Source organism: Cyprinodon tularosa, unplaced genomic scaffold (genome assembly GCF_016077235.1).
Source record: "Cyprinodon tularosa strain WSP-4 unplaced genomic scaffold, ASM1607723v1 ctg1112, whole genome shotgun sequence".
Taxonomy (NCBI): domain Eukaryota; kingdom Metazoa; phylum Chordata; class Actinopteri; order Cyprinodontiformes; family Cyprinodontidae; genus Cyprinodon; species Cyprinodon tularosa.
In genome coordinates, this window is record NW_024037908.1 from 72,090 (window position 1) to 136,615 (window position 64,526).

General features: G+C 43.8%; 1 protein-coding gene and 1 long non-coding RNA gene across 2 annotated transcripts; both read right to left on the reverse strand.

The window, feature by feature from the left end:
- Positions 1-5,903: 5,903 nt before the first annotated feature.
- On the reverse strand, positions 5,904-9,156 carry LOC119792244. The gene is made up of 2 exons (XR_005281965.1): positions 7,484-9,156; positions 5,904-7,443 (listed from the first exon to the last, which is right to left on the reverse strand). It is a non-coding gene; the product is annotated as an uncharacterized LOC119792244 (long non-coding RNA).
- A 101-nt stretch (positions 9,157-9,257) lies between these two features.
- On the reverse strand, positions 9,258-50,215 carry LOC119792249 (involucrin-like). Its single transcript, XM_038298819.1, has 7 exons — positions 50,029-50,215; positions 24,729-25,757; positions 18,717-18,931; positions 17,857-18,066; positions 17,228-17,784; positions 17,046-17,137; positions 9,258-11,504 (listed from the first exon to the last, which is right to left on the reverse strand). The coding sequence occupies exons 1-7, from the start codon at positions 50,161-50,163 to the stop codon at positions 11,412-11,414; spliced, it is 2,331 nt and encodes a 776-aa protein (XP_038154747.1). The 5' UTR covers positions 50,164-50,215; the 3' UTR covers positions 9,258-11,411.
- Positions 50,216-64,526: the final 14,311 nt, after the last annotated feature.

Genomic DNA, 64,526 nt, shown 5'->3' on the forward strand with positions numbered 1-64,526 from the left:
GACGACCATCAAAAGTGCTTCTTTAAGAGGGAGACAGTTCGTTGTACCCCAGGGTGGCAGATAAACTTGGAGGAGTGGACCCATTGCAAAACCTCAGACCGAACCCTTTCGGGGACAAACAGTCGGTCAGTAGGACAGTCGCTAGGAGTGGGCTGTTCTTGTTGGGCCTGCCTCACTAAGTGTTTGATCTCCCAGGAGAGGTTAGCCACCACAATAGAGGTTGGCAGAATTGTCTCTGTTGGGAGCTGGAGAAGTTCCACCTTTCTCCAGCAGAGTCCGCCGTGGATCCTTCTGAGTGAGCCTCCTGCACAGCTGCAGCTCATCAAGATCATCAGAGGATCCACCATATAAGCTGTCTTCAGACCTTGCCTCAACGCCGCAGTGTTGATCTAGTTGGTCAGCGCCTAAGCCTAGACTCTCAGTGTAACTTTGTGACTTTGAATCCAGCCTGGATTCTAACCGTAGTCTCTGTCTTCCAGGAAACCAGTGTCTCCTCTGTGAAGCTCTGGAAGAGCTAACCTGCCGAGCCGACCCTCAGAGCCAAACCCGAAGAACCTTAGAGAACTTCATGCAGCTCAGGACAAAGAGCTGGAAAACCCTAAGCCAAGGTCTGTTCTTTATTAGACGTGAGACGCTGAAGCAGCAAGCGGACTCTGCTGATCAACTCCTCTCCAGATCCAACAGTGACTCTCCCAAAGCTAACCTCAAGAACCCTCAAGGTACAATCACTTATCTTCAAGAAATCAAGTTCCAACTTGCAACGCTAACTGAACTGTCTCCCACGCAGACTACGGTGAACCAGTGTCCAGGCCCGAGCCAGAACCAGAACATTCTGTGTGCTTGTAGCAAAATAAACTTGTTGAACTTTTATTCCTGTGTCCGTCAGTGGTGTTCTGCATACTTGGGTCGCTCTTTGAGAACCCATCATGACAGTCTCAGGTTCCTCTTTGGGTGAATTGGGGTTGAACTGACTGTGCGTCAAGTTTGGCGTTATTAGAGCCTGGTCTGAAGTTTAGAATAAAGTTGAACTGGGAGAAAAACAAGGACCAACAGGCATGACAGGGTGTTAACCTTTTAGCGGTCTGTATATAAAACTGATTCTTGTGGTCTGTCCAGACTAAAAATGGTTCAGAGGAACCCTCCAGCCAATGGCACCGTTCCTCCAGGGCCAGTTTAACAGCTAACAGCTCACGGCGTCCCACACTGTAATTTCGTTCGGCCTCTGTTCACTGCTTTGAAAAGAAGGCACAGGGCAACAACTGTTGTGCAGGATTGCCACACTGGGACAGAACCAATCGTACCCAGTTTCTGAGGAATCCACCTCAACTACAAACTGTTTACAAGGATCTAGCTGGATAAGGACTGGTGTGGAGGTGAACAACTGTTTTAATGCCTTGAAAGCTGCAGCTGCCTCAGGTGACCACACAAATGGTTGATTGACGGATGTGAGTTTGTTCAGTGGTTGGGTCTCGAGACTGTAGTCCTTGATAAACTTGCGGTAAAAATTGGCAAAATGCTGGAGATGTTTACGGGTTTTGGGTTCTGGCTACTCAACCACTGCTTTGGTCTTGGCTGGGTCTGATCTAATTTGTCCTTCTCCAATAATAAAACCCAGGAAATGCACAGTTGAACAATGAAAGTCGCATTTTTCTGCCTTGACATATAGTTTGTTCAGTCATTGGAGGACTTACCTAACGTGACTAACATGCTCTTCCTTGGTCTTGGAAAAGATTAATATGTCGTCTATGTAGACAAACACAAAATGGTTCAGGAAGTCCCTTAGCACGTCATTCACTAGAGCCTGGTAGACAGCTTGGGCATTTGTTAGACCAAATGGCATCACCAAATACTCAAAATGGCCTACAGGAGTCTTAAAGGCAGTCTTCCATTCATCCCCATCATGGATGCAAACCAAATAATATGCATTACGCAAATCTAGTTTTGAAAATATAGTTGCACCGTGAAGCAGTTCAAAAGCTGAAGACATGAGGGCTAATAGATACTTATTCTTAATAGTAATGTCATTTAGGGCTCTATAATCAATACAGGGACGTAAGGTGCCATCCTTCTAGCCAACAAAGAAGAACCCTGCCCCTAAGGGGGATGAAGAGCGGCGAATAAGACCAGCCACCAGGGATTAATTTATGTAATTCTCCAGAGCCTCTAGTTCCAGTTTAGAGAGATGGTACAGGCGACTGGAGGGGAGCGGAGCATCTGGGAGGAGGTCAATGGAGCAATCATATGGTCTATGTGGGGGCAGTGTCCGGGCTTGGGTCTTGCTAAAGACATCTGCAAGATTGTGATATTCAGAAGAAACCTGTGACAAATCTGGGGATTCTACAATCTTGTCTTTGGTGTCTAATTTGGGCAGGGCAGAGCGAAGGCAATTGTTTGAACAAAACAACCTCCAACTAATTATCCTCCCCATAGACCAATCAATATGAGGGTTATGGAGGGCCTGCAAGGGGTGTCCCAGCACGATACAAAAACTGGAGTTGGGAATAATCTTAAATTGGATTAACTCCCTGTGATTACCTGAGGTGACTGTCAAAACTGGGACTGTTTGGTGGGAAACACAAAACAATTGTTTGCCATTTAAACCATTAGCAGACAATGGGGGGCTGAGAGGTTCAATGGAAATATTCAGCTGCTTTGCCAATTCAGCATCAATAAAACTGTCTTCTGCCCAAGAGTCATTTTGTTATCCAATGAGCAGACGTTGGAGAACAGAATTGATGGTAGTGGAGGTCTGTGGGGATTCCTCCCTAGCTTCCCCATTAGCCCCCCTCTGCAGCCTCACTTCCTCTATCTAGTACATCTCTTCCTCAGGGCTGGCCTGGTCAGTGATTGCGCTGTTGCTTTGTTTACATCTGTCTGTAGCACTCCGCAGCTTCTCCTCCAGCAGTCTAAAACTATAGCAGCAGAACTATAGAGATAGCTCAGGATAACCTGAGCCACTCTAACTATAAGCTTTATCAAAAATGAAAGTTTTAAGCCTAGCCTTAAAAGTAGACAGGGTGTCTGCCTCACGGACTAAAACTGGTAGTTGGTTCCACAGGAGAGGAGCCTGATAACTAAAAGATCTGCCTCCCATTCTACTTTTAGAAATTCTAGGAACCACTAGTAAACCTGCAGATTGAGAGCAAAGTGCTCTGTTAGGAACATAAGGAACAATCAGATCTCTGATATCAGATGGAGCTTGGCCATTTAAGGCTTTATATGTGAGAAGGAGGATTTTAAATTCTATTCTGGATTTAACAGGAAGCCAATGAAGAGAAGCCAGGATAGGAGAGATATGATCTCTCTTTTTCATTTTCATCAGAATCTGGCTGCAGCATTTTGGATCAGCTGAAGGCTTTTAACTACAGTTTCTTGTTAGGATTCCAGTTTGTGTGGGTTGTTTTTGTATTTTTCTTCTCTCCACCACCAGATTGTGCCCTGTTCTCGTTGGGCCTCCTTGCACACCTGCGGCTCGTTGGGTCTTTACCAGAGGAGTATTTGAGCAGCAGGCTGTCACTACCTCGAGGCCAGAGTGTTTGCCAGTATTGGGCAGTTTAATCCCATCCAAATTTAGAGACTGACTAATCAGCTTATTTTTCAAAGACTCTGGTCCAAAGACTATAACTTCTGTTTTTTTCTGCATTGGAGCAGAAAGTTAGGAGTCATCCAGGTTTTTATGTCTTCAGACATGCCTGTAATCTATGTAATGGGTTAGCTTCATCTGGATTATAGACAGATATAGCTGGGTATCATCAGCATAACAGTGGAAATTAATCCCATGCTGTCTAATAACTCTACTGATTGGGAGCATGTATAAAGTAAAGAGAATTGGTCCTAGCACTGATCCCTGTGGTACTCCACAGCTAACCTTTGAGCATGAGGAAGATCTGTCTTTAACGTGAACAAACTGAATTCGATCAGATAGATCAGATTTAAACCAGTCTAGAGCTGTTCCTTTAATTCCAACAAAATATTCAAGTCTTTCTAAAAGAATATTATGATCAACTGGATCAAATGCAGCACTGAGATCCAACAGGACGAGCACATATACAAGTCCATTATCTGAGGCCATGAGAATATCATTAGTGACTTTCACGAGAGCTGTTTCAGTGCTATGATGAGCTCTAAAGCCAGACTGAAACTCTTCAAAAAGTTCATTATGGTGGAAGTGATCGCAAACTTGTTTGGCAACTACTTTCTCGGGAATTTTAGATCAGAAAGGCAGATTGGATATAGGTCTATAATTGATCAAGTCATCTGGGTCAAGAGACGGTTTCTTAAGCAAAGGTTTAATTACAGCAACCTTAAAAGCTTTAGGTACATATCCCTCTAACAGAGATAGATTAATCACATCTAAAATGGAGGAGGAGATCAAAGGGAATACCTCCTTAAATAACCTGGTTGGAACTGGATCTAACATCCAAGGTGAAGGCTTAGATGAAGACAATAATTTTGCTAACTGTGAAAGTTCAACTGGATCAAAGCAGTCTAAACCCGGTTCAGATTCCATGACTACCTCAGATGCTGCCCCCCCACCAGAGACAAACCAATAGCGGATAGAGGAGTACTAATGATCTTATTTTTAATAAGATCAGTCTTATTTATAAAGAATCCCATAAAATCATTGCTGCTAAGAGCAGGTGGAATGGACGGTTCAACAGAGCTATGGCTCTGGGTGAGTTTGGTAACTGGATTAAAAAGAAATCTAGGATTATTCTTATTTTCTCCTCTATTAATTAGGAGGAATATGCTGCCCTTGCTTTACAAAGGGTCCTCTAATACAGCTGGACAGTATTTTTCCAGACTAGGTAGGATTCCCGCAGGCCTGTGGAGAGATATTTTCTCTCCAGTTTCCTAGCATTTTGGAAAACATCAGTCCTGACACGAAACAGGCAGCTAATACTAAGGTGTAATAAACTCACACATCTTCAATGATAATTGTCCTAACACCGTCCTCTCCTGTTAACAACTGGACCCCATTCATCTAAATCCATTTCCGATTTTACCATCCTTCTGCTAAAATCTGCGTTCTACTCCAGTCACACATCAGTTTCTGCGCCAAGAAAACGGTTTGCATGTTCTGTTTTTACTTATACTGTATTTCAGTACAAGTTTGTAATTTCTGAAACACCAGCATGATCCTGCTTGACGGTCCTTCCAGACAAAGCGAGATCTTTCCACCAGCCACTGACATAACTTGAATCCAGGCACAGTAGTAAAACATTGGCTCCTTTTAATCAGCAACACTTGAACAGATTGACCTGAAATAACCCCACTCCCCTTCCCACATGATCAGTTCACAAAAGGAAATACACAAACTATTAATGACTCCTACAACATGATGAAAGGCCTTGATTGATATCAGTTTGTGGAAAGGGAATTAAAAAGATAAACGACAACATTAGATATGGAGTTCCACAAGGCGTCATTTATTGGAAGACGGTATTAGACACAGCTTTTATTTCTAGAATATGATCAACTACCTTTAAATGTTCTGCACTAAAAATAGGTTTGAACTGAAACTTATGTTATTTGATTAAAATCTTTCTGATTCTTTGTTTTTGATGGAGAAATCAAAAGAAATTTTAATTTCAGACAAGACTGAATCAGATTCCCATAGCTTGCATAGGACCTTTTTATTTGGGATTATTTTGGCATATCAATCAATATGCATCAATGAACTGTGGTGAATTGAACCTCATATCTTTTCTTCCTGACTTTAAATTTCCTTCATTAACTTACCTGCAGACTATTTTATGAATCGCTCAGGTCAGCCTGCCATGAAAAATATGGTTAAAGTTCAACTTTGGATCCTTAAATTCTGTCCTTTGAATCAGAGGCGAACAATCAATGAACCACTCAGCATCTTTTCTAGCAGGAATACAGACGGACGCAGCTTGTAGGTTTCACACATTTTATTGGACATGTTCTCAGATATCAGTCATTTGGCAACAATAACGAACTGAAACTCAAAGCATTCATACCACCAAGAAAATAACATTAGTAAGAAGAAGACTGTTGGGTCCATGTTGGCTTTTTATAATCAGTCAAATGTGTTTCGGTTTCCTCACCACTAATCAACACAATCTAATATAAGAACATCCTAAATAAACTGAGACAGAAAAGGTATTTTGGTTTAAACTAAACTAGCAAACTAGTCTCTGGGCTGTGAGCAAATATAGAACATTTCAGGGTAGAGCTGCTGCAGCGTCATTGGTAAAGCGCATTACTCACTGTCTGTGTGGATCGAAATGGAAAATAACTATCAGGCTCATTGCTTTGAGTTGCATTGAGACCATTTATAAAAAAAAAAAAAAAAACATGGCCGATGGAGGAGCATTTGTTTCCTGGAAGTTTACGAGAAAAAAAAGAAAAGTGCGGCATGCTTCTGCAGGGATCCATGATTCGGTTACAACAAGGAAACTCAAGTTCTCAGAATATCACAGTAAAGCAACAGTAATCCGGACCAAAGGGGGAAGACTTTATCTAAACGCTTAATGAGGTGAAGTTCTGATGCAAACAAATCCTCTCTGATAGCAATAATCAGTTCTTTCTAAATAAATAAACAAATGACATCATATAAATAATGTCTGTCATACATCTTTTATCATCTCACACATTTTAATATGTTTTACTGGGATTTTATTTGATGGACAGAAATAAAGGCAATACTTGCAAAAAGGAAAACAAGTTTTCATTTTTAAAATTAATAACGATGTAAATTTAATATGTGGTGCTTTTCAGGCTACAGTTCGCTGGTTCTATTTCCTGCTTCAAGGATTAAAAGCATATATTTTTTACTAACTGAAAAGGATGCATTATCCCATCTATATTTTATATATGAATACAGTTTTAACTGAAGGCCTTCCTGTTAGCTCTGACTTTATGTGTAGGAATGAAGGTTGATCATTTCATATCTATGCCTGGATAGGAGTCCAGCTCTGCGCAGTCATGGCTGCAGCAGGAGCCGCAGGAGATGTTTAAAAAGCCAATAAACTTTTAGAAGTAGAATCATACGTAGCTTTGACCGATTGTTACGGCCCCTGGCCTTTTGTTACGGCCCCTGACCGATTGTTACGGCCCCTGGCCTTTTGTTACGGCCCCTGGCCTTTTGTTACGGCTGCTGGCCTTTTGTTACGGCCCCTGACTGATTGTTACGGCCCCTGGCCTTTTGTTACGGCTGCTGGCCTTTTGTTACGGCCCCTGACCGATTGTTACGGCCCCTGGCCTTTTGTTACGGCTGCTGGCCTTTTGTTACGGCCCCTGGCCTTTTGTTACGGCCCCTGACCGATTGTTACGGCCCCTGGCCTTTTGTTACGGCTGCTGGCCTTTTGTTACGGCCCCTGACCGATTGTTACGGCCCCTGGCCTTTTGTTACGGCTGCTGGCCTTTTGTTACGGCCCCTGGCCTTTTGTTACGGCCCCTGACCGATTGTTACGGCCCCTGGCCTTTTGTTACGGCTGCTGGCCTTTTGTTACGGCACCTGACCGATTGTTACGGCCCCTGGCCTTTTGTTACGGCTGCTGGCCTTTTGTTACGGCACCTGACCGATTGTTACGGCCCCTGGCCTTTTGTTACGGCTGCTGGCCTTTTGTTACGGCCCCTGACTGATTGTTACGGCCCCTGGCCTTTTGTTACGGCTCCTGGACTTTTGTTACGGCCCCTGACCGATTGTTACGGCCCCTGGACTTTTGTTACGGCCCCTGACCGAGTGTTACGGCCCCTGACCGAGTGTTAAGGCCCCTGACGAGTGTTACGGCCCCTGGCCTTTTCAGACTGTGCAGGCTTGTTTCCTGATGCAGGTTCAGCCCTGGCAGATCCTTCTTGCCCTGATTGGACCAGCAGAGCCAATCAGGATGTTTGGCTCACCTACACCTTATCAAAGGATCCTGGAAAGCTGTTAGTTTGGGGACAGTAAGAAGGTTTTGTTAAGCTGTTCCCCCACCCTTGGTTTCAAACTGTTTTAAGCAGGTAGAACTGTTTGACCTAGCTTGGATATTATTCTGAATCAACTTTAGGTGGAGTTGTTCAAGCTAGAAGTTTGTGTTTGGGAGGTTTGGGAGGTTTGAGGCTCCCTTAGTCTTTTCTTTTGGGTTGTTTTGAGTTAATCTGAGACTGACTGGTTTTGGACAGTTTGTAATTTAATTTGCACTGAACCATTCTTGAATTTGTTTGCCCTTTTCTTTTGTTTTAATTGGGTTAAGCTGTATTATGTTTTGGGTCTGTTTAACCGTCTTTTGTTATAAATGATTTTTACATTCCACCTATTTACCTCCCCAGAACCCCCTAAACCTTTGGGACGCAACACTGATTATTTGGATTAAATATAATCAAAAATATTAATGACAGGAAATGTAATTTTAGAAAAAACTTGAGGGAAAAATATTGGCTATTCCAAGCATTTAAAATACTAAAACAATTCAGATTTAGTTTAGAAAATGTACATAATAAATGGATTATAACACAAATATTAGATCATTTAATAATGAATATTATGAAGGGCCAGTCTGAGTCTAGATTTCTAATATTTCATCATTGAATAAGCCACTAGTGTTTCTGTCTTACCTGTTGCCTACTAAGCAAATATGAATCTACAGCCGGCTTCGCTCTGGGAGCTGCAGCAAGGCAGAGACCGGACCACAGTGAGCCGTAAAAGCATATGGATTATTTATGTTTTAAATATCAAGCAGACCAGCATCCCAGCCTTTGGTCCCCCCCCCCCCCCCGCTAGAACTGATTGGAACGAACCACCAACATCAGGAAAGACCTGGCTGCTGATGGTGTCAAACCCGCTGCTGATGGTTATTAATCTGTAGTTCAGACCAGAGAACAGCAAAGTTTAAAAGAATAAGCAGAAGTAGACTTAAAGAGATGTTTCTATGCATGAAAACATTTTTCTAGGTTTTGCATTGAGGCCTAATTAATAAAAATAAAAAAGAAATTACTGTCCTACAGTTATTTATCTGACAAAAGCCGTTCCCCATTATAGGTTTTGTGAACCCAAATATATAAAATTGGTGCCTTGGTGGACTGGACGGGGGGGATGTTCTATCCAGTAGCATCTATTACAGCATGATGCTGCCAACACTTCATTTCTGGATGAGGATGTTGGATCCAGGCTGGATCCTGCTATCAGTTTGAATCTAATCTGACCGATCATGTCATCTCAAGGAACTTTCCAGTTCACCAGATCATCCAGTCAGATTGATTCAAAGTTTTCTATCAAAGGAAAACCAGCTGATTGCATCGACTCATTGACTCTTCAGCAATCCCTCACACTAAGCATGCTTGTAGCGACAGTGGAGAGGAAAAACTCCCTTTGAACAGGAAGAAACCTCCAGCAGAACCAATCCCTCACACTAAGCATGCTACTGAATCCTATTAAGAAAGATACATTTTGTTCCTGTAGCTTTTGTATCTCTACGCATTAAACATTTTAATCTGTTTGCCTTTGATTACCTGCAGGATTAGACCGGGGTAGCTTAACCCGAGGATCATATCTTTACTCTGAAAACATCAGACAGCAGACGGCAGTCACCATGAGGTTAAATAAAGTAGCTTTGGTTTTGGACCGTATCAGGCATCGAAACTGAGTCAGAGCATGCATGCTAAGCTAACTAGCTGCTTTGAACCTTCTCTCTCCACGCCTCAGCAGATGAGCTTATGTTTCACCACAGAACTTATTGCACCTTTAATCTCCAGACAATCTGGAGGTCGTTGCAGAAAGTAGTAAGCTTGTCTTGCAGGTTCAGTGCAGACACCATACTAAAGGAAGCAGATGAACACATGCACACACCACACATTAAGGTCTCCTTAAAACCTACCAGACCTGCTTGTTGGGTTATAATCAGTCTTTGAACTCTGTAAAGCACAGGTGCCAAACTGGTTCCAGAAAGTTCTGTGTGGCTGCAGGTTTTCTTTCCAACCAAACAATAACTCACCAGACTCCATTCATATCATGTCATGTTCAGATTGGACTCCCTTGGTGAGATGACTGGAGTCTGGTGTGCTTGGTTGGAAGGAAAACCTGCAGCTACAGCCCTCTCTGGAACCAGTTTAACACCCCCGCTGTAAAGGATTTCTAAGCATTGTTCAGTTAATAAATATATATGCATCAAAAATACATAGAATCTCTATTATAGGAACACAACAAAAGATAGAAATCTGTACATATCATCAGTAGAATTTCTTCTTCTAGAACGTCCTTTCTTCAAAGCCACAGATGGACCGAGTTTGGACTGTCTGCAGCTCAACAGCAGCTTCTCATCATCAGGTCCAAATGTTTTCCTTTATGGTCGTCCTGCTTCCACGTGTCTCTGTGGGGCGCTAACCCACTGAGAGCGTCCACCATTAAGGCGGACGCTCTGTTAGGTCCTGACCTGAACACCTGAGCAGTTCTTAAACACTGAGCTCTGAAAAGAACCTGGAATCTGAACGTCTTTGTTTCAGAACCAAGTGAAGAGGCTCCAGGTCATATTCCAGTTTTTAAAAATGAGCAAACATTTTATGCTAGTCTGTTTCTGCAAACTGAACCATTGCATAGCCACGGTTCTGTTAGGTGGGAAATGACCTTAAAATGTAACCACTAAGCTAACATTCAAAATAGCTGCATTACGTTTTAACTAGATTCATGTTCAATACACTGAATTAAATATTAGGTGTGCATGGTTTATACTCTTAAACACAGGATAATAAAAGTAGAAGGAAAACATAATTTTTCAGAAGTAGTAGATCTAGAATATAAGTTTATAGTGAAACAGAGCCGGCCCAAGGCACACACACATTTAGCAGCTGCTATGCACCACCCAGAGGAATTTTACTATGAACTGTTGCTCACAGGTGACCAGGAGCAAATATCACGGAGTCTGAATTAAATACCGGAACGTTTTTTTTTCTCTCTCTCTGACCTGATTTAGTTAAAAACTAGTTTTGGTTTTCTAAATAAACTAAACCACGTTTTAGTTCATGTTTTCTATTCATAAATAAATAATATTCATGAGCATAAGTGATGTTAACCTGCAACACAATTTATTTTAAAGAAGTGAACTATTTTGTGGTATCGAGCAAAGAATGGAACCTGGAAATGTTTTCTATTGCTCCTTTCATGTTCTAAAGGACATTTAGCTGCTTGAGTCTTCATGTAACCCTGGGCTGGCTCTGCTGGGGGTCAGTTCAGGACAGATCAGATGAAATCAGAGAATAAAGTCGCAGTTGGACACATCAGCTTTTAACAAAGGGTGAGCAACACTTCCTGGAAAACAGACATAATGGAAAACAGGGGAAATGCTGCATCTTCTGGATCTGCCCAGCATCCGCTTGGATGATGACAACCTTTGCTCCTGAAGGACTCTGGGGCACCGCGACCACAGAACAGCACGGGGTTCCATCTTGGTTTAAAAATCTCCTCTGACTCACTCCTTCTTCTGATTGGCTAAGAGCGAGGCTTCCCAGCGCTGGGCCATGGCGTTCTGACGACGCGGCACTGAAGAAAGGGAGAGGGGGAACTGGAGGGAGGGGGAAATTCAGCTAAACCACTGGAGAAGGAGCAAAGGAGGATGGATGGATGGATGGATGGATGGATGGATGGATGGATGGATGGATGGATGGATGGATGGATGGATGGATGGATGGATGGATGATGGATGGATGGATGGATGGATGGATGATGGATGGATGGATGGATGGATGGATGGATGGATGGATGGATGGATGGATGGATGGATGGATGGATGGATGGATGGATGGATGGATGATGGATGATGGATGGATGATGGATGATGGATGGATGGATGGATGGATGGACGGATGGTTGGATGATGAAAAATGAGCAGAATGGTGATTAACTTGTGAACTAATAATTAATCCAACTGATTAACAAAGCAGAAACTTCACCACATGTTGATGAAGGATATGGAAAAAAAAAACAATCTGTTACTTAAGAGAAAAAAATCCAAAAACAAGTTTGTAAAAAAGATCAAATGTTATCATTTGAGGTTTATTGATGTTTCTTTCTACCTGCTGCTCTCAAAGCCTCTTTCTCACTGAAAATAGCAGCTTAACGCGTTTTCCAAACATGTGTCACAGTCAGCATAAGCCTCCTTTCCCATTGGCTAAAAAGGCTGGTTTAACCCCTTGCTGGCTGCTGCAGGTCCTGCCTCAGTCCCTCTGGCAGAGTCCCGCCAGGTCAGGTACCCGGCAGGACTCTGCCAGAGATGGACAGTCTGGCTTGGCTCAGCAGGATTCTCCCCCATCCTACCAAGCCTGTCCCTTTAATGGACAAGGTCTCAGCCGGTGTTCCTCCCCCCCGCCGTACAGGGCACAGGTTCAGCTTGAAACGTTGATCCCTCTCCTCCCTGGAAAATCGGTGCGTCCCAGATGTATTGGTTCAGGACCGGAAGTTTGAGGCGAACCAGATGTTGCCACGGTAACGGAAGGAGGAGCAGATTTCAGTTGTTATCCCAGTCAGTACTGCGTCCTGTGAGCAAAGTTTTTCTGCTCTAAAACTGATCAAAAACCACCTTAGAACAACTATGGCTGCTGACAGGTTAAGTCAGTGGTTCCCAAAGATTTTCTTCTGGGCCCCCCTTTGGATTACAATAAAATTTCCACGCCCCCACCCCACCCCCCACCCCAAAAAAACAAAAAAAAAATCAACTGGGCACACACATCGTTCAACCAGATATAATAAATCTATACACATATTTTGTTTTCAAACTCCACTGAAGTTTATTTCACACTTCAGGTTGCAACAAAACAAACTACACCATCTTTACAGTGGAACACTTTTGCATAACTGTATTTTAATAGTTCTATACTGTAGATTAGAAGAGGATTCTTTGTTGTCTGTGTTATTTTAAACATATTTCTTTTTTTTATTTGTAACAATATTTAACTTTGCTATAATCTATACATTGAAAAAGCCTCTGTGCAAAATGGAGTGAAAACATTTAACAGCTCCCTGAGAGTTTTTTTTTTGTACTTTAATCCTCCCATCTTTTCAGTGGTTGTAGTGAGCCTGCTTTTTGCTGTAGATCTTCTCAAATCTGGGTTGCAGTGTCACAACTGTCCATTATGCTCAGTCAAGCAAGCGCTGTTTTTTTTTGTTTTTTTTTTTCTTCATTAATCCATACCGCTTCCCGTGCCCCCCCTGCAATGGCATTGCGCCCTCCTTAGGGGGCGCGCCCCACACTTTGGGAACCACTGGGTTAAGTCATCTTGGCACTCTCAGTGTTGAGTCAAGGAGGGCACATGCCCTCAACATGGATGACTTTGTAAAAGATTTTGCTTCTTCCCACCAAAATCGGAGAATTCTGCTCTGTTGAGTGTATCCTGGCTTTGAGTTTGCAGTATGTTGTTCCCATTAAAAGCTTATTTGACCATAGCAGGGTTTCTCAAACCTTTTTAAATACCACCAGGGTAATACTGGTCAGCTCTGGTGGTATTGTCTTGCACTTTACTATTTGGAGGCAGTTTTATTTATTTATTTTTGAGAATTTGTTTTTGGTAAAATTCTGGGCTCTGAGTTTACATTTACATGTTTACTGTTCCATAGTGCCGTTTAACGTCTTGTCTGGTCATGGCAAATCTTTGTTAAATAAACCATTTTAATTTGAGTGTGTGAGAAAATATTTGTTCCCTTTTGTTCATCATTTGTATATGGACCCCTCTGATAAAGCCTTGCTCACCCTTTGGCCAGCCCTTGAAGAAAAGTTTAGCTCCGCCACTGGTCACAGAGGACGATCACGAGCATGTGAGTCACTAACCTGGTTTTATTTTTCAGGCTGTGCCTAGAAGAAGGAGTGGAATCCAGCCTGATGACTTCAAACAGCATGTGGCAAACGCCACCCAGAGACTTCCAGAAGCAGAAGAAAAGAAGGCTTCTGAACTGGCTGACGAGCAGAAGCAAGCAGACAAAGGAAAGCAGGAGTTTCCAGAAGGCGAAGCCAAAGACTGTGCTGACGAGGTAAACAGAAGTCCAGGCCAGAAGATAAGAGATCTGAATAGGTACCGAAGGGAAATCCAAGCCGTAAAAGGGCAGAGTGCCTTCTCCAGGTTGGGGAGGATTTACTGCCCCTAGTGGATCAGTTTAAGTATCTTGGGGTCTTGGTCACGAATGAGGGGAAGATGGAGCGGGAGGTCGATAGGCGGATTGGTGCGGCGTCTGCTGTGAAGCGTGCGCTGTACCAGTCTGTTGTGGTGAAGAGAGAGCTGAGCCATAAACCAAAGCTCTCGATTTACTGGTCGATCTACGTTCCTACCCTCATCTATGGTCAGGAGCTTTGGGTCATGACCGAAAGAATGAGACCCCGGATACAAGTGGCTGAAATGAGTTTTCTCCGTAGTGTGTCTGGGCTCTCCCTTAGAGATAGGGGGAGGAGCTCAGTCATCCCGGAAGGACTCGGAGTAGAGCCGCTGCACCTCCACATGGAGAGGAGCCAGTTGAGGTGGCTCGGGCATCTGGTTAGGATGCCTCCTGGACGTCTCCCTGGTTAGGTGTTCCAGGCACGTCCCACCAGGGAGGAGGCCCAGGGGGAGACCCAGGACACGCTGGAGAGACTATGTTTCTCTGCTGGCCTGGGAGCGCCTTGGGATTCCCCCTGAGGAGTTGGCCCAAGTGGCTGGGGAGAGGGACATCTGGGCCTCCCTAATGAAGCTGCTATCCCCGCGACCCGACCCCGGATAAGAGGAAGAAGATGACATCAAAGATGCTCTCCAAAACTGTGGATATCCAAACTGGGCTTTTATCAAATCAGCAAGTAAACCCAAAAGACACGCAACAGAAGACAGCGATGGGAAAATTTAATACAAAAACATCACAATCCTGTATGTTGCTGCAGTGTCTGAAAAGCTCAAGAGGATTTTCTCCAAACCAAAGATCCCAGAACATTTCAAACCAAACCCTTAAACAGAGGCTAGTGCATCCTAAAGATAAAACCCCCAGACCGAATATGAGCGGAGTGGTATATGCTGTTCAGTGCAGCGAGGAATGCTCTGATCTTTATATTGGCGAAACAAAACAACCTCTCCACAGACGCATGGCCCAACACAGAAGAGCGGCCGCCTCTGGACAAGACTCTGCAGTACATCTACACCTTATGGACAAAGGACATTCTTTTGAGGACCAGAATGTTCACATTCTGGATAAAGAAAATAGGTGGTTTGAGAGGAAGGAAGCCTTCTATGTAGAGACAGAAAAACCAACTTTAAACAGAGGTGGGGGGGGACTCAGATTCCAGCTTCTAAAAACATACAATTCAATCATAGACAGGTTTCAGGTATTACAGGAGATAATCCCCCCCTTTAACGACCGACCCTCGGAATTTACATGTTTCCAAGCGATACAAGGCTTTGTCTATATAAGACTCAAACTCAGTGCGGATCCAGACATTTGAATCGAGAAAGCTTCCTGGAGAGAAAGCGAAACATCTTCAAATCTTGGAAACCAAGTCCAGTCTGCTGTCATGATTCATGCAGCTATTGTTTCATCCAAATGAAAAATGGAGAACAGATAAGCAGATCATGGCTTGTCTACAGTGAAAAGAAGGACTGGGTTATTTACTTTGGCCTTTTTGGAAACACAGGAAGGAGCAATCAGCTAAGTGAGCTTAGTGCTTGGAAAAAAATCTTTCATTCCTTTAGAGACAGCATGAAAAGTCAGCTGAGTACAAAACATAGAGAGGAAAACAAGAAGAAAAGGGACAAGAAGAGAGGGACACAACCTAGAACAGATAATGGATGTCTATTCTATTAACATTTCTCTATCTAGAGAATGGGGCTGTTTGATGTGTTATCTTCTCCATACAAAGGGGCCCCTAAATCTGCCCCTGCTGGGAGCAAGCAGCTTAGATAGAGACAGGAGCAGGTAGATGAGATGAACAGTAATGAGAAACTGGTTAGAGCTTGGCAGGTGAATGAAATGAACCATTAAACCAGTCATCAGTACCAAGAGCATGATAGTTCTCCTAATTAGGCATCAAAGTGGGGTACATTTCTCCCATTTAACCATTACATTGAGGACCAGTTGTTGCAAAGTGAGGATATTTTTCTAGTTCTCAGATCTTCTATCTTACTAATGCTTAGGTTAAGGGCTGAGCTGTCACTTGCTTTAGGGTTAGAGATAGGATAGGTGTTATTTTTAGGGGTGGGGCATAGAAAGGGTTGAAGATGACTGAAAATCAAGGGGAGTCATTGATACCCTTTTCCCACTGACACGTGTCTACCGGGTCAAACGACTCTGACAGCGGGTCGCGTTAAAATCACCTCAGCTCTGATCGGCATGCTGTGGGAACACCAGAGTGTGGTCGACCTGCTAAATTACATGGTAGCATTGAACGCATCGTACGGACGTCAACAAACTGCGACAGTCACTTCTTATCTGACAAGCAGAATCAACTCTGTTTCCATTGGATAAACATGGAGCAGCTCTAGTGAGAAGGATTCAGAGAGATAACAGAGAGAAACAATAAAGCACACTGACTACACCCTGGCTTCTTTCCATGTTGCTCTCCATTGTTTACTTTCCTGACGTATGTCGCACTGTTGACATCATCAACACTAACCGAGTGGAATGATGTCACCATAGATGCAGCAGTGGGGAGGGTAGAGTCGATGCAGCTGCCAGTGAGGAGTTTAACCAGCTTTTTAGGCCAATGGGAAGGGAGCTAAATACTCTACTTTATTGTTAGCGGGTTGAAATATATTTGAAAAACAGGCATTAAGCCTCTATTTTCAGCAGGAAAGAGGCTTTAGAGTCAACACAAGGTCCTCAGTACATATAGAAAGACAAGAGTGTGTGTGTGTGTGTGGCGATGTTTTTGTTACCTTGTGGGGACATTTTCTCAGGAACATCCTACACTTTGGGGACTTATAGGTACTTGTGGGGACCGACGACTGGCCCCGATGAGGAAATGTTCTCTACTTGGGGCGAGGTTAGGGTTAGGACTAAGGTATGAATTGAGTTTAGGTTTAGGGTAAGAATCTGGGTAGCCAATGGAAAGTCCCCACAAGGATAGAGTGACACTACATGTGTGAGTATATCTGCCTACCTTGTGGTCGCAGGACAAACTGGAGCGTTCCATTTTACGTGGTCTGGAGGGTGACGACGGGGAGGAGACAGATCTGTCTGGAAACGCTGGTACTGGAATCAGGACACAGCAGGAATCAGGAAAAAGAAGAACAGCAATGGATTTGAGCCAGAGATGTGAAAATATATCCGCCATCAACGTACCGCTGAAAGTGACGGTTTCATTGAGGTTTGGTGACACCAGCACCGTGTCATACCTCTCTCTCCCTCTCCTCCACTCCTCCTCCCTTTGTTTCCTCCCCATCTCCTCCCTCTGTCTCCTCCACTCCTCCTCTCTCTGCTTCACCATCTTGATCTCTTGCTCCACCAGAGACTGGCTGCTGATGGAGCGCAGCTTGAAGAAGGGATTAGAGGAGAAAGTGCTTTCCTGAGTATCCATGGGTGGCGGCCCAGAGCTCAGGCAGAACTCAGAGGCGCTGCGAATGATCAGATTGGAGGTTTCAACCACTATAACACTGGCAGAGGACGCCACATCCAGGCTGGCCGACCAATCAGAGAGGCCCCCCATGGCAGAGGACAGCAGGCGGCTCCTGGAGCTGGAGCCAGAGGAGTCAGGTTCCAGAATAATGACGTTGTTGGCTGTCATTTCATGATATAGGGGGAGAGATGAGGAGCAGGAAGGGGATGGCGAGATGGAGAGAGTAGGAGTGCGGCAGACTGTAGGTTTGGGCACAGACCGTCCTTTCCCAGGGGTGGGTAGTCTGATCGCAAAAGGAGAAATAAGTCAGCTGGTTCTGAAAGCATGCGGGAACGTCAGGGTCCATTTATCATACCTGGGTACCGCCAGACCCTGCACAATCATCCCCCTCTCCCGACGGTGCTGCTCCTCTCGCTCCAGCGTCAGCCGGATCTCCCTCTCCACAGCACTTTCCTGCTCCTCCACGTGGCTGCGAAACGAAGAGTCATCCAAGCCTGAGTCCTCAGAACCAGGGGACAGGGTGGAGGACAGAGGAGGTTCTTTGGGCATGGGGAGGTGGAGTTCCCTTGTGGAGGACAGGAGGAAACCCCACTCAGGTTAGGAGGAGGTTATACTGGGAATGGGGGCATCTGTCAAAATCTGGAAAAAAGATCTGATCCATAACTGGTTTAATGGAGGCGGAGCTTAAGCTCTGGAGAAGCCATCCTCCATCTTTATCAGTGACGGCGGCATCCAACCATGTCTCCATGATTTGCTTTCTTTGACGTTTCTCATAGTTCTGCTTTACTATGAAACTCACTCTTTTCCTTACAGCTCATTAAATGATCACCAACAGAAAATATTAAGCCTTAAAACAAATTAAATTCAGGTACATTTATTTCAATGATCTTTGATATGTATCAAAACATCTGATCAAAAGAATAAATTATATTTAGGTAGTTCAAACTTTAGAAAAAACTTGCCCACAACTTTGTCAGTTCAAAAAGTACAACAGTTCATGAAGATTTCTGCAAACCTCAATCTGCAATAAGAAATAAAAGGCTGGATTTGGGGGAACAGCGCCACCAGGTGATCATGGAGCATGAATGCAAGGCGTTCAGGTCTGATGCTTCACAGCGAGCACAGCTCTCTGAAAGTTAACATTGGTTTTGATGTGCACCAACAACCAGACATTCATCTGCAGTTCAATGGAATACAGAATGAATGTAAACCTACCTGTGTCTGAGGCGAGGGCTGCGAGTCGGAGGATACAGTGAAGAGTGGGTACCCTGGAAACTCCCCTTAGCTCCCAGGCCTGGTTTAGGAATGGGCAAGCCTTTCACCTCCTCCTCCATCTTCTTCCACTGCTGGCGAGCAACCAAAAAGTCCAGATGCTCTGTGGAGACGTTCTCACTGAGGTTCTCCTGTTGCACACAGAAATCTAAAGGAAGCTGATAAAAAGAAGAGAAAAAAAATCATCTATCCATTTTCTCCTGCTTATCCTGTCAGGGTCTCAGTGGGGCCGGCGCCTGGCAGTCCAGGGGCAAGAGGCGGGACCGCACTCAACAGGTCTCCAGTCCATCGCAGGGCAGCACCGAGACACACTGAGACAAACAGCCACTCACTAAGGAGAATCTAGAGAAGCCAATGAACCTAACGGTCATGTTTTTGGACTGCCGGAGGAAGCCGGAGTACCCAGAGAGAACCCACGCATGCTCAGGGAGAACATGCATGCAAAAAGATCGGGCTGGGAATTGAACCCGAAACCGTGCTGCTGCAAGGCAATAGCGCCCCAAACTGTGTCACCATGTGGTTAAAAACACATCATTAAAATGAAGGTTGTAGTTCTTTTCCTTGGTGAGGAGTTCAACTAAACACCGAGTGAAGGGTTTAGAAAAGCAATAAATGAGAATTTTTTTCTCAATATTAATACTTCCTCATATAGTTAAATAGATCTAAGAAAATAGAACATGCTGAACACAAACAAAGCATATTTTACAAACCTCTCCTTGTGTTCAAAGTGATGATCCCCTGCATACATAACATCTTTCTACCTCAGTGACAGCAGTGGGCGCCATTTAGACAACATTGAGATTGCCATAAAAGACCTGGCATGACCTCTGAAACACTGAGACACGTGCTTAAAGTGAAATGTTGACTAATTTGAACATTTGGAATAACTTCTGTGTAAGCGGGTTGATTAGATTTTCTGTTTAAATATTAAAATTACATTTTAAAAACATGGCTGAGTTAAATCTGTAAATGTTGTACTGGAGTTTGATGTACAGATATAGTTTTTATATTTTGGAATATTTGGAGTATGGAATAATAAAAAAAATGTTTATAAAGTAGATGTTCTTGTAGAAATCGTCTCTAGTCTCGTCTGTTGTCTGTATCTATATTTCTCCACTTTGTTGATGGTCATTAGTTCAGTTTCTCCTTAAATCTCAAGTATTCTCCCTCGTTTTAATGTTATTCAGAATCAATGATGATTGAGCCTGAAAAGTTCAGTTTAGACTACTGGACGTACAGTTTTCTAGAAAGACCTCTAGAAAAACCATGACCTGGAGGACTGAGAATCTCCACAGATGGGATCATAAATGGTAGGAAGTGGTTCACCAGCTCTCTGCACTCTGCTTCATGTCCCAATGTCTGCCAAGTTGTCTGAGCATTTCTCCGCAGGAGGGTTAGGGTAAGTCTGATCTTCATCCCTGACCACACGTCATCATTCTGCTGGAACTTGTTCTCCAGCTTCTTCTTTATGCCTTTTTGCTTTCTTTTATATTAACTTTATGTTGGTTAGGATTGTCCCTCAAAAATGTCTTGACTTCTTTTCTGAAGGCTCTTTTTTATTTTTTTGCAGTTCCTTCAGATCACTGCTGATCCAGGGTTTGTTACTGGAAGAGCATTGAACTAGTGGTGAACAGAGCAGCACACCCAGGCATTAATGTTGTCTCCATATAACTTACATCTAAACAACCTTCTGAAGCTTCCATCTTTTTGCAATTCTCTTCATTGCAGGTTGCATTTGATAAAGAGGATTATATTCTAAGAAGAAAACTAGGTTTGTGATCTGATCTGCCAAGAGTGTCTCACTTCCATAATACAATTGAAAACCATTGCTGTCTCCAGTTAAAGTAGTGAGTAGCTGTGGTGTCGGAAGTTAAGCAGTGATTGTGACTGAAATCATCACTTATTGCCACTAACATATTGGGGTGTTCTCCCTGTAGTTTAGCAACGATTACACTGATGACATCACAGGTAATGTTAGCAACAGTAAAAAAACAATAAAATGAGAATGGGGAACTCTCTGGGTAAATAATAGGCTGCAGAAACTAAACCTCCCAATAATATTTCCTGGATTACAGAATCAGTTCTGCTAATCCACCTCCTGAGCTTCTGCCAACCTTCCCTTAATGTCTGTCTGCTACCATCTAAAAGCTGAGGACATGATCCTGCAGCAACATTTCAGTCAGAAACATAATACTGCATTCCCAATCTTCCACTTGTTAATCCAACTAGTTTGCTTAAGATATCATATTGCCCATAAATGATGAAAGAGAAATCTTGGTTTTCTTATTTTTCTACCTTCTCTTTGCTCTTGCTTATATCCTAGTTTCCTCCCATCCACTTATCTTGGACTCTGGAATATAGTTGAAGTATTTCCCTCTGATTAAGTATTAGTTTCTTTGTGTTTGTTTACTTTCCCATTTGCTCCCTTCTAGTTGCTTCCATCCACACCTGCCCCCAATTAGCTAATTAGTCCAGTCTTTGTTCTGTCTCCTATATTACTCTCCCTGTGCAGTTCCTCAGTGCTGGTTCCTCGTCTTTTCCTGGATTTCTCCTAGATTCTGTTTTATTTTTTATTTTTTTTTTCTGTATTTGTTATTTTGTTTTTTTGCCTCTGTTGCCTGTGAGTTCTTCATTAAATCAGCAAAACTCGTCTCATTGTTTGGGTCCTCAAAACCTCCACTGAACCTGACACTTCGGCTTTGTTCGAAAACCTAGGACGCATCCTTAGAAGACCGGATTCAAAGGTCGATTACGTCATAGTGCGGCGCCGAGGTCTGGTCGGATTCCAAGAGTCCTCGATATGCGGCCTTAAAATGCGTCCTTCTTTTTGCCCAATTTGAAGGACGGGTCTGATGTATCCTCGGTATTCTTGGATATCCCAGGATTCATTGCGAGACCAAGCAAGCTGTGATCAGAGGAAAGGTTACTTGGCGCCGAACAGTGGTGAAAATTGGAAGTTAAGTTTAATATAATACAAGTCATTTAATAGTTCCGTCTGAGATTAATGAAAAATAGTTGTTTTAATGGTTATTGAGTGAGATATGTAGCGGTAATGTTTGGTTTATCTAAAGGTTTTAATCTGTTACTGTGTAAATGGGTTTGGCTGGAATTTAAGGACAGATTCTAAAAGATCTGCAGGGGGGGGGGGACTATAAACCTGATAGGATTTTTATCTTTTTATTGCTGTTTTGCACAATATGCTTAACTAAGTATTTTTTGTTGTTGGATATTAGAGATTTTGCAGATATATTTTTTATAAATACATTGTTTAGATTTACTTATATCTTTCTACCCCTTTTATAGAATAGAATAGAAAATCCCTTTATTGTCCCACGATGGGGAAATTTACAGCAGCAGAAAGATTATTGAAAATGGTCACACAAATGTGGACCTTAGAAAAATGTATAAGAATAACATAATAGGGAAGAGTTAAAATATAAACAATAAAATCCTGTAAAGTGTTTTAACAATATAAAACTGGAGAATAAATAACCAATATGCAGCTATGGACATTTTTACAGTGATGGATATTTGAAAATAGCAGCAACATCAGAGATGAGCAGAATGACAGCAGCAGGTTATTTAACTGACTAAGGTTTCTATCATTACATTTGATTTGATTTGTTCCTGCTCCCGCTGGTTGGAACATTTATTCCATTCTGGATTCTTGTGAGTGTAGTCTTTGTTCGCTTCACAATAAAAAAGAAATAAATAAACAGTTTTGAAAACTTCTGTATTCACTCTTTTCCTGCTTTGTGTGTCAACGTTTACGGTTGCTAAGCAACAGAGCATACGGCGGTAAAACCCGCCGAAGGGTAGACCTGGTCGAATTCACAGCCTAAACTCTTCCGGTCTCCTTATTTTCAAGGACTTCGAAGGATCCAGTCTAGGTAGACCGCGTCCTTGGAGGACCCGTCCTAGGTTTTCGAACAGAGCCTTCCAGTGGTAGAATGGATTTAGCCTGAATGGCTGAAACGGCGAATTCACAAAGATTCAAAGGGCCTGATCCCAGTTTATAGCTCAATTGGAAACAATTTTAACTGGTTAAGAGGTGATGTATGTAGTTTATAATAATAAATTGAAGGAGACAAAATAAAATGTACATTAATTTTATCCTTTCTAGAAAACGGTTGAGAGATTTTGTTTAATTTTGAATATTCCTGAAATTATTTCAAAAGTTAAGAAGAAATAACCTTTTTTTTTCTTGTACATAAAGTACATTTTTTTTGTACAGATATACAAGAATAGATGAGGACTAAATCGGTAAATAATTACACCTTCTGGAAGAAAAGGGATTTTCTGTTTTGAAAGTGAGGAAATGGGCCTAAAGTCTGAACTATGACAACTAATGGAAACACGAGAGCATCGATGACTCAAGTGGTTTTTAAAAATCTTAAAACAAGAGAGTGTCTATAAGGAACCTTTCTATGTATTGTTCTGCTATTAATGGAAAAACCAGCCCTCCTATTGGCCAATCAGATTCAGTTTATCCTCTTTCATTTGTCTGGACAGCGCCCCCTGCTGTCACTCAGGTGGAATGACGGAGATCCTTCAATAAGAAACTTGGAATTAATTGTTTTGTGAGAAAGAAAAGGCTGTTTTATATGAGAAGATGGTTAATTCTACACTCAGAGTTAAATATGCTACATTTATAGAAGCTCATGTGGCTTAAGTTCTAGGCGTTCTGGATCTATTTCCACAGTTATTCTAATAGTCACATCTGTAATTATCACAATAACTATGAAATACCAGTCAGAGAAACTGTTTAGACAATATAGTGCATCAAATAGTTTCAGGTGCTGGGGGGGGGGGGTAGTAGAAAGTAAAATATTATATTATGCACTTTATAAAATATTTGGCAAAGTGAGAAACAAAACATTATGTAGGAACAATAAGGTGAAATATCAGGGATCCAGGAAGTTACTGCTTATTTACAACCAGAAAAAGGCTTAAAATGACTGTTACCAGAGATGGCAAAAGTACTCACTTTCTGTACTTGAGTAAAAGTACAGATACTTGTGTTAAAAAATACTCTGGTAAAAGTGGAAGTACTGATTAAACTTCTTTACTCAAGTAAAAGTAACAAAGTAAATTTACTTAAAGTATAAAAGTAAAAGTAGAAACCACTTTTTTCATGCCGTTGCCTACATTTTAAATGGATGTCTGCCAATAGGACTAGATCTCCGTTGTGTTCATTTTCAATCATCTCGTCGTCCATGCTACTATGCTAACGCCACCGCCACCAAGCTGCAATGATTTGCCGCCAATGAATACCGCCAAATCTGTCGATTCATCTTGTAGTGGTGCGTCAAATGCAACGTAGATTCCCATCCAATTAGATTGAATTTGGTATTGATGACGTGAAAAATAATAACGGTAACTCCATTGAAATGATTCAAAACTAAAGTAACGAGACAATTTTTTAAAATGTAAGGAGTAGAAAGTACAGATATTTGTGTAAAAATGTGAGGAGTAGAAGTAAAAAGTCGCCATAAAAATAAGTAGTAAAGTAAAGTAAAAATATCAGAAAAATCTACTTGAGTACAGTAACGAAGTATTTGTACTTCGTTACTTCCCATCTCTGACTGTTACTGGCTGAAGGGCAACGGGTCCGTGTCGTGGCAGGAAAAGGTGTTGGACGCTAACAGTTTACACATCAGTATTAAACACAGCATGTTTTTAAAATAAACCCGTTTGGAAAGATGCTGCTGATGTGATATTATCACCAGGGTTGGGAACAATCTAACTGATCCATGTATAGAAATAAAACAAATAAGGTCAGAAATAAGCTGTGGCGATTAATGTGAAATAAGACATTAATGCGTTTAGGCCTAATTCTGCCACAATAAATAATAAAATGTGAATAAAAAGAAAAACTTAAGTTCCAAACATTTAAATCTGCTAAACGTTGATGATGTTGGCAGGTAGAGAACAGAGGAAGGAAGTGAAATGTACCCTCCTGTCAGGCTCGGCTGACGTACAGGACTCCATCTGTTCTTCTCCGCCCTCCATGACTCCATCCTTTAGCTCATCTATCTCCTCTTCCTCCAGCGCCTGTCCCTCCTCCTCCCCATCCTCCAGCGCCTGTCCCTCCTCATCCTCCAGCGCCTGTCCCCCCTCCTCCTCATCCTCCAGCGCCTGTCCCTCCTCCTCCTCATCCTCCAGCGCCTGTCCCTCCTCCTCATCCTCCTCCTTGGGGCCTTCAGCTGCGTTTCCCTCTGAATGCTCGGCCCTGCTGCAGGACGCTGAGGCTGGCGGGTCTTCGTCCTCCTCGCTGTCTGAGGACACCATGGCCGGTTCTGCCTGGAGGCTGAGATCCTCCTGGCTCCAGGCCTCCTGCAGTGTGGATGCTGGTGGATCTGCAGCGAGGACTGGGGGCTCAGAGGGTGGATCATCATGGATGATAATCTGATCTTGCTTCATTTCTCCCAGAATTCCTGTTAACCACATATCAACCTCATTCACACCTTCTCCGCTTTCAGCCTCTCCTTCTATTTGTCTCTTTCCCAGATCTTCAGGTTCTGATTCGCCCTTTTCATCACCTTCTCTCCCTCTTTCTTCCAGTCCTCCCTCTCCTCCTTGCTGAACACCTTCTACTTCTCTCCCATCTTCTTCTCCTTCCACCTCCCCTCTTCTGTCATCTTCTCCCTCAATCTCTCCTCTCCCACCAACCTCTTCCTCGCTGTCCTTCTCTGCTTCAGTTTCAAAAACAAGGTATTCACATTCCTTTGGTTCCTGGTTCTCAGTAGCTCCTCCCTCTCCTGGAAGCTCTGGGACTTCCTGCGTCTCCTGGCTGTCACAGCTAAACAGGTTCTCTTCCTCCAGGTGTGTTTCTGTGTGTGAGGGACCAATCTCCATGGCAACTGGATTCTGTGGGTGTTGAGGAGGAGGAGAGTCACTGAGACTGTTGACACCAGAGGGACGGTTGTCGTGGTTTCCGTCTGTAAGTTCAGGTATCGTCCTCCGAAACCCAGCTGTAGCTCTCTGCAGAAACAAAAGCGTTTAAATGAAAAGCAGAAAATGGGAGAAAGTAAACAGTAGGTGGTTGATGATCATATGCAGGCAGCTTTGAATGAACAAATTTACTTTAAGGCATGGTGGTGGAGGGGTGATAATTTGTTTCAATCCTTTTTAAACAGCAAACATGTGATCTGTCATTACTTTCCAGTTGATTGCATCCAGATTCTCTTCTCCCCTTTCTATCCCCATGCTAACATTAGCCCACCTTTCTATCCCCATGCTAACATTAGCCCACCTTTCTATCCCCATGCTAACATTAGCCCACCTTTCTATCCCCATACTAACATTAGCCCACCTTTCTATCCCCATGCTAACATTAGCCCACCTTTCTATCCCCATGCTAACATTATCCCACCTTTCTATCACCTTCTTAACATTAGCCCAACTTTCTATCCCCATGCTAACATTAGCCCACCTTTCTATCCCCATGCTAACATTAGCCCACCTTTCTATCCCCATGCTAACATTATCCCACCTTTCTATCACCTTCTTAACATTAGCCCACCTTTCTATCCCCATGCTAACATTAGCTCACCTTTCTATCACCTTCTTAATATTAGCCCACCTTTCTATCCCCATGCTAACATTAGCCCACCTTTCTATCCCCATGCTACCATTAGCCCACCTTTCTCTCCCGTGCTAACATCAGCCCACCTTTCTATCCCCATGCTAACATTAGCCCACCTTTCTATCCCCGTCTTAACATTAGCCCACCTTTCTATCCCCATGCTAACATTAGCCCACCTTTCTATCCCGTGCTAACATTAGCCCACCTTTCTATCCCCATGCTAACATTAGCTCACCTTTCTATCCCCGTCTTAACATTAGCCCACCTTTCTATCCCCATGCTAACATTAGCCCACTTTTCTATCCCCATGCTAACATTAGCCCACCTTTCTATTCCCATGCTAACATTAGCCCACCTTTCTATCACCGTCTTAACATTAACCCACCTTTCTATCCCCATGCTAACATTAGTGCACCTTTCTATCCCCATGCTAACATTAGCCCACCTTTCTATCCCCATGCTAACATTAGCCCACTTGTCTATCCCCATTCTAACATTAGCCCACCTTTCTATCCCCATGCTAACATTAGCCCACCTTTCTATCACCGTCTTAACATTAACCCACCTTTCTATCCCCATGCTAACATTAGCCCATCTTTCTATCCCCATGCTAACATTAGCCCACCTTTCTATCACCATCTTAACATTAGCCCACCTTTCTATCCCCATGGTAACATTAGCCCACCTTTCTATCCCCATGCTAACATTAGCCCACCTTTCTATCACCATCTTAACATTAGCCCACCTTTCTATCCCCATGCTAACATTAGCCCACCTTTCTATCACCATCTTAACATTAACCCACCTTTCTATCCCCATGCTAACATTAGCCCACCTTTCTATCACCATCTTAACATTAGCCCACCTTTCTATCCCCATGCTAACATTAGCCCACCTTTCTATCACCATCTTAACATTAACCCACCTTTCTATCTTCATGCTAACATTAGCCCACCTTTCTATCCCTATGGTTACATTAGCCCACCTTTCTATCCCCATGCTAACATTAGCTCACCTTTCTATCCCCATGCTAACATTAGCCCACCTTTCTATCCCTATGCTAACATTAGCACACCTTTCTATCCCCATGCTAATATTAGCCCACCTTTCTATCACCATCTTAACATTAGCCCACCTTTCTATACCCATGCTAACATTAGCCCACCTTTCTATCCCCATGCTAACATTAGCCCACCTTTCTATCCCCATGCTAACATTAGCCCACTTTTCTATCCCCATGCTAACATTAGCCCACCTTTCTATCCCCATGCTAACATTAGCCCACCTTTCTATCCCCATGCTAACATTAGCCCACCTTTCTATCACCGTCTTAACATTATCCCACCTTTCTATCCCCATGCTAACATTAGCCCACCTTTCTATCTTCATGCTAACATTAGCCCACCTTTCTATCCCTATGGTTACATTAGCCCACCTTTCTATCCCCATGCTAACATTAGCTCACCTTTCTATCCCTATGCTAACATTAGCACACCTTTCTATCCCCATGCTAATATTAGCCCACCTTTCTATCACCATCTTAACATTAGCCCACCTTTCTATACCCATGCTAACATTAGCCCACCTTTCTATCCCCATGCTAACATTAGCCCACCTTTCTATCCCCATGCTAACATTAGCACACCTTTCTATCACCATCGTAACATTAAGCCAGCTTTCTATCCCCATGCTAACATTAGCCCACCTTTCTATCCCCATGCTAACATTAGCCCACATTTCTATCCCTATGCTAACATTAGCCCACCTTTCTATCCCCATGCTAACATTAGCCCACCTTTCCATCACCGTCTTAACATTAACCCACCTTTCTATCCCCATGCTAACATTAGCGCACCTTTCTATCCCCATGCTAACATTAGCCCACCTTTCTATCACCGTCTTAACATTAGCCCACCTTTCTATCCCCATGCTAACATTAGCCCACCTTTCTATCCCCATGCTAACATTAGCCCGCCTTTCTATCCCCATGCTAACATTAGCCCACATTTCTATCCCCATGCTAACATTAGCCCACCTTTCTATCCCCATGCTAACATTATCCCACCTTTCTATCACCTTCTTAACATTAGCCCACCTTTCTATCCCCATGCTAACATTAGCTCACCTTTCTATCCCCATGCTAACATTAGCCCACCTTTCTATCCCTATGCTAACATTAGCACACCTTTCTATCCCCATGCTAATATTAGCCCACCTTTCTATCACCATCTTAACATTAGCCCACCTTTCTATACCCATGCTAACATTAGCCCACCTTTCTATCCCCATGCTAACATTAGCCCACCTTTCTATCCCCATGCTAACATTAGCCCACTTTTCTATCCCCATGCTAACATTAGCCCACCTTTCTATCCCCATGCTAACATTAGCCCACCTTTCTATCCCCATGCTAACATTAGCCCACCTTTCTATCACCGTCTTAACATTATCCCACCTTTCTATCCCCATGCTAACATTAGCCCACCTTTCTATCTTCATGCTAACATTAGCCCACCTTTCTATCCCTATGGTTACATTAGCCCACCTTTCTATCCCCATGCTAACATTAGCTCACCTTTCTATCCCTATGCTAACATTAGCACACCTTTCTATCCCCATGCTAATATTAGCCCACCTTTCTATCACCATCTTAACATTAGCCCACCTTTCTATACCCATGCTAACATTAGCCCACCTTTCTATCCCCATGCTAACATTAGCCCACCTTTCTATCCCCATGCTAACATTAGCACACCTTTCTATCACCATCGTAACATTAAGCCAGCTTTCTATCCCCATGCTAACATTAGCCCACCTTTCTATCCCCATGCTAACATTAGCCCACATTTCTATCCCTATGCTAACATTAGCCCACCTTTCTATCCCCATGCTAACATTAGCCCACCTTTCCATCACCGTCTTAACATTAACCCACCTTTCTATCCCCATGCTAACATTAGCGCACCTTTCTATCCCCATGCTAACATTAGCCCACCTTTCTATCACCGTCTTAACATTAGCCCACCTTTCTATCCCCATGCTAACATTAGCCCACCTTTCTATCCCCATGCTAACATTAGCCCGCCTTTCTATCCCCATGCTAACATTAGCCCACATTTCTATCCCCATGCTAACATTAGCCCACCTTTCTATCCCCATGCTAACATTATCCCACCTTTCTATCACCTTCTTAACATTAGCCAACCTTTCTATCCCCATGCTAACATTAGCCCACCTTTCTATCCCCATGCTAACATTAGCCCACCTTTCTATCACCTTCTTAACATTAGCCCAACTTTCTATCCCCATGCTAACATTAGCCCACCTTTCTATCCCCATGCTAACATTAGCCCACCTTTCTATCCCCATGCTAACATTATCCCACCTTTCTATCACCTTCTTAACATTAGCCCACCTTTCTATCCCCATGCTAACATTAGCTCACCTTTCTATCACCTTCTTAACATTAGCCCACCTTTCTATCCCCATGCTAACATTAGCCCACCTTTCTATCCCCATGCTAACATTAGCTCACCTTTCTATCACCTTCTTAACATTAGCCCACCTTTCTATCCCCATGCTAACATTAGCCCACCTTTCTATCCCCATGCTACCATTAGCCCACCTTTCTATCCCGTGCTAACATCAGCCCACCTTTCTATCCCCATGCTAACATTAGCCCACCTTTCTATCCCCGTCTTAACATTAGCCCACCTTTCTATCCCCATGCTAACATTAGCTCACCTTTTTATCACCTTCTTAACATTAGCCCACCTTTCTATCCCCATGCTAACATTAGCCCACTTTTCTATCCCCATGCTAACATTAGCCCACCTTTCTATTCCCATGCTAACATTAGCCCACCTTTCTATCACCGTCTTAACATTAACCCACCTTTCTATCCCCATGCTAACATTAGTGCACCTTTCAATCCCCATGCTAACATTAGCCCACCTTTCTATCCCCATGCTAACATTAGCCCACTTGTCTATCCCCATTCTAACATTAGCCCACCTTTCTATCCCCATGCTAACATTAGCCCACCTTTCTATCACCGTCTTAACATTAACCCACCTTTCTATCCCCATGCTAACATTAGCCCATCTTTCTATCCCCATGCTAACATTAGCCCACCTTTCTATCACCATCTTAACATTAGCCCACCTTTCTATCCCCATGGTAACATTAGCCCACCTTTCTATCCCCATGCTAACATTAGCCCACCTTTCTATCCCCATGCTAACATTAGCCCACCTTTCTATCACCATCTTAACATTAGCCCACCTTTCTATCCCCATGCTAACATTAGCCCACCTTTCTATCACCATCTTAACATTAACCCACCTTTCTATCCCCATGCTAACATTAGCCCACCTTTCTATCCCCATGCTAACATTATCCCACCTTTCTATCCCCATGCTAACATTAGCCCACCTTTCTATCACCATCTTAACATTAACCCACTTTTCCATCCCCATGCTAACATTAGCCCACCTTTCTATCCCCATGCTAACATTAGCCCACCTTTCTATCCCCATGCTAACATTAGCCCACCTTTCTATCACCGTCTTAACATTATCCCACCTTTCTATCCCCATGCTAACATTAGCCCACCTTTCTATCTTCATGCTAACATTAGCCCACCTTTCTATCCCTATGGTTACATTAGCCCACCTTTCTATCCCCATGCTAACATTAGCTCACCTTTCTATCCCCATGCTAACATTAGCCCACCTTTATATCCCTATGCTAACATTAGCACACCTTTCTATCCCCATGCTAATATTAGCCCACCTTTCTATCACCATCTTAACATTAGCCCACCTTTCTATACCCATGCTAACATTAGCCCACCTTTCTATCCCCATGCTAACATTAGCCCACCTTTCTATCCCCATGCTAACATTAGCCCACTTTTCTATCCCCATGCTAACATTAGCCCACCTTTCTATCCCCATGCTAACATTAGCCCACCTTTCTATCCCCATGCTAACATTAGCCCACCTTTCTATCCCCATGCTAACATTAGCCCACCTTTCTATCACCGTCTTAACATTAACCCACCTTTCTATCCCCATGCTAACATTAGCCCATCTTTCTATCCCCATGCTAACATTAGCCCACCTTTCTATCACCATCTTAACATTAGCCCACCTTTCTATCCCCATGGTAACATTAGCCCACCTTTCTATCCCCATGCTAACATTAGCCCACCTTTCTATCACCATCTTAACATTAGCCCACCTTTCTATCCCCATGCTAACATTAGCCCACCTTTCTATCACCATCTTAACATTAACCCACCTTTCTATCCCCATGCTACATTAGCCCACCTTTCTATCACCATCTTAACATTAGCCCACCTTTCTATCCCCATGCTAACATTAGCCCACCTTTCTATCACCATCTTAACATTAACCCACCTTTCTATCTTCATGCTAACATTAGCCCACCTTTCTATCCCTATGGTTACATTAGCCCACCTTTCTATCCCCATGCTAACATTAGCTCACCTTTCTATCCCCATGCTAACATTAGCCCACCTTTCTATCCCTATGCTAACATTAGCACACCTTTCTATCCCCATGCTAATATTAGCCCACCTTTCTATCACCATCTTAACATTAGCCCACCTTTCTATACCCATGCTAACATTAGCCCACCTTTCTATCCCCATGCTAACATTAGCCCACCTTTCTATCCCCATGCTAACATTAGCCCACTTTTCTATCCCCATGCTAACATTAGCCCACCTTTCTATCCCCATGCTAACATTAGCCCACCTTTCTATCCCCATGCTAACATTAGCCCACCTTTCTATCACCGTCTTAACATTATCCCACCTTTCTATCCCCATGCTAACATTAGCCCACCTTTCTATCTTCATGCTAACATTAGCCCACCTTTCTATCCCTATGCTGACATTAGCACACCTTTCTATCCCCATGCTAATATTAGCCCACCTTTCTATCACCATCTTAACATTAGCCCACCTTTCTATACCCATGCTAACATTAGCCCACCTTTCTATCCCCATGCTAACATTAGCCCACCTTTCTATCCCCATGCTAACATTAGCACACCTTTCTATCACCATCGTAACATTAAGCCAGCTTTCTATCCCCATGCTAACATTAGCCCACCTTTCTATCCCCATGCTAACATTAGCCCACATTTCTATCCCTATGCTAACATTAGCCCACCTTTCTATCCCCATGCTAACATTAGCCCACCTTTCCATCACCGTCTTAACATTAACCCACCTTTCTATCCCCATGCTAACATTAGCGCACCTTTCTATCCCCATGCTAACATTAGCCCACCTTTCTATCACCGTCTTAACATTAGCCCACCTTTCTATCCCCATGCTAACATTAGCCCACCTTTCTATCCCCATGCTAACATTAGCCAACTTTTCTATCCCCATGCTAACATTAGCCCACATTTCTATCCCCATGCTAACATTAGCCCACCTTTCTATCCCCATGCTAACATTATCCCACCTTTCTATCACCTTCTTAACATTAGCCCACCTTTCTATCCCCATGCTAACATTAGCCCACCTTTCTATCCCCATGCTAACATTAGCCCACCTTTCTATCACCTTCTTAACATTAGCCCAACTTTCTATCCCCATGCTAACATTAGCCCACCTTTCTATCCCCATGCTAACATTAGCCCACCTTTCTATCCCCATGCTAACATTATCCCACCTTTCTATCACCTTCTTAACATTAGCCCACCTTTCTATCCCCATGCTAACATTAGCTCACCTTTCTATCACCTTCTTAACATTAGCCCACCTTTCTATCCCCATGCTAACATTAGCCCACCTTTCTATCCCCATGCTACCATTAGCCCACCTTTCTATCCCGTGCTAACATCAGCCCACCTTTCTATCCCCATGCTAACATTAGCCCACCTTTCTATCCCCGTTTTAACATTAGCCCACCTTTCTATCCCCATGCTAACATTAGCTCACCTTTTTATCACCTTCTTAACATTAGCCCACCTTTCTATCCCCATGCTAACATTAGCCCACCTTTCTATCCCGTGCTAACATTAGCCCACCTTTCTATCCCCATGCTAACATTAGCCCACCTTTCTATCCCCGTCTTAACATTAGCCCACCTTTCTATCCCCATGCTAACATTAGCCCACTTTTCTATCCCCATGCTAACATTAGCCCACCTTTCTATTCCCATGCTAACATTAGCCCACCTTTCTATCACCGTCTTAACATTAACCCACCTTTCTATCCCCATGCTAACATTAGTGCACCTTTCTATCCCCATGCTAACATTAGCCCACCTTTCTATCCCCATGCTAACATTAGCCCACTTGTCTATCCCCATTCTAACATTAGCCCACCTTTCTATCCCCATGCTAACATTAGCCCACCTTTCTATCACCGTCTTAACATTAACCCACCTTTCTATCCCCATGCTAACATTAGCCCATCTTTCTATCCCCATGCTAACATTAGCCCACCTTTCTATCACCATCTTAACATTAGCCCACCTTTCTATCCCCCCGGTAACTTTTGCCCACCTTTCTATCCCCCCTGCTAACATTAAACCCACCTTTCTATCCCCTGCTAACCTTTTTTCCCCCCTTTTATCCCCATTCTTAAAAATTAGCCCCCCTTTTATCCCATGCTAAAAATTAGCCCACCTTTCTATCACCATCTTAACATTAAACCCCCTTTCTATCCCCATGCTTTTCATTAGCCCCCTTTCTATCCCCCTGGGTTAAAATTAGCCCCCCCCTTTCTAAACCCCCATGCTTTTAAATTAGCCCACCTTTCCCCCCCTTTCTAAAAATTTGCCCCAAACCCTTTTTATCCCCCGTTTAAAATTAAACCCCCCTTCTATCCCCCTGCTAACATTAGCCCCTTTTCCCTTTTCCGTCTTAAAATTATCCCACCCTTTTTTTCCCCATTTCTAAAAATTTGCCCCCCTTTCCCATCTTATGTTAACATTTGCCCCCCTTTTTATCCCCATGGTTTCTTTTGCCCACCTTTTTTATCCCATGTAAAATTAGCTCACCTTTCTATCCCCTTTCTAACATTAGCCCCACCTTTTTATCCCTATGCTAACATTGCACACCTTTTATCCCCATGCTAATTAAATTTGCCCCCCTTTCTATCACCCTCTTAAATTAGGCCCCACTTTTTTATACCCAAAGCTAACCCTTAAACCCAACCTTTCCCTTTTCCCCTTTCTAACATTAAGGCCCCCCCTTTCTATCCCAGCTAACATTTGCCATTTTCTTCCCCCTGCTAAATTAGCCCCCCTTTTATCCCCCTGCTAACTTTAGCCCACCTTTTTTATTTCCCCCTGCCAACATTAGCCCAAATTTCCCATCCCCCGTCTTAAATTTTTCCCCAAAACCCCTTTTTATCCCCCGGGTTAAAATTAGCCCCCCTTTTTTTTCTTATGCTAACATTAGCCCCCCCCTTTTTATCCCTATGGTTACATTTTGCCACCCTTTTTATCCCCTTTCCCAACATTTGCTAACCCTTTTTCCCCATGCAACTTTTGAAAACCTTTCTATCCCCTTTCTAATATTAGCCCCCCTTTTTTATCCCCCATCCCTTTAAAATTAGCCCACCCTTTCCCTTTTAACCCCCTAACATTAGCCCTTTTTCTACCCCCATGCTAACATTAGCCAAAACCTTTTTTTTATCCCCATTCTAAAAATTTGCCACCCTTTCTATCCCCCATGTTTAAAAATTTAAACCAGCTTTCTATCCCCAAAGCTAACATTTTGGGCCCCTTCTATTTCCCCCTGTAACCCCTAATTTGGGGGGGGGCCCCCAAAATTTTTTTCCCCATGCTAAAATTTGCCCCCTTTTTTATCCCCCTGTAACATTGCCCCCCTTTTCCCTCACCCCTTATCATTAACCCCTTTCTTTCCCCCTGCTAACTTTGGGCACCCCTTTTTACCCCATGCTAAAAATTAGCCCCCCTTTTATAAACCCTCTTAAAAATTTTCCCCCCCTTTTTATTCCCCCTGTAACATTAGCCCCCCTTTCTATCCCCCTTTCTAACATTAGCCCCCCCTTTCTATCAAAGTCTTAACTTTTGCCCAAATTTTTTTATCCCCATTTCTTTTTTAGCCACCTTTTTTTCCCCATGCTAAAATTAGCCCCCTTTCTTTTACCGTTTTAAAAATTTTTTCCCCCCCCTTTCTTCCCCATGCTTTAAAATTTTGCCCCCCTTTTTATCCCCTTTCTAACATTATCCCACCTTTCATTTACCTTCTTTAAAATTAGCCCACCCTTTTTATCCCCCTTTCTAAATTTTGTCACCTTTTTTTTAAACCCTTTTAAAAATTAGCCCCCCTTTTTCCCCAAAGCTAACTTTAAACCCACCTTTCTTTCCCATGCTACCTTAGCCCCCTTTCTATCCCGTGGTAACATTAGCCCACCTTTCTTTCCCCAAAGCTTAAAAAATTTGCCCACCTTTCTTCCCCGTTTTAAAATTAGCCCAAATTTTTTATCCCCCCTGCTAAAAAATTAGCTCACCCTTTTTTTCACCCTTTTTAACATTAGCCCCCTTTCTATCCCCCTGCTAAAATTGGGCCCCCCTTTTTTCCCGGGCCCAATTTTAAACCCACCTTTCTATCCCCATTTCTAAAATTAGCCCCCTTTCCCCATCCCCGTTTTTAAATTAGCCCACCTTTCATCCCCAGCTAAAATTTAGCCCCCTTTTTATCCCCCTGCTAACTTTTGCCCCCCTTTCTATTCCCCATGCTAACCATTAGCCCAAAATTTTTTTAAAAAACCGTTAATTTTAACTTTTTAAACCCCCCTTTCTTCCCCCTGCTAAAAATTAGTGACCTTTTTTCCCCTTTCTAACTTAGCCCCTTTCTATCCCCCTGCTAAAATTTGCCCCCTTTTTCTATCCCCATTTTAAAATTAGCCAAACCCTTTTTTTCCCCATGCTAACAAATTTGCCCCACCTTTTTTATCCGTTCTTAAATTAACCCCTTTCTAATTTCCCCCTGCTAAACCCTTAGGGCCCCTTTTTTTTTATCCCATGGAACCTTAGCCCCCCTTTCTTTTTCCCTTTAACATTTTGCCCACCTTTTTAAACCCCCCTGGTAACATTACCCACCTTTTTATCCCCATGTAACATTAGCCACCTTTTTTATCCCCTGCTAACATTAGCCCCCCTTTTTTATCCCCTCTTAAAAAATTAGCCCCTTTTTTTATTTCCCCCGCTAAACATTTGCCCCCCCCTTTTTTCACCCTTTTAAATTAACCCCCTTTCTATCCCCCTGCTAACTTTTTGCACACCCTTTTTTTCCCCCTGCTAACATTAGCCCCCCCCCTTTTCTATCCTATGCTAACATTAGCCCCAAATTTCTTCCCCTTTTAACATTAGCCCACCTTTCTTTTTCAAAAGTCTTAACATTAAACCCCCCCCTTCTATCCCATGCTAAACCCTTAGCCCACCTTTTTTAAACCAAACCCTCTTAACATTATCCCCCCTTTCTATCCCCTGCTAACATTAGCCACCTTTCTATCTTTATGGTTTTAAAATTTTGCCCAAACCCTTTTTATCCCCTTTGGTTACATTTAGCCCCAACCCTTTTTATCCCCTTTCTAAAATTTGGGTCACCTTTCTTTCCCCTGTAAAAAATTTGCCCAAACCCTTTCTTTTCCCCCATGTAAAAATTTAAACACAACCTTTTTATCCCCATGTTTAAAATTAGCCCCCCTTTCTATCACCTTCTTAAAAAATTGCCCACCTTTCTATAAACCCTGTAACAAATTAAACCCCCCTTTCTATTTCCCCTGCTAACATTAGCCCACCCCTTTTTATCCCCCTGCTAAAATTAGCCCAAATTTTCTATCCCCATGCTAAAATTTTTAAGGGCCCCCCTTTCTATCCCCATGCTTTAAAATTAGGCCCCCCTTTTTATCCCCATTTACAAAACATTTTGCCCACCTTTCTATCCCGTTTAAAAATTTTTCCCACCCTTTTTATCCCCCTGCTAAAAATTTGCCAACCCTTTTTATCTTATTTCTAACATTTGCCAAAACCCCTTTTTTTCCCCATGGGTTTAATTTTTGCCCCCTTTCTATTCCCCTGTTAAAAAATTAGCTCACCTTTCTATCCCATGCTAACCTTTTGCAAAAACCCCCTTTTTTTATCCCATGCTAATTTTAGCCCCCCCTTTCTTTCAAACCCCTCTTAACTTAGCCCCTTTCTATTTTTCCCTGCTTTAACCCTTAGCCCCCCTTTCCCATCCCCATGCCCAAAATTTGCCACCTTTCTATCCCCTTTTTAAAATTTTGCACCACCTTTTTATCAAACCCTCGTAAATTAAGCCAGCTTTCCCATCCCCTTTTAACATTGCCCCAACCCTTTTTTTCCCCCATGCTAACTTTTGCCCCCATTTCTTTCCCCTTTCTAAAATTAAAACCCAAACCCTTTTTTATTCCCCCCTGCTAACATTAGCCCCCCTTTCCATCACCGTCTTAACATTAACCCCCTTTCTATCCCCATGCTAACATTACGCACCTTTCTATCCCCATGCTAACATTAGCCCACCTTTCTATCACCGTCTTAACATTAGCCCACCTTTCTATCCCCATGCTAACATTAGCCCACCTTTCTATCCCCATGCTAACATTAGCCCACCTTTCTATCACCGTCTTAACATTAGCCCACCTTTCTATCCCCATGCTAATATTAGCCCACCTTTCTATCCCCATGCTAACATTAGCCCACCTTTCTATCACCGTCTTAACATTAGCCCACCTTTCTATCCCCATGCTAACATTAGCCCACCTTTCTATCCCCATGCTAACATTAGCCCACCTTTCTATCACCGTCTTAACATTAACCCACCTTTCTATCCCCATGCTAACATTAGCCCACCTTTCTATCCCCATGCTAACATTAGCCCACCTTTCTATCCCCATGCTAACATTAGCCCACCTTTCTATCCCCATGCTAACATTAGCCCACCTTTCTATCACCGTCTTAACATTAACCCACCTTTCTATCCCCATGCTAACATTAGCCCACCTTTCTATCCCCATGCTAACATTAGCCCACCTTTCTATCCCTATGCTAACATTAGCCCACCTTTCTATCCCCATGCTAACATTAGCCCACCTTTCTATCACCGTCTTAACATTAACCCACCTTCTATCCCCATGCTAACATTAGCCAACCTTTCTATCCCCATGCTAACATTAGCCCACCTTTCTATCCCTATGCTAACATTAGTCCACCTTTCTATCCCCATGCTAACATTAGCCCACCTTTCTATCCCTATGCTAACATTAGCACACCTTTCTATCACCGTCTTAACATTAGCCCACCTTTCTATCCCCATGCTAACATTAGCCCACCTTTCTATCCCTATGCTAACATTAGCCCACCTTTCTATCCCCATGCTAACATTAGCCCACCTTTCTATCCCTATGCTAACATTAGCACACCTTTCTATCACCGTCTTAACATTAGCCCACCTTTCTATCACCTTCAAACCAGTATCAATTACAGAATGTAAAAAAATGCATTGACTATCTGTTCTAACAGATCATTGGCTATGAGTGGTGCTGCGTCAGATAAATATCTGCTCATCATTGGTTAAAAGAGTAAACTAGGTCAGAGTGCTGCTAAGTTATACATTGACAGAAAGTTAGCATCGTGCTAAAACAGATTAGAATTCAGCGTAGTGGAGACTGATTCCATGGCTTCTGCCCACTCTGTCGATGCGATGTGGACGTTAGCAGTCAAAGCTGCAGTTTAACGGGACGGATTAACTTTAAAGGAATAAACGTGCTGCAGGTACCTCATCAATAGCTACGTTTACATGCGCAAAATTTCCCCGATCCGATCCAAACCTTGGTTGATCGGAAATTCAAAATCTCTGTTTACATGGACACTAAATGAAATGATCCGATCATGACGTGTGTATACATGTACCAAGCGTTGGATCAGATTAAATCTTTTAAGCATGCGCAGAACTTCCTGCCAAACTTGGCAGTTCTGTCTGCGTCTGGTTTTTGGGAGGCCTGACAAACGATGCGCTCGGAGCGAGCGGAAAGAAAAAAGGAGAGAGGAGGAAAAAAGCCCTTGGCAGCGAAATGTCTGAGAGAAAATGTAGAGAATGAGCGATTGAACCGGCGTGGGAGAGCGAGTGGGCTGTGGAGAGAGAAAAGAGGAAGAGGAGGAGGATAAATTCCTGCTTCCTGCAGCTTTAAATGAACTTGAGTGTATAAGTGGGCGTTCCTAGACTCCTCCCGCCATGTTGTTCACAACAAGAGCGAGAGCGACCGGTGGTTTCCTGTTGTTGACAAGGCGGAAAAACGTCACGCTGACGTCGCACACATGCGCAGTGAAGATTATTTTACTGTTAAGATCCGAATGGGTGTTTACATGGACGCCAATCAGAATGGCGATCGGCAAAAACCACCTCTCTCTTTTGGAATTAAATTTATTTCCGATCGGACCGAATCGGATTAGAATCTTCAGTCTGACACGTTTACATGAAACATTTTTGATCTGATCAGGCCTTCAATCCGATTAGTTGTGTCCATGTAAACGTAGCTAATGAGGCTTTATTCATTCAGATTGGATTAGAAAATAACTGCTGCAGAGCTGCAAGGTGGACCAGACTGTAAACCATCAGCTGTCCTGCAGAAGGTAGACTGTGGCGTGAAAGCGGAGCGGGAGACTTTCAGTGACTCGCCCTCAGCTAACGGGACGACCATAAAAACAGAGCTGCCGCACATAGACACTGAAGACAAGTTCCTAAAAGACTAGAACGCTTTTTAAAAAAAGCTCTACTTTATAAGCAGTTCAATGTGTTTTTTTATAATCTCATTTGTTGTTTAAATAAAATATTAGGCTTTTTTTTATTATGAATGTTAAATAAATACTTTTTTAACATTTAGGTCCAAACATATTCTGCTTTGTTGCATTCTGTCCCCCACAGATTTCTCTCAGTGGTCACTTTTTAAACACCATAATGAATTAATGATGAATACAGATACTGTGACCAATACTTTTTTACTTTTCATTAATATTCTTTCCTACACAAACATCCTCTTTAAACCCCTTAGAATGGTTCTATAAATTAGACTTTACCAGATTTTTATGTACACCTTAATAATTTATTGATATGCTGCATGATGTCCTCCTTTTGGTGCTAGAGAAATGGCCGCCCTATTATGACTCGTTTAAATAAATAAATCCCTCTGATTGCTCTCAGGCCCATATCCACACAGAAACATTCACTCTAACAACTCTAGATCTTTGCTGATGTTCTGTCACTAAGAAACACGTCATCTGATTAAAACAGTCCTCATGACCTCTTAATGTTTACTGGAATAAACTAAAGCCTTCTTATTGTTGCCATGGCAGCAATGTTTTGGCAGTGTGGGTATCCAGATTATTATGGGCTGTGTTTCCAGCCATGTGCTAGTGACAGATGGAGCATTTTGCTATGGTAACGCTAAGTATAGATGCAGAGGAGGAAAGCTGCTAATGTCAGATATCGTTCAAAGAGGTGAAAACTGTGAGGAGATCAAAATGCTCACGTTTTAAACCAAACAAGCCGCCACATCACGTTGTTAAGCTGTTTTTTTTTTTTTTTTCATCTAAAATTAGCGACATGGAGTCAGAAAAAAAGAACTGAGCTGGAGGTATTTGGATCAGCTCTGAATCTACATGTTAGCATCATTTAAATCATTCACAGAATCTAGCCTTTGGGTTGACCCTACAGGTCTGGATGATATTTTATTAGAACGTCACGTCTGACTGAATGAAGGAAAAGAGAAAAACAGAATCACTTGTGAAAACAGAGAATTGGTGAGTGGGGATTTATGGCCTGAGATCCAGTGGAAGGATGGGCGCCCATGTCCTTCACCAGGAGAGCAGAGGACATTTTGAAAAGTGTTTGGAATGAAAGATAAATCTTACAATTAACATTCTAAGTTGTTCGTTCTTTAGCTTCAAATCTTTCCAAACTCTGAAGGTGTAAAGCGACTCACGCTAAAATCATCATCTAATGGATAAAGTGACCTGGACTGGTCCCACTGACTGATGCTGTAAACATGAATTCATGCCCTAACATTTAGTTCAAAAGCACAAAAAAGCAGCTTGACTTTTTATATCGGAGGAAATCCAGATCATCAGAGAGCAGCAGCCAAAGAATCTGTTTCTGATTTAATCAGTATTTTATACCGAACACGTCCAGCTTTGCTGCTTTCATAACATAGAAATTGGCCATAGTTGAAACCCTTCCTCTTGTCTGCCAGGATGGCCTTCCTACAGCCATGACCAGATGGGTAGATCCTCAAACTGTCCCCCCACCCCAGCAATCCTAAATCCAGGTCTACCAAACCCCACCCAACTCAGGGTGGTCACTGTTCCCTTTCTAATGACCATCCTGCAGGTGCAGCAACCTTTCAGACCAGCTGGTACCGCTGCTTTGGGAGTTCCAGAGCAGAGCCATTTACTTTAAAACCCTCATTTTCCTTCTAACAGCCTCAAACACCACTGGAGGGTCCTCTGGTTGTCATCAGGACAATCATCATCAACCTTCAGGATATATCGCTCCTGGAAGCTAATGCTCGGCAAGGCAAGCCTTCGGTGCAAAGACATGTCAAAGTGCTTTTAAGTTCTGACCATGTACCGTTAGCAGGGATGCCTACCGAATTATTAACCTTCATTGGTGCCGAAAGGAGCAACCTGTTCATGTAAAACCAAAACGTACAGTATTTCATCACCAAAATGCAGGATTCTGACAGAGTGCTAGATTTTTCATGGCAGACGTGAACGTAGCATTGCACGCATAAGAGCCGGGTGGCATCAGAAGAGAACAGTTAGCGCGGCAGAGTTAGCACGGCTAGTAAAAGGAGGGTTCAACATTACACAATGCGGTGCAGATTATGGTCGCTGCAGTATTTGTGATCCAGAGTACCCAGAAAGTAGCGGGAACACTTCATTCTGAGGAAACATCTGGTTAAACATGGCTGAAGAGCGCACACATTTCAACAGCCTCAGATCAAAGGCTAAAATTCCTGCCTTTGGTCAGTTAGCAGCGTCCATTAGCGACTCATCATCTCTTTCAAAAAATGGATGAATAGGTACTGCTGAACGCCAACTCCAATTCCTGGTACCGGCACCGGTACTTTATCAGTTCAAATGAGAACGACACCCATCCCATGTCTTCAACCTCCTTCAGGACAGGTGAAAAATCAACCAGATGTTCAGGTCAAGCGAGTTCTTCTTCTCTGCCTCTGGATCCACCTCAGAAGCAGCTGGTTATTGGTTTACCGCTCTGCTCCTCTCATCAGTGTCCTAAGATGTAAAACTGCGGATCATTACAAACTCAACAAACCTTAGGCTGGGGCGGACCGGCATCAAACTCTCAACCTCTAATGAACCTAATGAACATAGAGTTTGTTATGGACATCCTACCTAGAAATCAAGTCTGACCACAAAACTTTCAGAAAATAGGATCCAGAATTCAGGCAGACAGAACAGGTTAGAATAAAAGTTAAATGCTTTATTGACTGCTCTGGATCGGCTTGTCAGCTGGGACCAGCCTGCTGGGTTCTCTGTAGGGATAGATACTCAGGTTAGTGACCGCTAGACTCAGAAGGGGAACAGTAATCAGCATGTAAGTCACTAACTTGGTTCCTAGTTCTGTCTAGAGGAAGGAGTGGGAACTGGTTGGATGATTTCTCCACAACTCAGAGAGTTCCAGGAGAGACGGCAGAGCAGACTGAGGAGCGGAAACCAGGAGAGGTAGAAGAGTCCAGAGGCAGAATCCAGAGCAGGGCATGAAGCCGGAGTCCAGACCAGAAGATCAGAGAGACACAGAGGTACCAGAGGGAAAATCCAAGCAGGGATCAAGGAAAAGATCCAAGGTCGTTAACAGGCAGAGTCCAAAAAGTGGTCCGAACACAGGAAAAGACAGAAACAGACTGGAATCCCGTAAAAATTCAAAAAATATCCACTGGACTTGGTTTTCAAGATTTGAAGACGTTTCGCCACCTCTCCAGGAAGCTTTCTCAATTCAAATGTCTGGATCCACAGTGAGTTTGAGTCTTATATAGACAACGCCTTGTATCGCTTGGAAACATGCAATGGTAACCGATGAATGGGTCGTTAGTTCCATCGTTAGCCTGTAATATCTGAACCTGTCTATGATTCTAGGGGTCGGTCGTTAAAGGGGGGATTGCCATTAAGGGGGGGGATTTGTCTCCTGTAATACCTGAAACCTGTCTATGATTGTTAAGGGTTGGTCGTTAAGGAGATATTGTTCACCGGCTGGGGCGGGTAGGTCCCTCGTTCCTCTGTGATGGGGTGGGGGGGTTTGGTGATATCTGGAAGGGATCATGTCTATGATTGAATTGTATGTTTTTGGAAGCTGGAATCTGAGTCCACCACCTCTGTTTAAAGTTGGTTTTTCTCTCTTAACATAGATGGCTTCCTTCACGCCCCTCTCAAACCACCTATTTTCTTTCTCCAGAATATGGACATTCTGGTCCTCAAAAGAATGTCCTTTGTCCACAAGGTGTAGGTGTACTGCGGAGTCTTGTCCAGAGGCGGCCGCTCTTCTGTGTTGGGCCATGCGTCTGTGGAGAGGTTGTTTTGTTTCGCCAATATAAAGATCAGAGCATTCCTCGCTGCACTGAACAGCATATACCACTCCGCTCATATTCGGTCTGGGGGTTTTATCTTTAGGATGCACTAGCCTCTGTTTAAGGGTTTGGTTTGGCTTGAAATGTACTGGGATCTTGTGTTTGGAGAAAATCCTCTTGAGCTTTTCAGACACTCCAGCAACATAAGGGATTGTGATGTTTTTGCGTTTAATTTTCCCATCGTTGTCTTCTGTTGCGTGTCTTTTGGATTTCCGTGCTGATTTGATAAAAGCCCAGTTTGGATATCCACAGTTTCGGAGAGCATCTTTGATGTGTTTCTGTTCTTTTTGCTTCCCATCTGTTTTAGTAGGGACATGTTCTGCCCGGTGTTGTAAGGTTCTGATGACTGAGAGTTTGTGTTCCAGTGGGTGGTGTGAGTCAAAAAGAAGATACTGGTCTGTGTGAGTAGGTTTCCTATACACTTCAATGTTTAGGCTTCCATCTCCTTCCATGCTCACCAGGCAGTCCAGAAAGGGTAGTTTGTTGTCCTTGGCATCCTCTCTGGTGAATTTGATGTTACGGTCAACAGAGTTGATGTGTTTGGTGAAAGCTTCCACTTCCTCTAGTTGGATTTTGACGAAAGTGTCATCCACGTATCTAAACCAGTGGCTTGGTGGTATTCCATTGAAAGTGTCTAAAGCTCTCTTTTCCATTTCTTCCATGTAAAGATTGGCTACAATTGATGATACTGGATATCCCATTGCGCAGCCATGCTTCTGTCTGTAAAAATTACCTCTGAATTTGAAATAGGTTGTGGAAAGACAAAGGCCCAGTAGTGTGCAGATCTGGTCCGGAGTGAAATTAGTCCTGTTGTTTAAATCACTATCTTGTTCAAGACGTGTCCTGACTGTTTCCACTGCCTCTGTTATAGGTATGCATGTGAAAAGTGAAGTAACATCAAACGATACCAGGGTTTCTCCTGGAGCCATCCTTAAATGTTTGGCTTTGTTGGCAAAGTCTTTGGAGTTTTCTATGTGATGTGGTGTGTTCCCCACCAATGGAGCTAAGATATTAGTAAGCTGTTTAGCAATGTTGTATGTTACTGAGTTAATGCTGCGGACGATGGGCCTGAGTGGTGCCCCTTCTTTGTGAATTTTTGGAAGTCCATATAAGCATGGAATTTCCTCCCCTGGATATAATCTGAAATAGGCTGTGCTGTTAATTACCTTGTCTTTTTCAAGTTGTTTGAGATAGTCTATTATTTTCTTTTTGTAGCCGCTGGTTGGATCTCTTTTCAAGGATTCATACGTATTAGTGTCCTTCAGTAGAGTGATAATTTTGTCTTGGTAGTCTGAGGTGTTGAGGACTACGGTGCATCTTCCTTTGTCTGCTGGTAATATGGTGATGCTTTGGTCCTGGCTCAGGGATGGCTTTCATTTCCTGGGGTGTGAGGTTGGAAGGAGGTGGTTTGGCGCTGGACAGGGTGGCTGTTACCTTCATTCTGAGTTGCTCTGCCTCCGTTTCAGCCAAGTTGTTGTTCCTGATGGCCGATTCAGTGGCCGTGATCAGTTCCACAATGGGTACTTCTTGTGGAGCAATGGCAAAATTCAGGCCTTTACTCAGTACATCCATCTCTGGTTTTGTCAGTGGTCTGCTAGATAGGTTTTTAACCCACTTGTCTTCAACCTTGATGTTATCCTCCTGAGTCATGTTGCTCTCTTGTTTAAATGCTGCTTTCTGTTGTAATCTTTTGAATTTGGCTTTTTGTCTTTCTTTTGTTTTATGATGTTGTGAAAGCTTGGCTTTATTGACCAAAATAGCAACTTCTTCAAACAAGGTTTCGGGGAGAAGTTTGGATAGCTTCTGCCTTATCTGATCTATTTTGTGCGAGATAGCTTCAATTGTGAAGTGAGTCTGTTTAATCCTCTCACTAAGCAGCTTTTTGTGCGCATTCCTAAGAATCTCTTCTGCCCTGTGTCCTTTGATAGTAGACTTCAGTCTTAGACTGTTGGGAATGAGACCTTGCTGTCGACATCTTAAATTGAAACGTAGATGATTCCTATTATCTGCAAGTTTCCTAAGCCATTTCTCATACTCACGCGTTATTCCGAGGGTGTCTTTCCCAAAACCTTCATCAGCATATTGCACTCCATTTTGGGAAAGACACCCTCGGAATAACGCTAATTAACAGCACAGCCTATTTCAGATTATATCCAGGGGAGGAAATTCCATGCTTATATGGACTTCCAAAAATTCACAAAGAAGGGGCACCACTCAGGCCCATCGTCAGCAGCATTAACTCAGTAACATACAACATTGCTAAACAGCTTACTAATATCTTAGCTCCATTGGTGGGGAACACACCACATCACATAGAAAACTCCAAAGACTTTGCCAACAAAGCCAAACATTTAAGGATGGCTCCAGGAGAAACCCTGGTATCGTTTGATGTTACTTCACTTTTCACATGCATATCTATAACAGAGGCAGTGGAAACAGTCAGGACACGTCTTGAACAAGATAGTGATTTAAACAACAGGACTAATTTCACTCCGGACCAGATCTGCACACTACTGGGCCTTTGTCTTTCCACAACCTATTTCAAATTCAGAGGTAATTTTTACAGACAGAAGCATGGCTGCGCAATGGGATCTCCAGTATCACCAATTTTAGCCAATCTTTACATGGAAGAAATGGAAAAGAGAGCTTTAGACACTTTCAATGGAATACCACCAAGCCACTGGTTTAGATACGTGGATGACACTTTCGTCAAAATCCAACTAGAGGAAGTGGAAGCTTTCACCAAACACATCAACTCTGTTGACCGTAACATCAAATTCACCAGAGAGGATGCCAAGGACAACAAACTACCCTTTCTGGACTGCCTGGTGAGCATGGAAGGAGATGGAAGCCTAAACATTGAAGTGTATAGGAAACCTACTCACACAGACCAGTATCTGCTTTTTGACTCACACCACCCACTGGAACACAAACTCTCAGTCATCAGAACCTTACAACACCGGGCAGAACATGTCCCTACTAAAACAGATGGGAAGCAAAAAGAACAGAAACACATCAAAGATGCTCTCAGAAACTGTGGATATCCAAACTGGGCTTTTATCAAATCAGCACGGAAATCCAAAAGACACACAACAGAAGACAGCGATGGGAAAATTAAACGCAAAAACATCACAATCCCTTATGTTGCTGGAGTGTCTGAAAAGCTCAAGAGGATTTTCTCCAAACACAAGATCCCAGTACATTTCAAGCCAAACCAAACCCTTAAACAGAGGCTAGTGCACCCTAAAGATAAAACCCCCAGACCGAATATGAGCGGAGTGGTATATGCTGTTCAGTGCAGCGAGGAATGCTCTGATCTTTATATTGGCGAAACAAAACAACCTCTCCACAGACGCATGGCCCAACACAGAAGAGCGGCCGCCTCTGGACAAGACTCCGCAGTACACCTACACCTTATGGACAAAGGACATTCTTTTGAGGACCAGAATGTCCACATTCTGGATAAAGAAAATAGGTGGTTTGAGAGGAAGGAAGCATCTATGTTAAGAGAGAAAAAACAACTTTAAACAGAGGTGGTGGACTCAGATTCCAGCTTCCAAAAACATACAATTCAATCATAGACATGATCCCTTCCAGATATCACCAAACCCCCCACCCCATCACAGAGGAACGAGGGACCTACCCGCCCCAGTCGGTGAACAATACCTCCTTAACGACCAACCCTTAACAATCATAGACAGGTTTCAGGTATTACAGGAGACAAATCCCCCCCTTAATGGCAATCCCCCCTTTAACGACCGACCCCTAGAATCATAGACAGGTTCAGATATTACAGGCTAACGATGGAACTAACGACCCATTCATCGGTTACCATTGCATGTTTCCAAGCGATACAAGGCGTTGTCTATATAAGACTCAAACTCACTGCGGATCCAGACATTTGAATTGAGAAAGCTTCCTGGAGAGGTGGAGAAACGTCTTCAAATCTTGAAAAACAAGTCCAGTGGATATTTTTTGAATTTTTACGGGATGACTATGACCTGGATGACTGAGAACCTTCATCAGCAAACAGGCTGGGACAGACTGGAACAGACTGGAACAGACTGAAACAGGCTGGAACAGACTGGAACAGGCTGGAACAGGCTGGAACAGGCTGGAACAGACTGGAACAGATTGGAACAGACTGGAACAGACTGGAACAGACAGAAACAGACTGGAACAGACTGGAACAGACTGGAACAGACAGAAACAGACTGGAACAGACTGGAACAGACTGGAACAGACAGAAACAGACTGGAACAGACTGGAACAGACAGAAACAGACTGGAACAGACTGGAACAGACTGGAACAGACTGGAACAGACTGGAACAGGCTGGAACAGACTGGAACAGGCTGGAACAGACTGGAACAGACTGGAACAGACTGGAACAGGCTGGAACAGACTGGAACAGACTGGAACAGACTGGAACAGACAGAAACAGACTGGAACAGACTGGAACATAAACTGAGTGATCCAGAGGCAGAAACAGGTCAGGATCAGGAAGTCAAAACACAACAGGGTACGCTGGATCAGCGGTCCCCAACCACCGGGCCGCGGACCGGTACCAGTCCATCGGTCATTTGGTACCGGCCCGCACGGAAAAAAGTATAATGTATATATATATATATATATATATATATATATATATATATATATATATATATATATATATATATATATATATATATATATATATATAATGTATATATAATTTATCGACGATCAGAGTCTGAGTGATGTTTTATTTTGAAAAATATAAAAAATTGGGGTATTCTCTCCCAATTACATCAGTCGGTGCATCTGTGCCTCTTGACTCAGGTTAATTCAGTTCAAGACTCATCCTATCTATAACATCCTATCTATAACATCCTATCTATAACATCCTATCTTAGCGAAGCGGGATTTTCTGCGGTAACAAAACAAAGCTACGGAGCAGACTGGACATCAGCACACTTTGTCTGTTATTGTCTGCGATCACGCCACGATGGGACCGGCTTGTTTTTTTATTTTTATGCTGTTTGTATTTTATGCCAGTCGTATCATTTTACTTGATCTTATTTATCCCATCCCAACCCCCCGACCCCCACCCCCCACCCCCCGGCCGGTCCGTGACATTTAGCGGTCTGTGATGCACAAAAGGTTGGGGACCGCTGCGCTAGATAACTCTCACACTCAGCTCGAATAATCTGGCACTGATGGCTGGAAACAGGCATTTTAAATAGGAGCTGGAAAAGGTGGAGCAGTTGAGAGCAGATGAAACTGGGCGGAGCTAAGCAGGTGGAAGGAATGAACTTAGCTTGGGATCATGGTAAATGGTAAATGTCCTGTACTTATATAGCGCCTTTATTCAAGTCAGGAGATTTGACCAAAGCGCTTTACATTCATTCACCCATTCACACACTGATGATCAATTCAAGGAGCTAATTTTCCCCAATCACTTCCAGGTAGCCCCACCTGGCTTAGCTCCGCTAACCTCCAGATCCTCTTCACATAGAGCTGCTTATCTGCTACATTCTGATGGTGTTGGGAGCTGCTCCAATAAACATACACAGAACTACTCTGACTTTTTTCATCTGCATTTTGCCTCCAGAAAATGACTTTAGAGCTGGAATTCCATCAATGATGGTGATACGCCTTGTAGAACCATCTGACCATTCTATTCTTTTGTATTCTATTCTACTCTATTTTATTCTACTCTATTCTATTCCGTTCTATTCTATTCTACTCTATTCCATTCTATTCTGCGCTATTCTACTCTTTTCCATTCTTTTCCATATTCTATTCCATTCTATGCTACTCTATTCTATTCTATGTCCTCCTCTGTTGGAGTCAGCTGTTTGCTCATAGATCCGGTCTCTGTTACATAAGGGCGCATCGGGAAACCGGGAAAAGCAGCGATCATCATCATCATCATCATCATCATCATCCCCCCACCCCCCACCCCACCCCCCACCCCCACCCCCGGGTTCTGGATCAACATACCAGCAGCTTCCAGCACAGCAGCCAGAAAGAAATCATCTCCAGGCGGCCGCGGCGCGCGCAGTCCTCTCCTCCTCTTCCTCCGAGCGGCAGCGCGAGCAGCCAGGCGGCCACTCGCTGGCGCGAGGAGGGACGCATGTGAAGCTCACGGCCGCGGCGCGTGTTTATGTGCGAGGCGGGGATAGGTGGGGGGAGGGGGGGGTGTATCGACCTGTGCTGCTCAGCTGTAGGTGAATTAGAGCAGAAAGGATGGAGCTCTATTGGCAGCTGGTCTATGTTCTGCTCCACCCACCATCACTGCTCCATCACTGCTCCATCACTGCTACACCCCCCATCACTGCTCCATCACTGCTACACCCCCCATCACTGCTCCATCACTGCTCCATCACTGCTCCACCCACCATCACTGCTCCATCACTGCTCCATCACTGCTCCATCACTGCTCCACCCACCATCACTGCTCCATCACTGCTACACCCCCCATCACTGCTCCATCACTGCTCCATCACTGCTCCATCACTGCTCCATCACTGCTCCACCCACCATCACTGCTCCATCACTTCTACACCCCCCATCACTGCTCCATCACTGCTCCATCACTGCTCCATCACTGCTCCATCACCGCTCCACCCCCCATCACTGCTCCATCCATTAAACCTTTCCTTGGGTGCAGCTATAGTCCCTCACTGTTTGCAGGATGTTGCTAAAGTAAAACCTGAATAAAGAATTAAATTCAGACAAACGTCATTAATGCCAAAAGGAAATTACATTTTGCAGAAAGGCAGGAGGGATCTCCTGCAGAGGTCTGCGTTTAATCAGCACTGGAAAATCCTCTGACTGAAGACCCTCTGTTGGTGTCTAACTGTCTGATGAAGATGATGCTCACTGCTGTCCATCATCTTCTTTATCTTCAGAGGTTCTAGAGGAGTTCCTAGAACAGAGCGGCCTTCTTTATCAGCTGCTTGAGATCTGATGATGATGATGATGATGATGAGGATGATGAGGATGAGGATGATGATGATGAGGATGATGATGATGATGATGATGATGAGGATGAGGATGATGATGATGAGGATGATGATGATGATGATGATGATGATGATGATGATGATGATGATGATGATGATGATGAGGATGGAGACAGAGATCAGACTCTCCACAGCAGACTGATAAGATCTAAGATCTGAAGGACCTAAGCTTCCTCTAGAAGTCCAGGCTGCTCTGTCCCTTCTAGGAGACCGCTTCAGGACGGGTCAGACCTACAGTCCCCCCCCCCCCCAAGCTATTTATGATGGATGAAGGTTAAATTTACTTATAGTTGGCTTAATAGATCAAACAAATCTCTCCCAGTTATTCGTGTTTTGATGATATCAGTAACTAGCAGAAACACTGAAGTTTGATTTGTTAAACAATTGATTTCCTCATAGAAAATTATCATTCTGTACTAATTTCTTCTCTGTTTACATTTGATCACTGCTGCACTTTATGGAAAGGAAATATTCTGAAAGCTTTTTCCTAAATTAAATGTTATTTTTTATACACTCTGGTTAAACAACATGAAATGACGTAGACATTTTGGACAATAAAAGTTCTCTAAGTCTATCTGCTCTTTTTCCAATATTGTAATTTTTACATTGAAAGACAGAAATTCTTGCTGAAGGTAGCTTTAAGTCATGGTCTGATTGTAGTATATCTATATCTCTATATCTATAGAGCAAGCTGCGTGTGTTCAGGTGTGGGATGAGGACAGCATCAAATGATTAAAGCAGAGCGCCGTCCAAACAGCCAGCAGGCTGGTTTCTGTGATGCGTTTGTTTAGTAGATGCCAGATTTGACCTTCAGTCAGAAAATCATTATTAAACCAGCGAGGAAGCGGAGCGCTGATGTCATCGCTGAGGCTTTAATCTGGCAGCAATCTGCTCCCAACATTAGGAATAAAGAACCAATGATTTAAAGGGAGGAAAGAGAAAGATCCATGTAGAGAAAAACTTGGGATGAAGGAGGCAGATAATCTGGACCTCTTGTTAAACATGTCAAATGGTAAATGTCCTGTACTTATATAGCGCCTTTATTCAAGCCAGGAGACTTGACCAAAGCGCTTTACACTACATTCATTCACCCATTCACTGACACACTGATGGGGGCAAGCTACATTGTAGCCACAGCTACACTGACAGAAGCGGGGCTGCCGTACACTGGCGCCACCCTCTGACCACCATCAGTAGACAATGCAGGTGAAGTGTCTTGCCCAAGGACACAACGACAGTGAATGTCGGAGTCAGGGCTTGAACCATCAACCCTTCGATTTCAGGGCAAACTCCTACATCCAACGCCACCGTCGCCCCGTATGGCGTCATATATGACCGGCCTGTTAGATCAACATCAGTGCTTTTTATATGGAAGGCAGTTCTTGAACAAAGGAAGGGAAGTTTTCCTTCTGTGGGCTACAGAACAACAAGCAGGGAAATAGTTCACTGATATTGATTTTATGAAATAATCCACCCGCCCTGTTAGCCTGTTAGCCTGTTAGCCTGTTAGCCTTCCTCAGTACAGCTGAAGCTAAACAGATTCTTTGTAGTTCAAGTAAAACTGTGAAAAGGCCAAAGGCCCAGTCAGTCCTGGTTCTGACCAGTTATCTAACATTCGTACAGACTGGAGTCTTAGGACCTTCTTTAGGCTTGGTTTGTTCCATGGTCTAAAATTAGTAGAGACGTCATGGTGGTCTACTGGAGCCTCAGGACCTAGAATGCTCTGGTGGTCTACTGGAGCCTCAGGACCTAGAATGCTCTGGTGGTCTACTGGAGCCTCAGGACCTAGAATGCTCTGGTGGTCTACTGGAGCCTCAGGACCTAGAATGCTCTGGTGGTCTACTGGACCTAGAATGCTCTGGTGGTCTACTGGAGCCTCAGGACCTAGAATGCTCTGGTGGTCTACTGGACCTAGAATGCTCTGGTGGTCTACTGGACCTAGAATGCTCTGGTGGTCTACTGGAGCCTCAGGACCTAGAATGCTCTGGTGGTCTACTGGAGCCTCAGGACCTAGAATGCTCTGGTGGTCTACTGGACCTAGAACGCTCTGGTGGTCTACTGGAGCCTCAGGACCTAGAATGCTCTGGTGGTCTACTGGACCTAGAATGCTCTGGTGGTCTACTGGAGCCTCAGGACCTAGAATGCTCTGGTGGTCTATTGAGCCTCAGGACCTAGAATGCTCTGGTGGTCTACTGGAGCCTCAGGACCTAGAATGCTCTGGTGGTCTACTGGAGCCTCAGGACCTAGAATGCTCTGGTGGTCTACTGGACCTAGAATGCTCTGGTGGTCTACTGGACCTAGAATGCTCTGGTGGTCTACTGGAGCCTCAGGACCTAGAATGCTCTGGTGGTCTACTGGACCTAGAATGCTCTGGTGGTCTACTGGACCTAGAATGCTCTGGTGGTCTACTGGAGCCTCAGGACCTAGAATGCTCTGGTGGTCTACTGGAGCCTCAGGACCTAGAATGCTCTGGTGGTCTACTGGAGCCTCAGGACCTAGAATGCTCTGGTGGTCTACTGGACCTAGAATGCTCTGGTGGTCTACTGGACCTAGAATGCTCTGGTGGTCTACTGGAGCCTCAGGACCTAGAATGCTCTGGTGGTCTACTGGACCTAGAATGCTCTGGTGGTCTACTGGACCTAGAATGCTCTGGTGGTCTACTGGAGCCTCAGGACCTAGAATGCTCTGGTGGTCTACTGGAGCCTCAGGACCTAGAATGCTCTGGTGGTCTACTGGAGCCTCAGGACCTAGAATGCTCTGGTGGTCTACTGGAGCCTCAGGACCTAGGATGCTCTGGTGGTCTACTGGACCTAGAATGCTCTGGAGGTCTACTGGAGCCTCAGGACCTAGGATGCTCTGGTGGTCTACTGGAGCCTCAGGACCTAGGATGCTCTGGTGGTCTACTGGACCTAGAATGCTCTGGTGGTCCTTAGATTGATGCCAGTGAGTGTTCCTTTCATCTTTAAGCTTTCTTCCCTTTCTTTCCATCTGAACCAGAACAAACGTTGATCACACTTATTTCTACGTTTTCTGTGGACTTCAATAAAAACAAGTAAACTAAAGACGGAAACATTTAACGGTGTTGGACTGTTGCAGATTTGTTCTAAAAGAAAAGCTGATGAGGTTTAGATGTGACGGACTAAGAGCAGTGACAGTCAGTCTACATGACTGCAGGGTGCCTGGCTTTATTGATCGTCTCTGTAGAGTTTGGTAACAGCTGGTGGAATTCAAACACTGTGCCCATGGATTTGTTCCCTTGTGGGGACCTTTTCCCAGAAACAGGCTCGGTTTGGGGACTTATAGCTACTTGTGGGGACCAACGACTGGCCCCCATGGGGAGAAGGTCTCTTCTCAGGGTGAGGTTCAGGACTGAGTTTAGGTTTAGGGTCTGGGTTAGACCATAGAAATGAATGGGTGTCAGTGGAAAGTCCCCACAAGGACATAGTGACATCACGTGTTTGTGTGTGCTTGGGGGATGGGGGGGGGTCCCTGTGACCTTGTTCTTCATAAAGGCAGAAACTCATAACGATTCATCCTGTTGGTTAAATCCACTGCGTTTCCAATCAATTCAGCAGAAAACATCCCGTCTGTCACTCTGGGTTCCTTCTTCTACCCAGGAATCCTTTCTACAAACTCTTGGTCTGTAGATGGATTTCATTTGCTCTTAAATTGTCTCTTTTCGGGTAGTTTTTGCTGCTTGATTGTAGCTTAGATCCAATCTGTGGATTTCTTTATTTGGCTCTGACTCATTTTTACCTGTAAGAGTCACAGTCAGGTGCTTCATACCTGATATTTGTCCTGAATTCTGGTTCTTTCTTCTTCTTTGTTGTCAGATAAATAAAGTTTATTTTTGTCCATCTGGATGAGAGGAGGAAACACTGATCAACGACACATTTTCAGATCAATCATATTCCTGTGGAGCAGAAGGAACAACTGTCCGCTCTGTGAGGAAAGCTTCATGATAACCTCATCTAGTCACACAGCTCTGGATATTTCACTAAATACAAACCAAATCCTGTCCTCCATCCCTGAACAGTTTTCTATTTTAAAATGTCTACAGTTTAATGAGTCATTGAAATGATTCTCTGGCAGACTAATGTGAGTCGTAGAAGACTTGGGATCCTTTTCTGTTAGAACTGTTGACACTAATTAAATGAAGCACTTTGAATAGAAACTGATGGCAGCCGTGAAAATGAAACAGAACGTTTGTCATCTCCAGATGTTCCGCTTTGCTTTCAGCCCCGAGACGGATCATTAAAAACACTTTAAAACTCTTTTTACACCAAACCATCCCTATCTAACATCTCCAAGGATGTTTATCTAACATGTTACTGACTGTCATTGGTACAGCCAGAATGCTGTTGATTTAAGTAGACAGGACCAACTTTCTAATCAGGAAAAACATGGAGGTCATAAGGAGGCGTCTTACCTGCTGTTGCAGCAGATGACTGAGTTCACCTGGCTCTAAGTAGGAGGGATCTGCTTTCTGATTGAATTTCTCCTGTTTTCCTGTAATGTTCCCCCCTCTCTCGCTCCTTGGCTCTCATACACCAATCTCAGTGTCAGCAGGGCGCCTACTGCATGGTGGAGGCAGCAGCCAATCAGGAAACAGCAGCTTTGGCGACACTTGCTGCACACACATGTGTTTAGCGTGACACGCTCCCACGGAAACACTTATAGGATGGATACAGGCACACACAATAATCTGGCTCCGCCTCCTGCTCTCCCTCTGTCACTTACACCCACACAGCCATGCAGCCACTGTTACACAAGTCAAGCACATCTGTCATCTGTGACGATTTCATCCAATCATTTGGAGGATTTGCTTTATTCTGTCTTTCCTTTTTTACTTCAAGGATGGAGATGAGAGCCGTGAGGAGGCTGCTGCTCAGAGAAAAACAACCAAACATACGATCAATCTGTATTTGTTTATATGCTGGGGAGGCTCATCCAGGTCACTGTCATTCTAAAACAGTTAAAATCAATCCTCTGGACTTTGTTTCCAACTTTGAAGACGTTTCTCTTCCATCCAGGAAGATTTTTCAATCCAAATGTCAGAAATAGCGTTTAGTTCCAGGTTTTATCCAGCAGCCCAACAAAGCCTGGTTTTAGTTTAGAAAACATGCAAATAGAAACGGATGAATGGGTCCCCCCCTTTGGAATGGGGAGTCGCTTGTGGTTTTTGTTAGCCTGTAATACCCGATACTGGCCTATGCCTCTGAAAGGGGGGTCATTAGGGTCATTGGCCTGGCTGACCCAGTGAGATGTTTTGGTCCCTTACATGGTGACGAGGATCATGATGGTGGGAAGAAGGAATCAACTGTATCGCTGAACCTGAGTCCTCCTCCTCTGTTTAAGGCTGTTTTTTCTCTCTTAACAAAGATGGCTTCCTTCATGACTGTCATGATCGATTTAAGAGATCTGACCCACATGCAGAGAACCACTCAGCGAACCAGTGGAAAAGTTTAACAGATTTATTGAGGAGATTGTACAGGAGTTGGATCTGGAACTCTGGAGTCTGGCGAGGAGATCACAGTGATCAGTTCAGGGACCGTTGGAAAATTGACTAAGTCTTTAGTACTGTGGGAGCGGGACTCACGTTTGAGGGGGTTCAGGGGGACAGGGGACAGGTAGACATTCGTTGGACCCTGAGGAGCAATGGAGCGGACTGTCACTTGGATTTCCGAAAGGGACTTGAACGGCACATATGGAAGTTTTTCCCCTGCTCAGTGTGAACTCAGTTAATCCTTCCAGGGGGAGAAGGCCAGGCATCCAGTTACACAGGAAGGCTTCCTGCCGAAAGGCAAAGACAAAAAAAGTGTTAGGCTCAGAGAAACAAAGACTCAGATTAGACTCAGCTAAACTCAGCTTGGCTACAGTACCCAAAACTGGCAAACACTCTGGGCTCGAGGTAGTGACAGCCCACTGCTCAAATACTCCTCCAGATAATGATCCAAGGAGCCGCAGGTGTGCAGGGAGGGCCAACAAGGACGGGGCACCATCTGGTGGTGGAGGGAGAAAACAAACAAACTGGATTCCTAACAACGGACAAGACTCTGCTGTCCATCTACACCTCATGGACAAAGGACATTCTCTAGAGGACCAGAATGTTCACCTTTGCCCCCTCCCCCCACACACACACACACAATAACTAATCAAGATAAATGCATACCTCATTCTCCTTTGCCTTTTATTTTATTCAATAATCTGCTGTTTACAGAAATATTGTTTTGTCCTCCAAACATAAATTTTAGACTTAGACTTCTTTATTTGTCATTTTGTATGCACAGGGTGCATACAGAACGAAATTGCGTTACATACAGCTTATGAACGTTGCATTGATATTTCACAATGGCACGAGTTATAGAAAAATACAAAAAGTGCAGCAGTGGTCAAAGTGTGAACAGTGCAGAGGATAAGAGACAGTGTGCAAGTTGCAGTGGTTCAGTGCAAAATGGCATTTGTGCAAAAAATGCGTTATTGAAAAATACAATGAGATGAACAATTTAAAGGGCTAAAAGTTAAAAGTTCAGCAGCATTTGATGCCCGATAATGTGCAATAGGTGCAGAGTTCGGATTGTGGATCAAAGGTTCAACAGTCTGATGGCAGTGGGGAAGAAGCTGTTGCACAACCTGGTGGATCTGCAGCGGATGCTGCGGAACCTCTTTCCAGAGGGCAGCAGGGAGAACAGTCCATGGTGGGGGTGTGAGGGGTCTTTGATGATATTACGGGCTCGGGACACACAGCGCTGTGATGAAATGTCCTTAATGGAGGGAAGAGGAGCCCCAATGATTCCTTCCGCTGTCCTCACCACCCTCCTCACATTCTTCCAGTCAGAAGCTCTGCAGCCTCCACACCACAGAGAGAGACAGCTGGTCAGAACGCTCTCTATGGTGCTTCTGTAGAAGGCTGTGAGGATGGGCGGGGGCAGGCGGGCTCTCCTCATCCTCCGCAGAAAGTACAAGCGCTTCTGTGCCCTCTTCACTAGAGATGAAGTGTTTACAGTCCAGGTGAGGTTGTCCGTGATGTGCACCCCCAGGAACTTTGTGCTGCTGACCACCTCCACAGCTGAGCTGTTGATGAGCAGTGGAGCATGGTGGGGGCGGTTTTTCCTGAAGTCGACGATGATCTCCTTCGTCTTCTCCACGTTCAGGATAAATGTGGCCAGACTTGGTCTCAAAATGCCAAACAGTAACATTTTTTAGAGGTAAAGTCATTTCTGATGTCTTTATAGTCTAATTTCATCATTGAACATCCTACCTGGATGAGCATTGAACATCATTGGAGCGTTCCTGGGATGTTCTAGAGTGCAGCTAGTTTTTAATTATCTGCTCACCTCCAGCCAGTCACAGGTAGAGAGAGGAAAATAGGAAGCAGGTTCTTCCATTTCCAATAACAATTTTTGTCTGCACGGCTTCTTTCATGCCCTGGAAATCTTTCATAAAGCTTTCTGTACTTAATGTTTGATATTTTCATATCATCTATTGAATTAGGTGCACTATTTGATCTTTAATCTTCTTCACAGGAGAACAGCAAGCAGAGCAGGCAAACTATGGCCTTTTGTGACCTGCTTTATATCAGCCAGTCCCTAAAATTAATCCCTTCCATTGTTGGAGGTAGAATAGTTTAGATTTTCTGTCCTCTGAATCTGCTGGCATTTCATTTTCCATCCCTGAGAAAGGCTTCCTGTTTGCCATTACAAACATTCACTCCATCAGAATCAGTCACCGTTGTGACGGTTCATTGAAATGAACGGCGTGATTCGTCTCTGAGCCAGCAAGCCCCTCCTCCAGACGAGCTCCGAGCCAGCTCCCATGTCAGAGGATGAAGAGAGCACATCCAGTTAGTCACAGTCAGAGAAACAGGACTACACTGGAAAACAGGCCAAGCTCCAACATCTAGAAACAAAAGTTTTGATAGCAGGTTTCTCCCTTACACTAGCTAGCGGATGCTATACTTAAAAATCCCATTGATAAATGCTTCTTCGCTGTCTCTGAATGTTCGTCATTCTTCTGCAGTCCCGTTCCTGGACCTGTTCCCGTCCCTGGACCTGTTCCAGACTCATCCTCACTTTATTTTTTATTTTCTCCTAAAATCCATCAAGCCTTTGGTGTCATCTTCCCTTTTTCTCTTTTTTTCTGAAAACTTGACATTCTTAGTTTGCAGCCAAACAAACTTTAACATTTGCAGCCCACTGTTGTCCTGGTCAAACCATTTTAAGTTGGGTGGGGGGAGTTCTAATGGCCCCTTATTTAAAGAAAACAATACATATGACTAATGCAGATATATTTATATGTTTAGTTATTTTCATATTAAATATTCTTGTCACAAATATTTTGTGAAAAATTACTTCTGCCTGTATTTTTAATGGTCAGAGGGTCCATTGTGCCCCCCCCCCCTCCTGGGCCTGGGACTACTGACCACTCTGTCCCCCCCTGTTGTGCCATATGTCATGATCATGGTTGTTGGACATTGGGAACCAGTGTACATGTTTCATCTTGACATGATGGCCAGAGAAGGAAATGCAGCTTTGGTGATTGAACAGCTCTAAGATCTCTCCAACCCCCCCCCCCCCCTTTTCAGACAACGCCTCCACAGGCCAGTCACATGAACTCCCACAGACGTGTGACCAACCACCCCCCTCTCTGTGAGAGCAGACAAAACCACAGAGGACACAGGACTCTCTCTCTTTGCCTCCTCTCCCTTGCCCATGGAGCTGGGGTCCGGATCCTGTCGGAGCGGAAAGACCCAGATCTCCAGAATCCTTGAGGATAAGTCAGAACCTTTCAGAAACAATCTGCTGCAAAACAGACCTTTTGCAACACATTTCTCTTGCATTTCAGAACTTACAGAGCCAGACTGGATGACAAGCATACCTTGATGAACCACTGAGACCAAGCGGACCCCTGCGGTGAGCCACTGAGACAGAGAGACAGCCTGGCCTGACTGCTAAGATGCAACTGGATGAAACTCAAGCTGTCCAACTGGATATGGAAAAAAAGGTTTGTAGATCTGGCCTGATTAAGGACAGAACAAACAACATGTTTACTGAATAGTAAAGACAACGCTAACACAATGGACTGCATGCTACGCTATGCTATGCTATGCTACAGAAACATGTGTTGAGCTGTTGCTGAAGCTTGGAGAAGCTTTATTCACTGATGATTTAAACACTGATATAACATTAGTGTTCATGTGTTCCTCAGATGCTCATTACATTTCCAATAGCAAGTCTGACCAAGAGTCATTTAGTGGAATCCTGATGTCTATTCGCTGCTAGCTATTTCAAGGAGGGTAAAGAATCATTTAGCTAAAGGTTTTTGGTTCCTGATTAAGCAAATCATTCAATAAAACATTATTTGGCCAAATAATGTTTTATTCACCTCATGGATTTGCATTGTGAATTGGTCTGAAAACATTCCAATTTCTCTAAATTAGTGAAAAGCTAATTTGATCCTGGGTCATGACCGAAAGAACGAGATCGCGGATAAAAGCGGCCGAAATGGGTTTCCTCCGTAGGGTGGCTGGGCTCTCCCTTAGAGATAGGGTGAGAAGCTCGGTCATCCGGGAGGGACTCGGAGTAGAGCCGCTGCTCCTCCACGTCGAGAGGAGCCAGTTGAGGTGGCTTGGGCATCTGTTTAGGATGCCTCCTGAACACCTCCCTGGTGAGGTGTTCCGGGCACGTCCCACCGGGGGGAGGCCCCGGGGAAGACCCAGGACACGCTGGAGAGACTATGTTTCTCGGCTGGCCTGGGAACGCCTTGGGGTTCCTCCTGAAGAGCTGGAAGAAGTGGCTGGGGAGAGGGAAGTCTGGGCCTCCCTTCTTAAGCTGCTGCCCCGTGACCCGACCCCGGATAAGAGGAGGAAGATGGATGGATGGATGGATAATTTGATCATAACCCAAATTCTTCCAGATAAACTTTGGTTTCAAACACAGAATCCATCTTAAACTGTAATCTGGTTTTCAACCGTTTTCCCTTCCTCTTTGTACATATTAGTTAGTTTAGTTTAGTTGAGTTTTACTGGTCTTAGTTAAGAGTTTTTAACTGAAATATGTTTGACTTGGAGCTGAATTTTGTTAATAAAATCTTATATTTTGTTGTGGTGAATTTATTCCATGTTTGTGCAGAATTAACTGTTTGACCACGATTACAGCTCGAATCACTCTTTCATCTATTGTTCTAACACAGTTAGTAGGACTGTGTGTCATAAACAATATAATAAGATATTTACCCCCCCTACCAGGGAGGGAAATAAACATCTTAAAGTATCAGAAATATAAATTCCCAGCTGGCTGAGAATAGAATATAAAATCTCAACACCGCTGTCGGAGGGTTAAGATGATGCTTGATGATACTTTTACACAGTAGCTAAGAAATATTCCTCTGTTTCTACTCTTTAGTAAAGGTTAAAGGTCATGTGAATATGCAGAAAACACTGAATATCATCTCTGGAATAGATTTATAATTTTCTACATTGAATCTAAAAATATCAAACATATTTTCAATTTAAATGAAGATATGAAATAATCCATTATAGAAAGCAATGGATTAAATGACATCTACATCATCCAATCAGAGTCAGTTCAGGTCAGAGAGGCTGCCTGTAGTAACTTTAGATGTCCAGCAGGTGTCAGACTTAACTGGGATTGAACTGGCACAGAACTGGGCCTGAACTGGGACTGAGCTGGGACAGCACTGTGACTGAAGTGGGACTGAACTGGGATTGAGCTGGAACAGAACTGGGACTGTACTGGGACTGAGGTGGGACAGTACTGGGACTGAAGTGGGACTGAACTGGGATTGAGCTGGAACAGAACTGGGACTGTACTGGGACTGAAGTGGGACAGCACTGGGACCCTACTGGGACTGAACTGGGCCCTGATGGTTATTACTGTACTGTAATACTTGTTGCAGAAATGTTCTCTAAAGTATCTCCCACTTCCTGGTTTTAAATTAAATTCAGAGCTTGATCCGTTTTATCAGTCTGTTTATTGTTTTCTGTTTTCCGTCGTCTCCACATTACAAACCTGATTATTGCTCATAGAGGCGTCAAATAACAAAGTACAAATACTTTCTCACTTTCCTTAAGTAGAAATGTTGGCCGTCCATACTTTACTGGAGTAATTATTTTTTAGACCTTTTTCCTTCAATTCCTTACATTAAAATAAAAGACTTGTTAGTTTTCTTTCATTTAGACTTAGACTTATTTACTTTTGTACAGCTTTCAGATTTAACCTTATTTTCATTATGGCCTGTTGGTATTTAGAAAAATAATTAGTTTCATCCAGACAATTAATATTTTGTGGTTGGACTCGGTGCTGCCCCAACTTGTTGCTCACCACATACCAAAATAAATAGTTTTTCAAGATGATTCAAAGTTAAATGTGACTCTGTTACTATTAGTTATAAAACTAAGAAAATGAAGTCTAAGGAAGTTTTCATCCAGAATTGTAGAAAAATGTTCCTTTAATAGAGTAGAGCAGTAAAGCTTCTGGTCTTAACAGTTTTTCCTGCATTACTTTGACTTTTATACTTTTAGTAGTTTTTAAAATGTTACTTTTACACTTTTACTGGAGTAAAAAGTTGAAGTTGATCTTCTAACCTCTATAAAAGTTTTATTAAACTGTAGGATTTTAAATTTTGCTCATACTTTGGACACCTCTGGTCGCTCCTATCAGCCCCTGCAGCCTGTAGGAACAGAAGCAGGCCGTCCTCTTCCATGCATTACGGTAACCCCGCCCCCCAGGCCCCGCCCCCTCTGTCCAGCTGCTGCTCTTCCTCGGTGGGTCGCTCACTCTGCAGGCTGTTCTCCCGTGGCTGTGGCGATCCTCGACACATCTGACAGGTATTCACTGATGGGCATGATGCTGAGGAGGAGAGCAGGAGGAGAGCAGGAGGAGAGGAGGAGAAGTTTCCTCCTGTTGAATCTCCTCTGCTCCTGTGGGCTAACGGCTGCTAGTCCGCATTAGGCCCCGCCTCTAACCTTGACTGAAAGGTGAGGCTGTTCACGCAGAGCTCGGTGTCCTCTATGCGGGAAGACCCCGCAGGCTGAGGTGGGCCACCTGGACCCAACATGTCCGAACTTTGCACCGGTTCTGCTGAGCAGAGCTGCGGATCTGCAGCTTCCTCTGTTTTCGGTCATATTTTGATCAAATGGCTCCAGCGGGCCGCTGCCTCAGACCCGAATCACCGAGAAATGACAAACATTTCCGGGGAGCGTTAAAAACGGGCCGCAGCTGCGCTGTGAGCTGAACGGGGAGCAGGTGAGGGTAGAAAGGGGCAGAATGTGAGCGGAGTTCGGGGCGCAGTGACTGGATGCATGGAGCTGGAATGCAGCAGGAGACCCCAGGGCTCCAGAAATAGACCTCCTGACCTTCTCCTGCTGAGGTCAGCAGGCAGATCCTGGAGCTGCTGCAGAAAAATGACCTTTATAACTTTATTATTATTATCTGATCCTCTTTACATGCATGCAGTTTGATTATGGAATATATACCCGGTTATACAGCAAGTTCAGTAGCTCTTCAAGCTGGTAGAGGCAGAAACAGGTGGAGGAGGGGCAGCTCTCCATCAATCCAGGCTGAAAGACGACCTGAGGGGGGAAAGGGGGCTGGTGGGTAGATCTGCTCTAACGGTGTATTTTTATTCGAGCTGGAAATTCATTACGTTTGCAAAATAATTTGAAAAAAATCTTTCTTCAAATCGCAGAGGATCTGATTTATGTTACATTTAACACTAAACTTCTCTGTCCTGCAGGACCTTCAGCCCTGGGTAGCAGTTGTAGTTGTAGCTCGGTGGGGAGCTGTAGCAACACCACTTCCTCATGTCGCCATAGAAACCTTTGCACAAGCGTGTCTCAATCCCTGGTTAGCTGAACTCCACTGTTTCCCATATAAGGATGCGTGGCGTCGTGCTATCAGCTCTCTGTAAACATGTTGAGCAAAACCACTGAACCCTGGACCCGATCAGAGCCTCCATTAGTGACCTTTGACCTCTGCTGGGCTGCTTTTAGAAACAGAGCCTCAGGTTCTTTCTGAAGAGACTGGTTCTGGTCTGGTCTGCTTCGGTCCGGTCCAGGCCACTGCAGTCCATTCTAGAGCGCTGTGATCCGTTCCAGTCTGCTGCGGTCCAGTCCAGTAACCTGTGATCCGGTCCAGTAACCTGTGATCCGGTCCAGTAACCTGTGATCCAGTCCAGTAACCTGTGATCCGGTCCAGTAAGCTGTGTTCCGGTCTGGTCTGCGGCAGTCCAGTAAGCTGTGATCCAGTCCAGTAAGCTGTGATCCGGTCCAGTAACCTGTGATCCGGTCCAGTAACCTGTGATCCGGTCCAGTTAGCTGTGTTCCGGTCTGGTCTGCGGCAGACCAGTCTGCTGCGGTCCAGTCCAGTAACCTGTGATCCGGTCCAGCAAGCTGTGATCCGGTCCAGTAACCTGTGATCCGGTCCAGTAAGCTGTGATCCGGTCCAGTAACCC

Coding starts and splice junctions, on each gene's coding strand:
- LOC119792249 (XM_038298819.1), bottom strand. CDS start 50,163: ATGCGTCCCTCCTCGCGCCAGCGAGTGGCCGCCTGGCTGCTCGCGCTG. Junction 17,138..17,227: donor TGAAACCGTCACTTTCAGCG/GTACGTTGATGG, acceptor TCCTGATTCCAG/TACCAGCGTTTCCAGACAGA. Junction 11,505..17,045: donor GTTTGTCCTGCGACCACAAG/GTAGGCAGATAT, acceptor CCCTCCCTCCAG/TTCCCCCTCTCCCTTTCTTC.